General features: G+C 42.2%; 1 long non-coding RNA gene across 1 annotated transcript; it reads left to right on the forward strand.

The window, feature by feature from the left end:
- The first annotated feature begins 17,152 nt into the window (after positions 1-17,152).
- LOC118660267 lies at positions 17,153-51,632 on the forward strand. The gene is made up of 3 exons (XR_004968855.1): positions 17,153-17,195; positions 41,407-41,475; positions 51,620-51,632. It is a non-coding gene; the product is annotated as an uncharacterized LOC118660267 (long non-coding RNA).
- Positions 51,633-72,089: the final 20,457 nt, after the last annotated feature.

A 72,089-nucleotide genomic window follows, 5' to 3' on the forward strand; every position in this document is an offset into this window, starting at 1 on the left:
AGACAGTTCTTAAGAGACCTTAAAAGTGTGGTTCTGAACTCAATATCCTCCATTGACAGTTTTGTCCTGTTTCTTTGTCTCCGCATTTTTTATGCTTTCTTGGTGCACCCCCTAGTGGTCTTTGTCCGCAGTCTTGTTGCCTTTAAGCCTTGATTGATGTCGGCAATACCGGGGTGATTTGACCTCCAGGCTAACTGGCTATGAGAGTCTGCTGTGTCTGTAGTGGGAGGGCTTCTGTGCTGGATCTCTAGGGCGGTGCTAATCTAGCGTTTGCCTGAGGCTATCCGGCAAATGGCGCTGCGCAGGGCTTGGGCGGGGCGGGTCCCCGGGGATCTACAGGGCGGGCGGAACAAGCAGTTATGGTGACTCTCAGTTCCTTCCCCAGGGGCTCTGCCTCTCAGAGCCCCAGCAATGGCTGCAACCCTCGGAGAGAAAGCTGCCTTCGAGTTCCGACTGAAGCCAGACAGTCCCGTTTCTCCCGTTTGAGTCTCGGTCCCCAGAGACTCGCCCGGATCTGGAGCTCAGAGTCTGAAACTCCCTCCCGATTGAAAACAACAACCGCGCCCTCCGCCGCCAGCCCGCTCCGCGCGCACACTCCGCACCTGAGTATTTCACTTCAGCACAGCGCCTCCTCTGAGTCTGGGTATGATATTCTCTTTCCTCCTAGTTGTAGAATTTCCACTCAGCCAGCCTTCCCGTGGTTCTGGGTGATGTCCGTTCTGTCCTTTAGTTATATCTCTGAAGTGGTTGTTTGAGGCAGCGATCTCCGGCGTTAACCTATGCCGCCATCTTGGTTTCTCCTAAATTACATATCTTTAAAGACTATAACTGTTTTGGCATATGTATAAGACCATAACACCATCACTACAATCAAGAGAACAAATGCATCCATTACCCCCAAACGCCTCCTTGTGCCCCTGGGTAGTCCCTCTCTTCCATTTCATCCCCAGGCAACCACCAATCTACTTTTTGTTACTATTGATTAGTTTGCATTTGATGAGTTAAATGGAGCCTATGACATTGTACTCTTTTTTATTTTTTTTTTTAAGGTGGGGTAGGTCTGTCTTCTTTTACATACAATTGTCCTATCTAATTATTATAACAATGACTCTATTATCAAAAACCAGATTTTCAAACAGGCTAAGTCCCAAGGTCACCCAGCTAAATAGTAACAGCATGGGTTTCAGAGCCCATGCTTTCCCCATCGACACACAGCCTGGCCCAGACACCCCCACAGCATGAACAGTCTCTGAGGTGCTTCCTCTCTATGGCAGAATCTAAGAGGAGGGGCCTAGCCTCATCTTATGGGTTTGGAGGTTGGAATCGACCTAGAGTATCTGAAGATGAGCCCCTTACCTCCCGTGAGAAGAATTTTGGTTGGTGGCAGAGCAAACAGACCCCAGTGGTCTGAAGTTCCGAGGACCTTCAGTTGTGAAGGCCTCAGAGGCCTGGGCTGGTGGAGACAGAGGGATCAGAAGACTGCAGAGATTATGCTCCCTTGGTTTGGAAACGGAACTCAGGGCAGACCCGGATTTAGCAGAAGGTGGGAAGAGAGCTCTGGCTGCCCACCTCACCCAGCTCTGTTCTTATCTATTTCTTTTGACAGAAGACCTTTGTCCTTAAAAGAGTTTGAAAATCACTGATCTAGTTTAATATTCCACTTACAGATGAGGAAACTGAGGCCTTGATAAGGTTGCCAGATTAAGGGTAGGAGACACAATCAAATTTGAATTTCAGATGAATAAACAAAATTATTCTTTAGTAGTCTCAAATATGGTTTGGGACACACTTATATGAACAATTATTGTTATTATTATTATTATTATTATTATTATTTTCCGGAATCTGACAACACTAAGCCCATGGAGCACAGCTGCTCTGCCAGAGAACCAGTCAGGGCTGATGAGGCATAAAAAAGCGAGCATGTGGCTGATTTGGACGCACCGTCTCCTGTCCAGAAGTGGACCTTGTCAGGGCTGTACTGTATTAAAGTACAGAGCCTCCCTTGCTGGAGGCCGAAAACTCATTTCAGCAGAGCCACATTTGTTTAAGGGTTGGAGCAAGAGAGGCTAGTGGAGGGAGGCCTGGATGCGGCCAGCAGCCCAGCTGGTGTCCCCCATGCCTGCCTCCTCCCTGTGTACCTCCCTGTCCTCACACCCCAGCTGGGCCCTGGCATCCTGGGGCTGGGCAGCCCATGACACTTGGGGTGATGAGCCACATTATGGCTCCAGCATTGGTGCTTGGCACACCGCATCCTCGTCCTGTAAGACTCCAGCTTTCTCTCTGGAGCAGTGGAGAGAGGAGAGGAGGGGGAGAGAAGAGGCCTGAAAGTTAACAAGCAAAATCACTCAAATGATCTCCTGTCTTCCTCTTCCCTGACTCGGCCTCATTAACACAGGAGGCTAATATTTGGCTCTGGAGCGCGGCAGGACGGAAGCTCTCTCCAGGGGCTCTGGTAAATGTCATAAATTGTGAGAGTGCAGCTTGAGGAGCTTGTGAATGGCATCTGAGCCCGAGGCCATCTAGTAATATTTATACTGTGGAAGTTCAGCCTTTTTCCCCCTTTAAAAAAAGTTTCCGATTTGTTTCAGAGGATGTCCATCTTAATCACTGTTTCTGGCGCTCTAACGGGAAGATGCTCAGGTCCCGGATGCCAGGGGAAGGCCGTGGAAGAAACTAGGAGTTCACACTAAGGAGGTGCTCACAGGAGCTCAGTTTCCAGACCTTTTATTCTGCCCAGTGCCCTTTCTCTGCTTGGGGTACAGTTAGGAAACAGGTCTCTAACTGTAGGCAAAGAGAATCATACTTATTTTTAGTCTATAAAATCCAGAGAATGAATGAAATATGCTTGTTTAGCTATCACCAAAGGACATAAAATTCCTCATCAGGAACGATAAAATATTACAGAAAATAATAAAATAAAAGTTATATATTATATATATTCATTTTATCCTTCAAACAGTACTATGGGGTGGGTACTCTTATCCCCATTTTAAAGGCTGAGAAACTGAGGTTGGGGTCTTGACCACTAATCTCTGTTACAGACCCAAGTAGAAAACCATACTAGCTGCTCACACTGAGGTTGTACCCCATGGTGTGGCATTTCAGGCCCCTCACAATTTACCCCCAACCTGCCTTTTCAGTTTTATCTTGCACGACTCATCTTTGAGCACAACTCAGATATGGCAGGTCTCACTGTCCCTGAGCTTATCAGGCACATTCCTCCTCTGAGACTCTGAGTCTTTGGGTATGTTGTCTTCCCATACTTCCAGAATATTCCATCCACCATTGAATTAGGTCCCACCTTCTACCTGGGCATCCTCATGGCCATTCCATCGAGATTTCTCTCTTTTGGTCTGAATGTTTGAAGAAATGTTGCTCAGTTGGTTAAGCCTGTACAGTCCCTGAAGTTACTTTGTTCTGTCCCCCAAGTCTGTGCTGTTTCTTAATGACTCATCTCTCTATCTTCTTCCCTAACTAAATTATAAGCTACAGGAGGGAAGAGGCTCTGTATGAACATAATGGTCCCTCAGTCAGGATAAGTGGCTGGGAGCTTTATTTTATACTTGCTGATTCTTAAAAGAATCACTAAAGAGGTAAGTGGTCGTCTTCATGGGCAGCTGGGATGCTCGTGGTGTCTCCTGGATTAGGCAAGGTCTAAAATATAATATCGCCTATAAGCAGACAGCTCTCTCACTTATGCAATACTGGTCTTAGGCAAATTCATTTTCCTCAAATTATTCCATAAAACACATAATAAGATTTTAGAGTTGGAGAAAGTTTGTGTTCTTACAGGAACAAAGAGTCAACTATTGCGGGCAGTAGCCGCTCTGAGCAGGTCTTTCCCTTTCTTTCTGGCATTATTTTGGTGACCAAAGGACTCATGATGCATCAGCTTATCGTATATCAGTGTTATTTGTGTCATTTTCCCATTAATTGCCATGCGTTCCCATTAAGTGCCTTTCCCATTAATTGCGGAGCAATGATTTAGGAGAGACTAGAAGTCTGACTGGAGATGTAAGGGTAAAGCCCAGCGGTGCCAACACGGACTTTGTGTCTAGCTGTGGATGGCTCAAAAGATTGAGCTCAGGCTTATGTTTATAATGCAAAAGTGAGCACTGAAAGGAACAGACTTTATGCTGAAGTATTCTGGGCTTTCACTAAATATGAGCTTTGAAAAACCTTTTCTATCTGAACGGTTGTGTGTCTCAGGGAGCATTTGTCATTTGTGAATCTGGGTAAGATAAACTGAAGGTGAAACATTTCTGGAAATGTGCCTTTATCCTTTATAACAGCGGTTCTCAACCTGTGGGTCGCGACACCTTTGGGGGTCGAACAACCCTTTCACAGGGGTCGCCTAAGACCATCGGAAAACACATATATAATTACATATTGTTTTTGTGATTAATCACTATGATTTAATTATGTTCAATTTGTAACAATGAAAATACATCCTGCATATCAGATATTTACATTATGATTCATAACAGTAGCAAAATTACAGTTATGAAGTAGCACTGGAAATAATTTTATGGTTGGGGGTCACCACAACATGAGGAACTGTATTAAAGGGTCACGGCATTAGGAAGGTTGAGAACCACTGCTTTATGAGGTCTCTCTGCTCATACCTATGGCACTTCTGGCCTCCAGGCCTGCCCTCAGTTTTCTCCATTGTCCAAGGAGAGCTGTTTGTCCTCATGACAAGGGGGAGGGGGGAAAGGAGTCCTTCCAGGGACAGAGAACAATGACTGCTTTTCCTTTATATTCATCACAAAGATCGATAATCCACATATGATTTCCACACTGGGCCATAAGTATAAGTAATTACGGAATAATTAAATGTGCTAAGGGTGGCCAGGACTGTTAAAAGAGCAATTATGTAGCTAACCCCTCTGGGCTGCCTTCGCTCTGAGCTGAAATGAAATAATTTGAAATATAAAATCAGATTTCAGAATGAACATTTCAGAGACCTCTTCTATTACACACTGTTTACCTGTAATATAACTTCTTTTTTCTTTCTCAAAATTTAATGAACAGATACCAGACTTAGGACTGCAAACAAGAGCAGACAAAAAGGGAATTCAGCACTGTGCCAAGGTAAGGCTGTCCCCACCTGCCTTAGTGCGTGTTTCTACTAGAATCCTCCAGTCTTTCAATATCTAGTTCAAGTGCCACTTTCATGAAGACGTCTATGATTCTGTTTGTCTGAGTCTCCCCTAACTGTAGTACTTCCTACTTCTATTGTAGAATTCAGTAAAATCTGTCTTATTTTACAACTCTTTGGTAATAAAAAACCTTTTTATACTGCTTTATAATTTATAAAGCATTTTTCATGTATCTTATTTCATTTTAATCCTCAAAACTTTGTAGGGGTACACAGTAATGCAAATTTATAGATAAAGAAACTAAAACTCAAATGACTTAAAATAAGACTTTAAAACTCAAATGCATATAGGAGCCAAGCAAATACAAAAACAAAATATTCTGTTCAGGGATGTATCAGTTAGCATAAGCTAAAGTATGGGCAGCACCAAAGTGATTCCCAAACCATGGTGGCTTGTATCAAAGCAGCCTTATTTCTCAGTCATGTTTCATGTTCATTGACTGTCATGCTGCTCCATATCCTTAACGTTGGGATCCAGACTGACCACAGGGGCATTGCTGGGATTGAGGCAAAAGATAACAGGGTACAACTGGATGACGGCTTCGAAAGGTCCTACTTAGAAGTGGTGCATATCTCTTTGGCTCACAAATCAAAACGTGCCCTTTTTTTGGGCACAATCTAGCAGATCTAGATGAACCAAACATTCACCCTGCATTAGGGGTTGGCAAACTAAAAGGTTGACAAAAATCAAAAGCATAATATTTTGTGACACATGAAAATTACATGAAATTCAGATGGTAATGTGTCTATCAATTAAGATTTTTTTTTAAAATATATTTTATTGATTTTTTACAGAGAGGAAGGGAGAGGGCTAGAGAGTTAGAAACATCGATGGGAGAGAAACATCGATCAGCCGCCTCCTGCACACCTCCCACTGGGGATGTGCCCACAACCAAGGTACATGCCCTTGACCGGAATCGAACCTGGGACCCTTCAGTCCACAGGCCGACGCTCTATCCACTGAGCTAAACCGGTTAGGGCTATCAATTAAGATTTATTTGGACAAAGCCATTCTATTTGTGTATCCCCATGACTCTACCATGCTACAAAGGCAGAGATGAGTTACAACAGCCTTCAAAGCTTAAAATATTTACTGCCGGGCCCTTTACAGAGAATGGGCTGTACCCTCTCCTGTATCACCAGTCAGAGACCAACTCAATCAGGTAGGGGTCCAATCTAGGTTAGTTCTAGCTGTGTGTGTGTTTCTTTTTCTTTTTTTTCTTTTCAGTTTCTATGGACAATGTGTTTGGAATCCAGGGCCACTACATACTGCCGTGCATACCAGAGGGTGTTGTTCAAATAGCTCCTCATGTGACTGGAGCTCCTGAACTCATGGGGGTGGGGCAGCAGGGCTTTGTTTCCTTTGACACACGAAAAATGTGATTCCTGATGTTGGCCTCTCTTACCTGGGCATTTAGGAAAAACTGTTTTGCTTGGATGTTCTGAGGTATTTAGAGAATTGCCTCAGCTCAGCAGACCACTTGATTATGGTGGCTGTGGTTTAATCAGAGGCCAGGGTGCTTTCTGGGAAGGAATGATCCAGCATTGAATAGAAATGCTCTTCTAAATCGGGGTAGGCCCCTGCAGCGTGTGGTCTTCATTGAGAGTCTGCAGCTTCTCCACCCCCTGAGAGGCTGGGCGCCTCCTCACCCCAGCCCAGGCGAGCCTGAGCATCAGGGGGCAGCAGCCTGGTGCTGGTCTCACTTTGGAAAGGTTTCCTACTGCTCCTCAAGAAAATTGCTTTTGTTCTCCAGCTCTTGTTACTGCTAGTCTGGCCCTGGTTGTCTGTGATAAATGAAATTCGAAGCAAAGTTTGGAGAAAGTTGAATACTTTTCTTGGGTCTGTGGCTAGAAATCTACAAAGTTCTGGGCAAAAGCCTATTTAATTTCTTTTGGAAGTCAGCGTTTGCCAGGCCTCTCAGCCATGGTGCCAGCACAGAGCGCCTTACCTGACATCTCTGGTGTCCGGATGCTTCCTGTCCTTTCTTAGGATCCACACTGCCGTGGATCAGGTGCTCACAGGCAGATGGGCAGACTGAGGGGACTGGGAAGAGGCCCAGAATGGCTCTGGTCAGCCTTCAGGGGCCGAGGGAGGATTGGTCTGGCCAGCACAGAGAGAGTCTCAGGAGCAGGGAAATAGCCAGTACGGCCCTGCCATGCTGTCATTAAGGGGATCCAAGACTATGTAGCTGGAGGTCCTGCAGAGAAGCAGATCCCAGCAGGTGGAGTACAGGGTGAAAGTGTCTGCATCCCCAGTGAGCAGCTAGTGAGTGGGGGCAGGGCACCAACCACCAGCCACTGGGTTCAGAGCTACTAGATGCCTAGCACGAGAGCATGGTAAGGGCCTACCACTGGTCAGGTGGTGCAGTGGGAGGGTGTGGGCTTTGGAGCCAGACAGACCTCGCTGTGGGTTGTCGGTGAAAGCCTTGCTGTCTTACCTGCGAGTAGGGCTAACACCACCCAGCTCTGGGAGGCGCTGGGAGATATAAATGAGGTAAGTTGTATAATGCCTTAGAATGGAGCAGACACACAAAGGGACCTTCTTAAGGCTCTTCTGCCCCAGCCCAGAATTAGAACTGGGAGTTGGGCTGGGCTTGCAAATGAAGAGTCAGTGGTCCCAGCCAGGGGACCTGTTGTGCTGAGGCTGAAAGCCAGCCTGGGCCTCACAGTGTCCATAAGGATTTTAGGAAAATATTCCCACTGGGTTTTCCTACTTTGTTTCCAAAGGTTTTCTTTTTGGAAAGTCAAGGACTTTGATCTGATTTGGTTAAAATCTGAGGTGATTAGAAAAGAATGGGGGTGTTTGAAAACAACAGAACTTGGGCTTGTGGAGAGAATTTCAGAATGCAGTAGAAATTCTTGCAAAGATCTAAAATTATGAACGTGTGTTGAGAGAGACAATCAAAATGTAAAGATTATTGTTCATCTGACACATTGCTTTCCAGTTTTAGAGAACATGAGTATGAATCTATTCTTTAGGCTTTAGATCCTTTGCAAATAATCTAAAAAGATTTATTGAGGGGAATATTTATTTTTATCAGTTTGTAAAATTACTACCACTGTAACCCGTTAAGCACTGCATTAAAACATTCCAGATTTTTCTATAGTCAGGACATAATGCCCATTGTGACATTCAGTGAACACAAAATAATGGTGCCAACTCCTTGAAGCCCACAAGACCTGTGCCACACTCACCTCTGCCTCTCTGACCTTTAGCCCAGGGCACCCCTCTTCCTGGTGGACCCTCCATAAAGCGTTGTTGAACTAAACTGAATGACAAGAGCATTTTATGTTATTACAGCTCTATTGAGGTGTAATTGATACGTAAAAACTATACCAATTTAATGTATACGTTTTGATGAGTTTGAACATATGCATACACCTGTGTTGCCAGCATTACAATCAAGGTAATAAACATATCCCTCACCTTTTTAGATTATTTGCAAATGATTAAACAACATTTTCAGTTGAATGTGCTCCACTCTACAAAAACCCAAAGACCATTGAGATTTACCAGATACATAAGGTGGTGGTGGTGACGGTTTGAATATGAGGGAAGTTACAATACACGCTACAAATGGTTTGTTCTTTTACATAGCAAAAGTGACTTTAAAGAGAAAGTCCCATGTTGAATAAAAAAATAAGTTGGAGAGGTTCATCTCTGCATTCCTTTTTGGGGATGGTTTTATGAACTAAGGAACATAGATCCTCCCTTTTCTGTTAAAGTCATTTAGCAATAGTAAAAAAAACTTGGTTTCCTTGGGTTGTCAGAGAATGTGTGGTTCTCTGACCCTAATGAGGAGAGGAACTGCCCCAATTCTGCTATGGATCTAAAACCGAAATTCCTAACACCGAAAGTCCAAGTCCTTCTCCAGCTCACCCACTGAAGAGCTCCACTGGGTATCTGTACCCTTGGACACATGGTAGAGCAACAGTGGTGGGGGCAGAAAGCTCCTGGACATTAGGCGTCGGTGTGTCTGAGTCCCGTGGCTTCCCAGGACCAGACGTGCTTGGTGTGGGAGTTCTTTTCTGCAGAGAAATGAATGTCTCTGTGGGTGCTTGAGCTGCAGAGAGAGATTCTAGTCTCAAAGCACCTGAGCGTTACAGGCAAGGCACCAGTAAAAAGGTGATACACTCAGAGAAGACAACTTCTAAAATATAGGAGATGAAGTGAGTTATTTACTTTGTTTGCATTAATCTGGAGAGTATTCTCTGGCCTCACGCGGGGGTTTGGGCTTCTGGGCATTGAAAGTTAATATGCCAGGAGTGACCCTCAGTCCTGAGAGGGGACAAACAGTCTAGCTTCCTCACTCCTAAACATTCTGAGGCATGTTCAGCCTCTTCCAGAGACTCCTCATGGGGGTAAATACCAGATGTTTAAAGGGGGAACTGATCATTACAGGATCCTCTGTTGGTTTTCCTCCTTTTTGCTGCCTTGACTTCTACTCCTTATGCTCACCGAGACCTTCTCCCTCCCAAATAAACTACTTGCAATCAAATTCTTACCCCAAGATCTGTTTTGGAGGAAACCCAAACTGCAGACAACTTTCCCTATAGTCTAAATGCCAGTAGATAGTGTCTTTCCATGCCCGAGTCACATGACATGCTACCTGTGCTCTTCGCATTGCACAGATTATAGTTTACCTCATTTTAGAGAAAGCTGTATCTGTGACTTATCTCCCTTAGGAAAGTGTAACCGTTTTGAGGGCAGGATACCTCATTGTCCAACAGTACTTTTCATAGAGTAGCTATTCAATATCTATCTATTGACTAAATGAGTAAGTGAATGATGAATGAATTAACAAATGAACGACAAAGTTCCTCTTCACTTTGCTGTTTATCAGGGCAGGTTTAGGCAGCAAGCATCCCAGAGGCTCTGCATCCCTGGTCTTTGCACACAGGAGGTGCTCTACAGATGTGAGTGGTGTGAAAAACACAACCTGCAGGAGGGCTCAGAGTCTCTTATCAGCCCTCTGTCCAGTTCATGGAACTTGGTCCAATGGTATTTGAGAAGTCTGTATGCTCTGCTGACTTTAGAGGCCATTGGCAGCCAATCCCAGTTCGTTGGGGCTTCATGGAAACAGCCAAAACAGTCTTGTCAGTCTGGGCTCTGTCCCTGTCTCTGTGAATGAGCCTCAGGACTGGCTGGAGGCAAGAGGGAGGCCTGCCTCCCTGACAGCTGTCAGCTGCCCTTGGACAGTGGGAAACCAACTCAAGTTAGAGCCTATAGAATTCACACTACTCTGAGCCACTGAGCGGGAGCCTTAAAACCCCTCAGCTAGTGCCCTAGAGGGTGATCTCAGCCCGGAGAAACCCCTGGGGGCTGGGGCTTGCCTGACTGCACTGGCAATGAATGGGAGGAGGGAGCCCAGAACATTCCTTGGGTTGTGGAAGTGTTGAGATAGTGATTCAGACTCTCGGGTGCTTCAAGTATTTCCATGCTGGTGGACTGTGTTGATGCCCCAGGGTCCACGGTGGTAGAAGAGGTGACACCTACTTCCTTGTATCAAGGATATTGTTTAGCATGTTAGGAAAAGACCTCACACAAAAAATGAGGTGTGTGGCCAAGGGCACTAACACGCATTGTGACCGTCCTACGCAACCTATTGCAAGGAGTGGACTTGGGAGTTGAAATCTCGGAGGGACAGCAGAAAGAGACACACCAGCTCTGATGCTTATAAGTCCTGGGCCATATGTAAGTTGCATACATGCACACCTGCAGCTGCCTTCCCTGCTGTTGGAGCAATCATGACAACCTAGGCCCAGCTGCTGTGGCTCAGTGGTTGAGCATCGACCTATGAACCAGAAGGCCACTGTTCAATTTCTGGTCAGGGCACATGCCTGGGTTGCAGGCTTGATCCCCAGTGTGGGGTGTGCAGGAGGCAGCCGATCAGTGATTCTCTCTCATCATTGATGTTTCTATCTCTCTCTCCCTCTCCCTTCCTCTCTAAAATCAATATATATTAAAAAATAATGACAACCTAGGACAATTAGGAGGACAATTACTGAGAGATAAGGACATAAAACACCCAGTCCACATATGTCCTTTCTTTCCGTGCTCTCCTCTCTCTTCTTTTCCATTTCTCATTTATTTCCATTACACCTTGAGAGAAAGAGTAATGAACTGGCAATCATTCTTGAAGCACCAAGTGTTTTGTCCTTATCACTAACAAACTATGGGCTGATTTGTTTTTGAACATTGCAGAGGTACATGCAGGAGCATGTAGGTTCCAGTCAGTTGTCAAGGGCAGCTTATTCTAATTCTTCTCACAGCTCATCTAGGTCCCAGGCTTTGGGGGCCCCCCATCCTTCCAGCCCTGTGCCTGCCCTTGGGCTGGTTCTGACCCAAGACCCTGAGCTTCTGCCTGAGAGGTCTCTGAGGAAGTCGATGCCCGCAGGTAGATCTAACTCACCCAAAGCAGGCTTCTTAGTGGGACTTGGGCGTTTCCAAAAGTGGAAAAACTCAGAAGCAATCCAGTTGATGGAGATAGTCTTATACCTTCCTGTCTCCTGAGAGGAAGCGGAGAGCAATACATAGCTTAAAAAGAGACAAAAGCCTCCAGGAGCATCCCATGCCACTCAGAAAAGACATGAAAAACTTCATAATTTTTAGTGTTAAGAAGTGCCATAATTTAAATATACAATTGTTAACAGAGAAACAGGAATGTTGCATAATAAACTTTTTAACACTTTTGTTGGGAACAATGAGCTGAAAGTAAAAGTTCAAAGCCAAATCTGCTTTGTTAAGGAGAAAAAAGTTTTTTTGGTTTACTTTTATTGTGATACTTTTACAGATGTCCCCATTTTGCTCCCTTTGCCCACCCCAAGCCAGTCCCTGCCCCACCTTCCCTCTGGCCATCACCACTCTGTTGTCTGTGTCCATGGGTTATGCATAAATATTTCTTAATTATAGATCAGTGAGAACTCTCTTCTGTCACAATTTTGTTTATAATGTTGGCAGCTACACTTTCATTACTTTATTAATTAATGTATCTAATATTCTTTTTAAAGGATTCTTATTTCAACAGAACAACAGAGGGCCTTGTGTGTTTCTATTGATTGCTTTCAATAAAACTGAAGCAAAATACATTTTGATATAATGATATATAGTGTTATAGCCCTATCTTGGTATATTCATCTATTAATAAAATGTTACGGGTTAGACTTGTAATATTTACTGCTATAAAGCACCAAGGAAAATAACTACATTTACTTTCTAAATATTCTTTCTTACTTTTGGAAAGTGGAATGACCTTGAAATGCTTATGTATAAAAAATGAGGTGTCCAGAAAAAAAATAGTATTCCATCTGTTCCAGCCTCAGAACTGCATGTGAACTTAGTTGTTTCTTTTTAAAAATATATATTTTATTGATTTTTAGAGAGAGGGGAAAAGAGAGGGAGAGATTGGCACATCGATGACAGAGAAACATCAGTCAGCTGCCTCTTGCACGCCCCCTACTGGGGATGGAGCCCACAACCCAGGCATGTGCCCTGATTGGGAATCAAACCGGTGATCTCTTGGTGCATGGGTTGATGTGCAACCACTGTGCCACACCAGCCAAGCTTAGTTGTTCCTTAAAGCGATCCACCACCTTGAATGGGGATGTGTGTACCTGTGGTTGCCATAAGGTCTGCAATTGGTCTTTAGGGGAGTACATGAGGGACTGGGATGGGTAAGGGGCCGGGGGGCAAGGTAGGGGACACCTTTCTACTGGAAGGTGATTAGAGAGTCCAGCTAAGATGAGGGAAGCTCATGTCCCCATGGGTGCACTGGGATCAGTATAGTCTCTTATAGGAAGAGATGTTGGAGGTCACAGGTGTGGGTAACAGGAGAGGAAAAATGAAAGAGAGGCCAGATGGCTTGGCACAGATTGCTAGCTCCTATCAGTCATGGATTTACCTGGAATAGATCAAAAAGGCCCTGAACTCTCATGAGCCCAGGATGTAGGACCTTGAGATTGGGAGATTATCCTGGATTTCCCAGGGGGTCCAATCTTATCAGATGGATTCCTAAGAGTGGAGAACCTTTCCAGGCCATGGTCAGAGAGATGTGACTACAGAAACATGGTCAGAGAGATACAACATTGCTGGCTTGGGGGATGGAGGGTAGGGTCCATAGCTAAGAAAGGCAAGACACAGATTCTCCCCCTGAGCCTCCAGAAGGGAATGAAGCCTTGCAAAGCTTCTTGATATTAACCCATGAGACCTGTCCCAGACTTCTGACCTACAGGTCTGTAAGATAATAAATATCTGTTGCTTTAAGCCATCCAGTTTACAGTAGTTTATTACAGTTGCAATAGGAACCTAATGCAGCAGTAGAGAGCTGGACGAAGTGACCACAGGTCTTTTAGAGTGCTTCTAATCTGGGATTCCTTAATCCCATCTGGCGTGTTAAATATCTCCTCCTATATGAATAATTTCCATATTAGCCTCACATATTTCCAGAGATTGGGACAGCATAAAATATTTATGTCAAGACCGACAGATTTAATGAATTGGCTTATCTTGATTTTTATAAAAATTTTCTCACTGGCCAAAGAGTCTACTTCAAACATTCTGTTTACTCAGAACAGTCCTTCTCCAACACATTTCCTTTGGAACTGAGTTCACATGTGCATCTTGTGCGCATTGTCAGGGTTTTGTGCTCCAGGACCCTAGGAAATGAACTTTTATATGTTACCTTTTAGCTGCCAAGACAGGTCCCTGACACCTGGAGAGATGAGATTTAATGAAAGCTTACATGAAAATGTACCAAGAGCAAGCCAGGCCTGGCCGAAGAGGGCTTAGGACAGCACAGATTCCCAGTCAATTAGCAATAGAAGAGAACTCAGGGGCCGCGGAGCAGGGAGCCATGTTGACCCAGGTCTCACTGGGCTACTCTGTGAAGGGATTTCCCTTTCAAAGTGGTCATTAGGCAAAACATCCTGAAATAAGGATGAAAATGAATATTTATGCTCAAAAGGCGAAAAGATTTTGAAAAGGTCATTGAGTCTTATTCCTTCCTAGAGTGTTTCACAGCTCAGAAAGGAAAGAACATTCAGAGAGGGGGAGGCATCCACTTCCAAAGACAAAAAAATTAAATTTCCACTTTCAGCAGGTGAGAGGGTCTCAGCCACTGAATCACACATTTTTTCACATCCCAATTCCCTACCTCAAAGCTTTCTGGAATCTGTAGACAAGAAGATGAATCTAGGGCATACCATTCCATTCTTTCTATGCTACTGAATTCAATTCAATTTATGTTTATTGAGCACCTATGATCAGCCAGACATAAGATGCAATTTTTTTTTTTTTACCCTCAAAGGATTCACTGTTGAGCAGGAAAAACATGCAAACACATTTTAGTCCAGAGATTAATGCCACAATAGGGGTAAATATAAAGTGTAAAGGGAGCAGAGGAGGAAGGGATTAATCAAGGGGGCAGAGTGGAAGGCTCCCTGGAGGAGGTGATGTTTACCTTACTGGGTTTTAATTGTGATTGGTATTTTATCAGGTGGCAAGGGGAAGAAAGTGTGTTGTGGGCTGTGCAACAGCCCTACACGTGCCTTCTCACCTACCCCTGAATGGCTGGCTGGAGCCCTTCTTAGCAGATTGGTTACTAAAGGGTCCTAAGTATACTGACCATAGACTTTGTTTCCAGGAAGACCTTCATGTGAGTTTTGACACAACTTCCTGTGTAACCTTTAAAAAATTACTTACCTCTGTAAAGCCTTGGATTTCTTTCTTGTACATTGGAGATATGAATAATGACTACCTATAAAGCTGTTCTGAGGGTTAAATGAACTAATGCTTTGCATATGCTTGGTACCTAGTAGCAAACAGTACTGGTTATTTTTGTCCACACCTAAGTTTTATCCTCCAAAAACCTGAACGCAGCCCCCCCCCCCCTTTAGTTTTTACTACAATTCTGCTTAGGTCACTAGAGTGTCATGGATATTAACCTCATTTTCTCTCTTTAGACAAAAACATTGGAGTCAGAATTGGTCAGGCATGAGCAGTGGTGCAACCAGTGGCATTGGTGGCTGAAATAAGAGCAGATGACAAGCAAGTCTGGCTTCATGGGCACGTAACCCGTGTAGTACACAATTCCTCACACTCAGAAGGACCCCACACTTCGTTTCTGCGGTCACTGTCTTGAAATTATTAATTTTTGAAAAGGACCCTATGTTTTCATTTTGCATGAGACTCTGCAAGTTATATAGCTGGTCTTGCTGATGGGATTGTCTTGGGGATGGTTCGTCCCTTCTATGTTATACTCCCCTATTGTGTAGGGACTGTGGGATCACACTCCTTCTTGAGGTCCTTCCTGGTCCAAGTGCTGTGGCATTTCTTCCTCTGGGCCCCTCAAAGTGTCTGGCACAGGTCTGAGACTGGGCAAAACCCCCTCACCCACCAGCTCTACTCTGGGGCATTTACAGCTTTTACCTTGGGGGAGCTCACAGTCTAGAAGGTAGAGACAGTGCATATACACAGCACTACAGGTTGATAGAGCCAGTGCTAGACGCAGAGATACAGATGTTCTGGGATGTGCAGGGTTCCTATTTATTGAACATTTATGACCTTTGCATGTGGGCTTTTTCTCTGTCTTCTTGGCTGAAAGAGTCCTTTTCCTCCTGATTTATTTCCCTGAATGAGGATCCAAGGAAGGGAAGTTTTGATAGTGTGATTCTTGAAAACTCAAAAAGGCACAGTACTCGGACTTGCCCTGGTAGAGGCTCCTGCTGCTGAGATCTTACAGCGGCTTCTGAAAGCTCCAGCCCACCAGCCTGCAAACGGCAGCTGGTAACCGCAGTCTGGCACACAGGCACCTGGAGCCAACGGGGTGGGGCCTTCATCATTAGGTCCCTTAACATATTTTCTAATAACATGCTCCTGGGTAATCTTATCCTTTCCAAAATAAGAATATCTCCCTTGTCACTTGGAAATGCCTTGAATGTTACCATTGCTAGAGGTGAAAGGTTCTAGAGAGAAATATGCATTCAGTGCTCTCAATTATAAAATGTTTTTATTGGTCACCCAAGGAGATGAATTGTGGGAGATTTAGACTTTACCTCCCCCCTACCCTCTTCTGACAAAGAATTATAAACAAAGGTCTAGACAGGAAGGTGGCCCCAATACAAAAACTCTTATCTCTTCATACCGAGGTCCATTAAGGCAGAACTCATGCCTATTGAACTTTGTCTCTGCCAGGCCCAGCACAGTGCCTGACACTTGGTAAGGGCTCAAACAACAACTGTTGAAATGGAATAGAATAATAATGGAGTTGAATTAAATGCTTTTAGAAACATGAGTATCAAAAAGAAATTTTGAGGTCTGGCTAGTGTGGCTCAGTGGTTGACCATCGACCTATGAACCAGAAGGTGGGCTCAATCCCCAGTGTGGGGTGTGCAGGAGGCAGCTGGTCAGTGATTCTTTCTCACCATTGATGTTACTATCTCTCTCTCCCTCTCCCTTCCTCTCTGAAATCAATAAAAAATTTTTTTTAATAAAAGCAATTTTGAGAGGTATTCTGTAGCTTAAGCTCCTGAAAAGTAGTAAACCATGCCAAGCTCCTGGTCAGCTCAGGGTCCTGGAGCACCAGGATCCTGTTGTACGGCATTAACACCAAGGTTAGACCTCCCGGATGCCAAGCAGTTGGATGAACTGGTTTCGGCTTTCCCTGAGTTGGCCAGTTGTGTGCTGTTCTTGTGAAGAGAATCTCAGAGCGCTCCAGTTTCTCTTCAGTCTCACAAACTGAGGCCCGAGCCCCTCTCCAGATTATTTCCCAACTGGCTTGACTCAATGTGTTGCATTATTCTATGTAACCTAATACCTTTTCCAGGCAGGAACAACAGACCTGGTCTCACTTGCAGCCAAGGCATGAATATGCACGTCTCTAACAGAACACAGTGCTCTTTCAGAGCCAAATCCCACCTTCGGAGGGTGACACTGCTCCTTTGGAAGTCACCTGGAGCTGGGAGCCCATCTCCACAGACATCAGTCTGGCCTTTGATTCCAGTCATGTTCTCCAGCAGCTGAGAAGCATTGAAGGTGAGAGGAGCTCCCGGGAGCTGAACCTCTGCCCCTTATTTCCTTATGAGAAGGTCTAGCAATTCTCATAGCATAACACCTCGCATTTGTTTTATTTAATGAAGAGAGACAGAGAGAGAAAGAAAAACCAAGTACAAGAGAATGCATTTGTAAAAGAAAATCTTTGTAGTTGAAGCTCTGAGATCAGACTCCTACCCTGGGTGTCTTTTTCCTCATTTGTATATCGAATAACAACTTGTTGTTGATGAGATGACCAGCGTTCATTATTATTATATGTCAGCCACATAGCACCAGCTATGTGCAAAGTTACTTACAACCATGCTTAATGATTTATTAAAGAGAAAGTAATTCTTTGAAGAGAACTGACTTTTCATTTTGGGTGTTTTTGTCTACTGCTTTCTAGTTCACGTAACTCAGGAAGCAAGAATGAATGGCTCATTTTCACTCCTAAATTTGAGCACCTTTATACACAACCTCCAAATTTTAGGATTTAACACTTTGGTGAACAATAAAAGACAGATACAGTTTTTGTGAAAAATATTTAGCCTTTCATAAAAATATCCCTTCTGCAGTACTTGTAATTTTGCTACAGAGAGTTTAAATTAGAAAAAAAGGAAATAGCTTAGAAGGAAGAAGAGACTGATTTGGATTTAAAGGAAATGTCACCTCGATTGCCACTGTCTGAATACTGGCTCTCTTTGTTTGGTGTAGGCAACTAGAATAACTTCCTCTGTCTCTCCCTTCCACAGTTCACCTCCCATAGTAATCGTCGGTCCACGTGATCATGTTGCCCCTTGGTTGAACTTGTAGATAACCTCTTGCTTTCCATTGCTACCCAGTAGACACAAAGTAAACTTGAGTTGAATTTGTTTGTTGAAATTCTCATTTACAATACCACTAGGCCATAGGAAAGGAGTCAGGAGGGAGAGAGAGTTTTGATTGATTACTAATGAGGTAGATTTTTTCCCCCTAAGTTTATAGTTTATTGAAGTTATGTGTGTAAATTTCCTGTTTATGTCCCTCATTTGTTTTTCTGATGTGGTCAAGATACACTATTTAAACTAGTCTCATATTCTTTTCTATAAACCTTGCCTTTTCTTCCTGCCCCATATCTAAAGTGGGCCTTAGCGGTACTACCCTTGTCTAGGCATTAAGTTTCACCAGTGTGGTCTCACGCACGGGCTTTAAATGAACTCCTTCATTAAGGAGGCCTAAGCTTTGTGCCCTGGAGTGAGCATTCTTCCCTCTGTTGGGAATCCTTTCCCAGGTCCTCACTGCCGATTTTCCGATCTGCTCTACATGAAGCTGGTAAGGAAGGACTAGAAAAGGATTGATGATCAACAAATGCATTAAAAAGCACTTACTGCACACTCTCTTATCATTGGGCAACTTGTGGAGAAGACCTGGCCCTGCCACCCAGGAGCTGTGCCGGGTTGGGTGTTTGAGCCATAGAGACACCATACTTAAGTTATGAAGTAATAGGAGGCCATAGTAGTTAGTAGTTTGAGGGAATGGTTCAGATAATAAGCGCTACAGGAATTGAAGAAAGGACAGAGCTATGGAGACGTACAGAATGAGGAAGTATTGCTAGAGAAAATGGGACTTGACTTGGGATTTGAAGAGTGGTTAGTTTGAGTTATAAAGATGCTCCAGTAAAGAAGATCAAAGTCTGAAATGGGGATTCTGTTGAGAGAATTGGGGGGAGGGGGCGTGTAAAATGGATTCATTGGACAGGCGTGGTTCTTTTGTGGCCTTGGGGCCAGGTGAAGCCTGGGCTCTGGGCTGGGGGCCTGCTAGTGGTTTCCCAGAAAAGCTGGCAGGAGATGTGTTTCAGGAGGATGACTCTGCTGACATCATGGTGGAAGAAACGAGGAAGGGCCTTGAGCGGGTAGATCCCTTGCCTGTCTGTGCTCAGGAGTCTAGTCAGGGTGTCAGAGAAGGGCTTCATCTGAGGAGGGCAGTCCGATAGACAGGCTTGGCCAGATATGGGACTTGATAACTGACTGGACATAGGTCAGAAGTTTAAAACGCGACTCTCTGGTGGGGTCTCTGACAATGGCCTATAAAATGGGAGGGAACTCTGTTTCTACTGTTTGGTAAAACAACAAAGGGCTGTAATACTGGTCCTCTGAGTGTTGGGGCTTCTGGCTCTCAGCCACTTCCCTCCTTTCATGATCACCTAGGGACTGTCTTGCTGTTTGGTGCCACCCTGGGCTATGGGAGATTTCACAAGGCCATCAAAGGGCCTGCCACTTATATGCCACTCCTGAACACACGAATTCATTCTGCTGTTCCCACACTTTTCCGGGAGCTGGGCGTGTGTTGATGGGCTTGGGTCTGTGGCCACCTCTTCCCAGAGCATGGGGAATTCTGCTGTCTTCCTGGGGCTCTGTTCAGGAGCTGAGGTTCTCTTGGCTCTCAAAATTTTCCAGCCTATCATATTTCACACCCTCCCCCAACACACACACACACAGACACACATACAGACAGACACACATACACACACACACACACACACACAGACAGACACACACACACACACACACACACACACACACACACACACACACACGCGCGCGCTCTTTACTTCTCTACATCTCCTTCAGCTCTTCCTTTTCCTAGGCAAGGGGATCTTTACCTAATCTTGGGGTAGCAAATGTTGGGGAGGCTTTGCTCTTCCTCACATGCATCTTTCCAATTTGTCCATGTCAGGACTGAGGCATTTGAAGCCAAGAAGTGGCTCCTGTGTCTTTTCTATTTTATGTTGTGTCGTCTCTTCCCTGAGGTAATATTACATCAGGAAGAGTGGAAGTAATAAATATTAGGACAAAATCCTGGCTAATAATTTAATATCTGAAACAAATTTGGGGATAGGAGTGTATCCTGCTATTTTATTTAATATTGTGTGTTTACCATTTTTGTGTCTCATTTAATATTTTTCAAAAATGTGGATTTTAGGGGCTGCATCATTTATTTAACTACCATTCTATTGTTGGAATGCACTGCGTCTTAGTCTGCTTGGGCTGCTATAACAAAATACCACAGAATGGGTAGCTTATAAACAGCAGAAATTTATTGCTCACAGCTCTGGAGGCTGGAAATCTGAAATTAGGGTGCTGGCATGGTGGGGGGAGGCTCCTCTTCTAGTTGCAGACTTATTGTATCCTCACCTGGTAGAAGGAGGCTAGGGAGCCCTCTGGAGCTTCTTTTAAAAGAGCTCTAATCCTTTTCATGAGGGCTCATGACCTAATTACCTCCCAAAGGCCCCACCTGTTAATACTATCACCTTTGGGGGTTAGGATTTCAACATAAAATTTCGTGGAGACACAAACACTGACCATAGCACATTGTTTCCAAGATTCATTTATTTTTTCAGTTTTAAATTAGCTTAGCAATACAAAACATTGTAAGTCTTTGACTACATTTCTCTTTATTTCCTTATTATAAATTCCTAAAGAGGAATTACCGAGTCAAAGCACATGAACATTTGAAGGACTTTTGATAATTGTGTCCAAATTGCCCTCCAGCCAAATTGTTCCAAATGCTCTGAACTGTGGAACCTACTTATTTATACTGTCAGCAGCCTTATTATATTGAGAGGCATCAATTATAGACTCTTCTTCATCTTGAGATCCCATCTTTCTGTGTAGTTTTGAGGTTGAATGTTTCCATTTGTAGTGAGGTCAAATAACAAAAGGTATTTTGGAAGCTTTCTGCAGAAGTGGGACTGGTGTGGGTTTGTAAAGAAAAGGGGAAAGGCCTTGTAATCTTGGGCAGGGCTTACCGTCTGTGCCCAGGAAGGCAGGTGGGAGTGTGCAATGAGGAATGAGAAAATGGGAGCTCAGGCAGGATGGTAGGATGGAGGATCTTCCTGGGAGGAGGGGAATGGAGGCAGGGCATCCAGGTGCCACCTAATCTTTCAACTACTCATGAACCTCAGTGTAGTCACACTCACTTGTATTTTGCAGCCACCATACTATAAGGCATATAAGAAAACCTCCCTATGTGTTTTCTAAGTAAACTAGAAGTCAGGAAAACTGTAAGGCTGACATACAGCACATTCTAAGTGGGACCTACTTGCTGGCTAAGCAGTAGATCAGCACAAATTATGAGCATTTAGACATGTGTTAACCTACTAATTGAGGGTAGGGGGACATTAGATGATGTGTTCTCTCTAGATGCCCTTGATCTTACCCTCCTGATTCCTGAAATACCAATTAACACTCTCAGTCAATACTAGAAAACATATGGTGAGGATAAACACTACCCCATAAAAATATCTCACCCTGGCTTGTCACAGGACATTAACCGACCCATACTGGCACCCCTAAGGGGGTGGCAGCAGCAAACTGTAATGGAAAAGTTACTATTTTCCTATTTAACTTTCTACTTGAGAAAAAGATCCTTGAATGTCTAAGAACAGTAAAAGAAAGTTTGTGTGCATGTGTGTGTTGGGTCTTGTGCTCTGTCTAATTCTTATCCTCACTCACATGTGATCTGACTGTTGTTGCTTTGATATAAGGGCAGCCTAATTAAAAAGATTGTGAGAGGAGTGAGTACATGATGCATTATGAGAAATCATTCATATAACTTCCCAAATGATGTCTGAAATTTTGCCATTGAGGAGTCATCTTCAGAGAGTGCCTATGTCATGGGAAGACATGGGGAGTCCCTTGGCATGGATTAGTTCATCACTTCACATTCTTTCCTGAAAGGAGAGGTGAAGCCACCTTAAAGGCAGGCGGCTCTGGTGGCACCCTGCGAAGGACAGCAGCACTGGCCCTTTGGCCGAGGCTGTCTGTAGGCAATGCTCTCAAGCCTGAGGGCTTTCTCTGCTCCATCCTGAGACAGTTCCTCCCGGGACTTTGGGACTTTGCTTCTCCTGCTCTTCATGCCTATGGTAGTCAGCATGATTGCCCACGTCCCATTCTCTGGAACCTTTGAGTATGTTAGGTTACATGGCAAAGGGAATTAAAATTACAGGTGGAATTAAGGTTGCAAATGACCTGACCTTGAGATGAAGATTATATTGGATTAATCAGGTGGGTTAACATAATCATAAGAGCCCTAATAAATGGAAGAGGGAGGCAGAAGAAAGAGAACTGCAGAGAAGGCGGGCTGAGAGTCACCTAATGTGAGCTTTGGAGATGTAGAAATGGGGTCTTGAGCGAAGAATGCAGGTGGCCTCTAGGAGATGGGAAATAAAAAGAGATTGGTTCACCCTTGAGTCTCCAGAAGACATGTGCCCCTGTTGACACCTTGGTTTTAGCCCAGTGAGACCTGTTTTAAACTTCTGAATTCCAGAACTTTAAGATGATACTAGTAAATTTGTGTTGTCTGTGTTTGTGGCAATTTTTTTACAGTAGCAATAGGAAACTAATACAATGACCAATTTGTTTGTCCCTCAGCCTGGGACCCTGGTAGGGACATTGTCTGAACTCCCACCAAACTCAAGATTGTGCTGATTCTCTTAGCTGGTATATGCTGATTATTTAGTAGAAACGTAAAATTGCCAGAAATGGGATGCCTGGGACACCTGGGAAGATGCTGCAGAATATTTCCAAGTTGGGCCAACTGCACTGGGGAGGAGATGGGAAAAATACGGGGATAACACTTTGAGTCCCTAAGCATTTTAAAACTCATAAATAATACCTTTGTGTCCCTTTAAGAATCATTAAGATCTACTGTCCACTTGATCATCTCCTTGTGTTCCTGTTCAGTCTAGGCATTTTCTCCAGGGGTCTGTGCTACTCAGAACATTAAGAGTCACAAAAGGAGGTTTTTGTCTTTATCCACAGAGGTGACTGTAAACATTTATTCATTCATTTATTCCATGCAAATTAACTTTAGGTTTCGTCATGTAAGCTGGTAGGAGAATACTGTCTCCTCTTCAGAAAATGTAAACCTGTGCCTGAGAGCAAGGACATGAGCTCTGCCCTTGAAGGACTTACCCTCTAGTGGAGGAACTGAGGCAGATTAAACCCCAACTCTATTATAAGAGAGATTGTGGAATTCCCTGAGGGAGGTATTAGTAGGGGGCAATGAGAGTTCAGAGGGTCAAAGAGAAAATGGTTATGTTGGGACAGTGGACCCAGTCTTTGAAATGGGACAGATCACCTGTTACAAAGGTGCATTCTACTTCGGGTGGAATTTAGTACAATATTTGGGGCCAGTTCAGTTTGAAAGACAAAACTCTCAGTGCCGCCATAGGAACAAACCTGCATTTACTCTTAGGGTCAGAAGAGCTAAACACCTTTTTAAAAATGGGTTTACTTTTTTCAGGTTTCATAATAATGATGCAAGTGTGCAATAGCAGCAGATTGTCCTCGAGCAAAGGGACAAGGCTATAAATATAAATGGTCAGAGTGTAACAATCTCCTAAGGATGTGGACCATGGAAGGGCAACCCAGAGTGCTTCAAATTGAGTTGCTTTGTTGTCTAAGCTCGAGTAATGAGCCAAGCAAGTATATGTGAGTCATTCTGCTTCTGTTTCCAAAACAGACTCACTGACTTGATTTAAGAGCATTAAAAGGGACGAAGTTGACATTTGCAAATATATTTAACTTATTTGTCTGCAGGCAGAGAACATGTTGGGACAACTTTCAACTGCATTATGTGTGGTCCAGGAGCTTTGATTTCTTTATGCTTCCTTTATATTGAAGAAAAAAAAAAGCTTTGAAGTATCCTGCAATAATGGGTTGCTATGAAATTGATTTGACTCTACCAAGGGTCAACTCTTGTCTCCTGATGAAACCCTCATGTGCTGTAAAAGCCTTTTGCCTCCCAGTAACCTAAGGGAAGAGTGTTAGTCATACTTCCTCTTTTCAGCTCAGAAAGGAGTATTTACCATTAAAGTTTCTCCTTCAACTCATTGATTAGATAGGGTATCTGTACCAGAATGGCTGTCACATTGGCCGATACAAGAGGAGGTGACATGATTCCTAGGCATCTACCTCTAGGTGATTTTTTTTTCAGTTGTAAATGAACTACTGGGTGTTGCTGGAAATTTTGACATGATGCTTTTTCTTATGATTATTCTATTGATCAGGGAAACTAGAGCAAAACCTAAAATTAACAGTCTCTTGGATTTATATTATCCATGGATCATAGGTAGGTTTAGTCCGGTTTTACCTGGAAGTTTGGAGCACATAAGACACAAATCTTGTGTTTGATCAACTGAGTATCCCTTTCTGAGTTCTTTGCCTAGGCATTTCAAATTAGAGTAAAGAATTGGGAGCTCTATAGTCCCTGAGGTCCCACCTTTCTGGGCATGGGACTCATAGCCAAGAGTTCTGAAGGAGGGTGGCATGCATCTATGCTGGTCACTGTAACTCCTAGCCATTCTTTAGTGGATAGAACAAGGTGGAAATCATACTTGTGCTTCCACTGAGCAGAGATAACTTTCCTATTTTTCTTTCTTTTCTGCCTCCCACCCCATTTTGGTCCTTTCATATTCCCAAACGTCTGGTCGTGTGGGCATTATGATCTGATAAGTAGAGATAGGGACCCGGGGGCCCTGCACACTCGTGTCTCCGTGTTTGTGGTTTGAGGTGGCTCTGTGTGGATACAGGCCTTTGCCTGGGATTTGCCAAACCCTTGTCAAACCTTTAGTGAAATCCTAATTCAAAGGGACAGGTCATAAGCAGCCAGTGGATTTTGTATCTTTTGGGTGAGGCTAATTTGAAATAGCTGGGTGCTGTTTTGAGAAGGTGAGGAGCAAAGGTTTGGTCTAAGTAACAAGTATCTCTTCTGTGGTAGGGAGGAGGTGTTTGTATGACTTAGAGAGTGTGGCTCTAGACTTAAATAATGAGTATTGGGCCTGGCTGGTGTGGCTCAGTGTTTGAGGGTCACAGTTCCATTCTTGGTCAGGGCACATGCCTGGGTTGCGGGCTCAATCCTCAGTAGGGGGCATGCAGGAGGCAGCCAATCAATGATTCTCTCTCATCATTGATGTTTCTATTTCTCTCTCCCTCTGCCTTCCTCTCTGAAATATATTTTAAAAATGAATACTGGAATTCCAACAATGAAACACTGGTCTTTAATAAACTCCAAAATAATCTCCTCTCACTGGATTGCCTTTCACATCAGTAGGGTCGTTTGTGGCTGACATCCATCCACAGTGCTCCTTTAATGAGAGGTATAGTGACCTGCGACGAGGGAGGCCTGTTTAGAGCACAGATAGCTATTATTACAATTTTAGATAACCCAGTCTAACAGAAGGCCATGTGATTGAAAGGACAGATGATAAAATCTAAATATGAGTAGAGCCTGAGAATATTCTCTTTCTTCTAGTGCTGACTGTCTAGTTGTGTTTGTTATCTAACCCTGTAATTAGGATGGCATTTAGAAAATATGAGGAAAGTTGGTATTCTTTTCATAACCCCCAAATCTTTGCATTGCTGCATGAAACTTTTGGCTTCAGCTTTTCCCTGTTCATTAACCATGCCAAAATTTTTAATCTAACACCACTGTTAAAGAGTGGCAGGCTTCCAGGGAAATATATCAGCCAGGCTTATTAATTTCATGCCAAGTGCTGGAGGCGTGAATGTAGAGAACGCTGTTTGACTTTGGATAATAGGAATCAGGCAGCTTAAAGGCAAGGGATAAAGATCAGGAGCCCTGTGTCTCAGGAGGAGGAGCAGGTGCAGGCTTCAAGCAAGGCCTTCAGGCCCAAAGGGGCAGCCCATGCTTAAAACAATCTGCAGTGCTTTTTTTTTTTTTTTTAATTTGGCGTGTGCCTCTCACAGCTTAACAGACCGCTGCTCCACAAAGAGGGGTAAACAGAGAAAGGGAAATTAAAAAGGGATGTCTCAAGGTAGACAAAAACAAATTAGGGCAAACAAATTACACAGAGTCAACAAATAAACAAGGGAACATCTGTGAATATATTTCTTGGATTTTCTGATTCTGAATGCAACCTAAGAAATGGCAGAGGGAGGTGAGCGGTTTAACCTAGAGCAAAGTCTTTTTTGGAAGGAAGAACAAGCTGAACAGAAAAAAGTGAGAGGTACTTAGAAGTCTAGCTCTCGGCAGGGTGCTCTAGGAGGGGGTCAGGCCCCCCCCCCCCCCCCCCCACCGCAGCCTAAGGCAGTAGCCTGGGTAAGCTGGTCTCGCAGTTGCTTTCCCTGCTGCCCCCTGTCTCCCTTGGAGGGCGGTTGCTGCTGTGGTTTCTGCCGACCTTCACATAGGAAAGGGCTGTATAGAAAGAGGTGTCAGTCTGCTCATATCAGCAAAACAAAATAAAGCAAGCAACATGCCAATAGCGAATGTGTTTCCCTTATCCATTCTTCACACTTAGTCCTAGTGGGCACACTAGATGCTTGCCAGGTATTGACTGGACCTTGGGAAACATTTGAGCTGCTCCCTTTGGCAGTTTGGTTGCTACACTCACAATTTCCCTTTTACCCCAAGGCTGGTGAGATGGACTCAAGGTTGTAACAGTACAGCCCACTGCATACTGTTAACCAAAGGCAGGAATAGTGTTACTGAAGTCAGAGACATACCTGTCTTTTTCTAAAAAGTGGTAATTGGTTTACAACACCTTCCATGGATCCTCTCACTGTGGGGTGTGGAGAATTATAACATGGTAGTGGAGAAATGAGACATATTTTATTTATTCATTGCATAAACTCAAATGATATTCATATAGTTTCTAGAACTTCTCCTTTGGATTTTTTAAGCTTCATGAAGTACGCAGTGGTGTAGGGTCTAAGCTACTCTTTTTCTAATCTTCTTGTTGTTCTAAATGCCCTATTTACCTTTCCTCTCCTTTGCTTTCATCTTGCAAGTGATAATAACCTACAAGAAACATTCACAAATAGGTGAGGTCTTTTTTGTGTAAATGCAAAAGGGAAATGAGTGTCCAGTTCTCCCTCTGTTTCTCACTTATATAACTTTGCTTTATTGCTTATTCCTAAATGGGGCACCAAGGTGAGTTGTGCATTAGAAGAATTATACTGGATGTAGTCAGTCTGCAAACATATGAATGGTGCCACTCTATTAGAAAGTCTAGCAGTTAGGATTTGGTCTATGAAGTAAATTGGGTGTAACAGTAAGCAGAAAGTCAATGCCAATCAATAACTCATGAGATTGGTAGTGGGGACACCGTGGCACTTTATTTACCTGAGGTGGGCATGTTATGTGACCTTTGTTGAAATATTTGACTTCTCTGTGCTTGCTGATTTGTAAAATGGACATAGCCATATTTGTTTCTTCCTAGTCTTTAAAAAAAAAAAAAAAAAAGCTAAGAAGTCCAGCTAGTCTCTATGAGATTCTTTTAATTCTGGACAGAAATTGGCTATAAAAATACCAGCCTCCATTTATTACTGATCCTCAATTCATAGGGCTGCAAGGGGCCTTGTGAGGTCAGCCTGTGCTCACCCAGCTTGTGTGCTTGTTACTTGTAATCTTGGAGAAGCGTCATGATGGATTATCCCAAATTCCTTTGTGTCTAGGTATTAAGATGAGGTACCCAATTACTATCAAAGCCCCACTAAAAACTCATTGTAGGATGTAAGAAATCAATATCATCAAATATTTATTGGGTGTCTATTGGATGCTTTGTGTTTCATTTGTAACAATTTGCCATAATTTAGAGTTCAGGTCTACAGGTTCTTACTCAATTATGTAGTAACTCCCTTCTCCCCCCAACTCAGATTTTCTTTTTAAATCTTTTAGATTTCTTTTATAAGCTGAATATGCTTCTCTGGACAGAATTTGTAAGAAATCCAAGTTTAGTGCCAATTCTGGAGAGAAGGCATAGAAATAACTCCAATTTCATAGAACAAAATATCACTTCGAAGGCCACTGCTACACTAAACCTGAAAGGATAAGCAAAATATGGTTTGTAATATTGTTTATGATTGCACTTACACAAGAAAACCAGTTCTGAATTAAACTGTACAATTTGTTATTCTATAAATCTTATAGAAAATGATGTCATGCCCTAGCTGGTTTGGCTGGGTGGATAGAGCATTGGCCTGCGGACTGAAGGGTCCCAGTTTCGATTCTGGTCAAGGGCATGTACCTTGGTTGCGGGCACATCCCCAGGAGGGGGTGTGCAGGAGGCAGCTGATTGATGTTTCTCTCTCATCAATGTTTCTAACTCTCTATCTCCCTCCCTTCCTCTCTGTAAAAAAAATATCAATAAAACAAAATTAAAATAAAAAGAAAATGATGCCACTGTAATTATGTTGTTAAAAACATAATTTGAGTAGCCTTGATACCAATCTGTATATACTTTAGTTGATGAAGTGTCCAAACCGGCACTTAGTTCACTCTACATACATTTCTCTGGCTACCTGTGTACCTGGGAATTTGTTATTTTATTCTATTACTCCACCTTTAGATTTACAAATGAGAGCTGGAGGGAACTAGCAGTGGTCCTTTGTTAATGTGTAGAAGTGCTTTGCAATCCTTGGAAGAATAGTGTTATAGAAATTCAAGGTGGTTACTAGTCTAATTAACCAAATAATTTAATGAATCCAATTAGTTCTTAAGTTTGTATTGCTTATAGCTTATTAAAAAGTAATTACCACTCCTGCTTTGGATTAAGATTAAGTAGTTAGTATCAGACTAACCTTCCTGCTAAGAGCGACTAAAAACCAGTTTGAAGCAACGATGGGAAATCAAGGCAGCCAGGACTTGACAGATCAAAATTCCAGAAAGGAGAACAATGCATTGTAGTGAGCCCTACACTCACTGTGAGCTTTTCCTGGTGGGCATTTGCCAATTGTAGTACAGGGCATAGAGTCTGGACAGAAACCTTTAGTAAGTGTGCCCATTGTACCAGGAGTCAAATATTAGAGTTCAAGGCTCCCAAGGCAGCCAGGACTTGAGGAGCAAGATCCTAGGAAAGGGTGCTATAGACTATTGAGCCCACTATTCCGCCTGCAATTTCTCCAGTCATTTGTCGCACCCTAAAAAGGACATGCTTTGGATGAGATGCTGATAAACTAAGCAGAAAGCTGCAAGAAGCTAAAAAGCAGAGAGAGTGGTATTACAGTGCTTTGGAGACTGAAATTGAGTTCAGGACGAGGGGCTCTGGTAAATAGTGGAGGCTTTCAATTGAGACTCCTAAAGGGCTGAGCATCAGAACAAGGGAAAACCAGAAATAGACTCTCCTTACCTGGATCAGGACAATCTCTCAGTTCTCCATCTGTCTTCCAGAAAAAAACAAATAATTAAATCCTCTCCGTGGAATCCTACACAGACAGGATTTTTCACACATTCAAATAAAAGATTACGAGGCATAGAGGGAAACAGAACCAAATGAAAAACAGAAAAGGAAAAAGAATCAAAATGAGACAAAAATTAAACAAACAACTTCTCTCTTCCACCCATGAACAAGGAAAAAATGATAAAAGAAACAGACCCACAGGTGATCCAGATATTGTGGTTCTCAGACACAGGCATAGTTTAAAATAACTATGAGTAATGTGCTCAACAAAATAAAGGAAACAATGGATACTTTCACCAGAGAATAAGAACTTATAAAAATGAAGCAAAAATAAGAATCTGTATAACTGCAATTATGGTAATGAATTTAATAATTCAATAGATAGGTTTAATAGCAGATTAGAGTTCAGTAAAATAGGATTATTGAACTGGAAACTAGGTCAGTAGAAAATACCCAGGTTAATCTAGAAGGGGAAAAAAAGGATGGGGGAAAAAAGGATGGAAAACATGCAATAAAAGATATACTGTATATGGAAAATGGGAGTGTAAATTGGTAAAATCAGTTTGTAAACTGTTTGATGATATGTTCTAAAGCTAAAGGTATACACACTCTATGATGCAGTAATTCCATCCACTGCTAGGTATAAACCTAAAAGAAATTAATAAATATGTATGCCAAAAGACATGTACGAGAATGTTCATAACAGCATAATTTATAATTGCTGACATTAGAAACAACCCAGATATCTATCAACAGTAGAGTGGACAAATTGTAGTATATTCATATAATAGAATATTATACAGCAGTCAAAAAGAATGAATTAATTATTAACGTAAAAAACATTTAAACCTGTGAAGAATTTTTGTGAGTTTATTTGAGCCAAACTGTCGACAGTTGCCAGAAAGCAGAATCTCAATGGATTGAGATAATGGAGAATGGTGGTTTTTCATCTATTTTTATAAATTACCGTCAAAGGAGGAAATATAAGTGGGTTACATGAAATCCATTGGTGATAGATTAGGGAGTTGGAGAAAGCAAAGTGGGTAAACCTCTGGGATTGGATAAAAAATAAAATGATAGGCACATGATTCTTTTACATAGGTAGGTACAGCATAGTTAACAGTCAACAATTAACACCATAGCAATAAGAATGAGGAAATTTGTGGTCTCCGCCCTGGTGTCCTGGCACATTGGTTGTGCCCTGGGGGATCCCGAAAAAGGAAAGTTACAAATTACCCTGACATTCCAAAGGTATGTTCTCATAGATGCAAAAAGACAATAGGCTCAGTCAAGATCAAAGTTAATCTTTGTCAGGAAAGATACTACCCTAGGACATGACTACTCACCATAGACTGCTTTTTAATGAAAAAGTTTTAATTTAAGACAATCCTTTGTGGGTATTTTAGGTCTCTGAGTTTGCAAGGCCACCATGCAGGCCTTTCCTGAGCTTGTCAGGTTAGCATGTGGCCCCTTTTCGTCCAATGATTTCCACAACAACATAGATTTATGTCGTGGACATACTATCTGAGCAAAAGAAGCCAGACAGAAAAGAGTGTGTATGGTATGATTCAATTTAAACCAGGCAAAGCAAGTAAGAATGGCAATTGACTGACTTAATGGCTGGCAGGAGGTATACGGTACATGGGGCTTCTGGGATACTAGTAACCACATATACAATATCTTGATCCAGGTGCTGGTTAACAAAGTGAACACAGGATGTCCGCTTTGTAAAAACTCGGTGTACACTTACAATATGTGTACATTTATGTATTTATACATCAATAAAAAATTTACCCAAGTAATTACTATCAATAATCTAGAGATATACTGTGGGTTGCTTTTCCAGGGGAGTGAAGAAGCACTTTAGGTGGAGCTGAATCAAGGCAGATTTCTAAGGGCAGCTTTCAAAAAGGAAAGATTGTCCTCAAATTCCTCTGATCCCCTGTTTACCTGGTGATTCAATTGTTATGCTAAATACAGGGAAGATTTTTTTTTTTTTTTTTTTTTTTTTAAACTAGCCAAGCTGGTTAAGGCTGATTCAATGACAAAGGGTTGTTTAAAGCATCTTGAGAGAAAAACCACATTTGGGATTAACAAACTCTTTTTACTACCTTTTCTCTAAGAACCAGGGGCGGAGGGCCTGAATTGATAATGCTTTTTCTTTGCTTGGATTTTAACTAAAAGAAAGAGGACATGTAGCCTAGCATCTTTTGGGGCACACAGAACAAAAGAATACATGTGGGCAAGGGTGATGATGGGCAGCACCAGACCCTGGATCGGGGATTGAAAAGGACCAAAAGAGCAGGATTCAGAGCATCTGAGGGAGGAAAAGGGAGTGTCAGAGGCCGAGAGTTAAGAGGCAGTGAGGGAACCTGAAGTGAATGGGTATTTGTTCATTTGGATATGTAAAGCGCCTAAGGGAGAGGAAAACAGGTGCAATACGAATACATTAATGGAATGAAAAATGAGGCTTGACCTATGAATAAATATTCCGAATAAAAGCATTTTAAAATGTATCTTGTTTTTAGGGCATTTACTCTGTCTGGCAGCTAATTCAAAGTTTTCATGGTCACACACACACTCCCATGGTTTATCAGCTTCCTGTGGGGCTGAGCCGCACCAACTGAAGGTTCCTGGGTCTGTGCATCTCCTTCCTCTTCTGTTGTTCAGATATATATATATATATATATATATATATATTATCAACAGAGTCTGCCTAAATTGTATGAAGTAAGATCCTTATTATATGGATTCAGATGTTCATATTATGTCACCAGAATCATGACCTAGACCTAAAGCCCCTGTCAGCAATCCTTGAGGCTGGTTGGTTCCTTCAAGTCTTCCAGAAGAGGATTTGGTGGCACCTGCACTATGGCCTTGGATATTGCCCCAGTCGTGTTATCGAAATCTTACCAGAAACGGATGAAAGGAAAGGATAAGTTATTTCCCCTTAGAAATGTGGCTTGTGGCAGGTTGGGTGGAGACCCCCATTAGTTCAGGTATGTGGGGAGCATCTCTGAGAAACAAGGACACAAGCTTCCAAAAACAATTTCTCAGCCTGGAGACGGGCAAGGGCACTGGGAAACTGAATTCCACCCACAGCTGCCTCTCTGGCCTGAGACATGAGTGCAGAAATGGGCCTTCCCACAATTTCAAGGAGTGGCCCTTGTCCCCTGCCCAAATACTGAAAAGGTTTTTCCGACTCAAGGGAAAGTCTACTGATGAGACAACTTAAGATCCCTCAGGGCAGGCAGGCTTCAATGTCCCCAGGAACCCCCCCCTCCCCATGGCACAGAGCAGTGCCCAGCCTGCCCCATCCTCCCGTTGCTTTGTCCTGCTCTGTGATGGCCTTTGAAGATGCTGCCCTGCCTCAGCTTCGTAAGAAGTCCAAGGAATGTAATTTAGCTGTTGAACCTTTTTGAGATTTCAAGTTGGAAAGTAAGGTTTTGTTTTTTGTTTGTTTGTTTGTTTTGTCATAGAACCACATTTAGATTTCATTAATTTCTGTATGTAGCAGGGGGCCAGAGGAGCAATATGGCACAGACAGAATATGGAAGCTATTCAGGGAGTGGGCATGGGATCAGGTGGGCATACCATGATGCTTTCATGATAATTCTCTGTCCCTGTTTCAGCCTCTTCTGAAAAATGACCCCATATCTTTCACTTCTTTGAAAAATCTCCTCCTCCCCCATTCTCTAAGATCAGCTTTCAAGAAAATTTCAATTGGTGCAAGGAAGTGATTGAAGGTTCCTGTTACACATTTGTGCATTTTCTGGAAAAAAGGATCTTTTATAATAGAGAAGAGCTATACTTTCTCCCCAAGATTTAAAATTTTCAAGATTGCAGATGTTGACCTTAAACAAATAGACAACAAGATAACTTCTCCAGCAAAATGAAATTATTTGGAAACAACAAAGAATTGCAATTGTGGACATGTTGTGAAACCATAAATGAGGTAGGTGCAAGTTCATAGGAAAAAAAGGAGAGAAACACTTTTTTTAAGGACTTGGGAGGGGCAGTTGTAAACGAGACTCAATTGGAGGAAACTGAGAGTTGAAGTGACTTTTTATTGGCTGAGCTATGGCGGTCTCCCATTGGCTGAGCTGTTGTTGGGCCAGGAGGAATCTTCCTCCACCTGAGCGAAGTTATGTCATATCCCATCCTATTGGGGATGCAAGGCACCTACGCTCTGTTAGGGTAAGTAGTGTGAATTGAGTGACATATAGGTGAGAGTCCCCTCTTTTAGCCTCCCGATTCCACTTTAAATGAGGTTTCTGTTTATTAATTTTCACGGAGAAACGACCAAGGGCTTATTGAATTTCCCTGTGATTTGGTATAGGGTCAACTCCAGGTTTGGGAGAGGTTGAATATACAGCGGGGCCTCAAGCCGCTCAGGAGGTGGAGGTGGGGAGAGTGGGGGCAAGAGAAAGGGTGGGGATGGGCAGGTGGGGACATCTCCAGCATTTAGGAGTGGCTGTCCCCTTTGCTCAGTATTTGGAGTTGCTAATGTGTGACCAGTGTTCCTCCTCTTGTACCCCATGGGATAGAGTCCTTTAATGACATTGTCTTGAAGATTTCACTAAAAATGTTTTATTCTCTTCCCTGCTGTTATTTGGAATTTTTTGTTGTTGTTAATAACAGTAATAGTAATAGCTAACACATGTAACTAGCTCATTTATGTTTACAACAGTTATGTGAAGTATGAACTGTTATTAGCCCCATCTCATAGAAGAGGAATCTAAATTACCATTAGATGAGTGACCTGCCCAAGGTCACTGGGGGTAAATGGTGAAGTTTAAATTTGAACTCGAAATTTAAACCCTTGCTCTTAACCACTATACTGCTTTTTCAAGAAGAGCTCCTGAGTTTATCTCGGTTTTGGATATGGCACAGATAACCTAGCCTCAGAATTTGGAAAGCATAGTAGTGTCTCCTATTGTTTGATTGATTAATTCATTTGATGAAAGAAGGAGAGCCCATTATGTGCCTTTGTGCTGGGTGTGGGCAATTCAGAGATGAATAAGACAGGGAGCTCACCATCTATATAAGAGAAGGCATATGTGTACAATTATTTACTAAATCGCAGTACACATGTGAATGTGGAGATAAGTATAGTATGCATTCAAATCATTGAAAAAAGGCAAAGGAAATCAGTGGAAGATTACAGAGTTGACATTTAAGTAAAGCCTGGCAAGAAAACAAAACAATAAAAACAATTACTTGAGATACAGTTGCTGTATAAAATTGCAAACTGCACAGAGTGTATACAATAAGAAGGGAAAAACTATGCCTCTCAGAAGTATCTATTAAAGTTTAATATGTATTCTTCTATATATTTATATTCTATGTATTCTCTCAAACATTTTTCTACATATTTACATATACTACATAGAGCTAAATCTCAAACAAAATGGGTACAGATTATACACACTGTTCTGTACATTGTCCCTCCAGCTTATTGATAATGTCTTAAAGATTTTTCTATGTCATATAGAGGTCCATTTCATTCTCTTAATTATTCTGTAATAATTAATTAAATGGTTTTAGCACAGTTTATTTACAATCATGTTACCAATGGGCATTTTATTTTCTGTTCTCATAAACAATGATGCCATAATATATGCATATATATCATTGTCACTATGTGTTTGGCATATATATTATTGTCACTATACAGCATTTCTATGGTATATATGCTCATTTCAAAATCATATACACACTGACAATTTAGCCTCCATTGAGGCTATACCAACTGTTGAGTGCCCATTTCCTCTTACACTTGTCCATAGTGGATATTAACAATTAAAATTTAACCAATGGGATCATTAAAAATGATACCTCATTATTATATTATTTATTTCCCTGAACACTAAAATGTTTAGGGAAGCATTTGTAGCATCTTGCTTTGTGCTTTCAACTTCTAAGTTGTTATTACTATAGCCTTTGTTTTTAGGATTTTGCTGTGTGAGTCATATTTTATCTTCTTCAGTGACTTGTATGGCTTATATCCTGCTTGAAATTTCATATTGCCTACTTCTTTGGGTTTCAAAAGCTTTCCTCAGTTTACATTTCATTCAGGATGAAAGAATTTAAAGTTCTCCTTTGCCGTGCTCCTATACCACGTAAGATGTGTTCTCTAGCATTATTTTACTGTATTCTCCATTCTCTGCGATTCCTCCCCACCTCCACCCTCTTGGTTCTTCTTACTGACAACAGATTACTGTTGTTAAATTATTATCCTTTTACTCTTCACATCTTTTCTTCCAAGAAAATTTCTAGATAGATGTGGTTGATTTTGTTTCCACACACACCTATTATTTTTGCCTTTGACTGTTTACAATATTCACTGCTGATCTTTTTATATCCCAGCTCCCAGCTCTTTATTTTGATTTATTACTCATTTGACTAGAGTTACTTTTTCAAGAAGGGGAAGAGTATGGTGTATGTTTTGGGCCCCAGTATGCCTGAGGATGTTTTTTTATTCCCTTAACACTTGAATGACAACTTGGCTGGGTGTATAATTTTGTAATCTTTTGTTTGTTTTTGTCAAAATTTTATTTTTGGATTTAGTGTATGGAGGAGACATTTGAGCTCAGATTGATTTTATTTTTGTATTGTAGGAGTTTCCCCTTCCTAACTGGTTGCTTGTCTCCTCCTGCCTCTCCTTCTATTTAGAGAAGTTTAAAAGGTATCCAATAGTACAAAGAATAAAACAAACATTAAATACTCTCAAGACAGGACTCTCAATGTACAGAATGAACAACTATAAGCTGTCTCCTGTGCTTTAAATCTTTTCTTCTCTCCTTTCTCTCCCTCCCTACCTCCTTTTCCTCCTTCCTTCCAACCAAATATTACAGATTTTTTTTGTTGTTTTCAACAGAGAGGATTTTGTCTATTTAACTTATGCAGCATAGAGGAAAGCAGAGGGTACACATTTTGAGAGTATGCTAGTCGTAAAAGGAGCTCTGAATGGGGTTTGGAAACTAACTGGCAAAGTGTGGGTCAGCATCTAGCTTCTGATCCCTCAGGCTGAAAGAGAACGCCTTGTGTTTGACTCTCTGCCCCAGACATGGTATTTAAGAAGTACCATGGTCAAGACAGGAGTCTACTGAAGTGACTTATTTTCCCAGACACCCATTTTAAAAACAGAAGTCTAATTGCCTATGGGGAATTTAAATAACAAAATAATGTAATTTATTTTTAAAACCAATTACCAGCATTTAAAAGGCTGCCTCTGTAGGATGTCAGGATGAACCCTTTACTTAAACTGACCCCTTAATAACACACTTACTGATTTTTTTCCCCTTGAAACAGGCTAATTTTAAATAGCAGTTTTGGGGGGGGGGGTAAGATTCATTTATTTATTCAACAAACATGTATGGCATGACTACTTGTTGCCAGGCACTGTTCTAGGTACTGTCTTCATTCTAATGAGGAAGAAAAATAACAAATAGTCTGGTCGATGTGGCTCAGTGCTTGAGCATCGACCTATGAACTAGGAGGTCATGGTTTGATTATCTGTCAGGGCACATGCCAGGGTTGCAGGCTCAATCCCAGAGGGAGGGGGAGGTGGTGGTACAAGAGGCAGCCAGTCAGTGATTCTCTCTCATCACTGATGTTTCTATCTCTCTCTCCTTCCTCTCTAAAATAAATAAAAATATATTTAAAAAACAACAACAAATAGATTTTATAATATAATAATAAAGTAATAGCAACAAAATATAAGTAACATACAATATGATATTAATTTTATGGAGTAAAAATATATATATGACAGTAAAATTAATATCTTGACAATAATTTTAATGTATTTATTAAGAATAAATATAATTATAGTAATTATATAACATAATGTTAGGTAGTGATATTATTAAATTCATAAGTGCACAAAATCTAGAAATTCTTTCCTGGCATCATGCTGAAATGTAAAAAATATAATTTACTCTTCAGAAAAATAAAGACTATTAAATAAAGGCCTTTTTTTTTTTCAAAGTGGGAAAGGGATAAAGACACTTCTAAAGGTAGCTCTGGGAAGACATTTGGTGGCCCTGGTATGTCAAGTAGGAATGCTTTTGCCTGCATGTGAGAGAAAACCCAGTTTTTAGTGGCTCATATAACAAAAGGTCAGGGAGGCAGGCAGCTGCCGGAGTTGGCTCAGCAGCTTGACAGTGTCAGGGTGAGTTTTGCAGTATACTTGTTGCCTTTTGTCACTAACTGGTCACCCCAGAATCAGGTATAACACTCACCTTCAAAGCAGAAAGATTGGAAGGAGGGAGGGATGAGACAAGGACAGCTGTATTTGCCTCTCTTATCAGGAAACCAAAAGCCTTCCCAGGGCGACCCTTCCCTCAGTAGGTTGCTGCTACACCTTTTTGAACAGACCTGTGCCATATGGCTATCCTCACTGTAGAGGAGCCTGGAAGGTGCTTACTTGATCATTCCGTGTTCTGTAGTGGAAAGGACTGAAGGACAAAAGGAGCAAGGAATCGGGTGTGGATGTTGCATTAGCCGGTCAGCAGGGGTTGCCACAGGGGTCTCTGAGTTAGGGGCATAAAATGAATTGACTTGTTCTCAAAGCTTTTCCTGCATTCCATACTTACCTGTTTGTTACCAAGGTTTCCTCTGATTCGGAGAAAGGCAGAAGCAGTTTGGTGAATATTTACTTTGGTGAAGGGGCTTTAGGGAAATGGACGAATCATAATAATGAGTCGGGTTGTTTTTCCTGAGCAGAGTGCAAGGGTGGTTTCTTTCCCAGGTTCTTGTCCAGATGGATTCAAAGAATGAAGCCATGGACAAAGGTAATAGATGAAAAGGGCCGAAATTTATCGGAAGCAAGTACAGACTCCCACGTAGGGAGGGGGTTCAAAGGGGGTAACCCATCAAGCTCCTTTTTCTAAGATTTATAAAGGCTGCAGTCTGTCTCTTTATATTGCCTTCCAGTTGGTCACTGTATCAGCTTAAAGCTCAAACCCCATGTGGTGCCCCCTTCATTCTCTCCCCCTTCAGAATTCTCTGTCTCCTGTGAAAACCTGTTCTCCTCTTTCTCTCATTTGCCAGCATTTCTCTATCCCCTGTGAAAGTTTGTTTCCTCTTTCTCACAATACCCTGCGCTTTCCCCTATCTCCTGTGAATGGATGTCTTCCTCTCCCCTTATCCCGTGGCACCTCTTTTTTTTTCCTCCCCTCTGTGAATGTATGCCTTTTGGCAGCTCTAAGCTCTCACCTGTGCAGTCCTTCCCCATGGACCCTCTTTATTTCTAAAACTCCCTAAACCTGCCTATTTTATCCCTAAAACTCCTTTCAATAATGGCATAAAATGAGAGCTTCTGGTTTAAAAATGATAAACATAGCAGGGAATTGACAATAATGGCCTGGCTCCATGCTAGGGGTGGGGAAGTCATGGATTAATGGGATTGTAAGAAACAAAACAAATTGCTACTCCTTGGCAGGAAGAGTGGTGGGAGAGAGAATCTACTTTTCAGCCTAGTCCAAATATGATGCAGCAGAGTTGGTTAAAATAAAACAACACATTGTGGACGATCTAGAAAGATGTGATAATGGACTAGAGAAGCCAGTATTGGGGACACCACATTGAAGGAGTTCTAATGTTGGTTGAAGCTGAGACTGTGTAGATACTGAGGGCTGGTGGAAGTAAGAAGGGGAGGGGCAGGCCCTGCTATCCTTTTGTAAGTCATGAGTAGAATACCTGCTTGGGTAGCAGGACAGGAAGTAAATATGGAAAGACGAAAAGCAAAAGGCACCAGAGGTTGTGTGGTTCACTGCCCATCTGCCTTTAAAAACAAAGTAAAATATATTTACTTTCTCATTGTTTTTGGTACAGTTGGATTTGTAATAGGTCACTACATGCTCACTGAACTAGTTTGAAATAAACCTGGGTCAATGGGAAGGTCTGGCCTGTGGGGATGATTCACTAGTGTTCGTATATAAGGTGATCTTTGTTATACAGTGCTAATCTTTACCCATTAGTTGAGAAAGCATTTGTCATGTTGAAAGAAGCCCATCAAAACTAGAGAGGGGCTTACAGGCTGACATAGAATGATGAGCGTCAATCCTTGGTGGATACTTGGGTTGGAAAGCAGGCTCTTCCTTTGGAGGGGTTATAGGTCCTGGGCTCAGGTTAAGAGAGTTCAGTGTGATCCCCATTAAGAAATTTCATCTTCTAGGTTCAGATGTAGAATTTCAGGGCTTTTCTGTAGGGTCACTTGAAAGAATAAGCGTTTTGCAGTGTTAGGACAACCTTGGCTAGACTGTTGAATATGGCAAGAACCCAGTGGCTTTCTTTGTATTTTAAGAAACGGTCACCAACCATAAGAAAAAGTAATTTCAGTCTTTGCTTGCATCGCTTGAAGAATTAAAGAGAGATTTAATTTATACTTTGTAGTATTACTTACTAAGGTCTCCTTGAAAATGTCGAAATCCCTAATTTTTGAAATCTCTTTCTCTTCGTCATGACTTTCTCCAGCACTCAGGTCACTCTCTGTCTTCGTCATTTCCTGAGTTCTTCAGCGTGTTTTCGGTAGATACATTTAGGCTGCTCTAATTTTGTTTTCCTACCCCCTGGACTTTTCCCCTAGATTTTCTGCAACATAGGAAAGGCCAGTAAGTATGTTTGCATCCCCCCACTGCACCAGAAATTTAGGATATTTGAATCCATTTCAGTATATAAGCCATGAGGAAGGTAACACCCTCAGAAATGTTGCCTCGAGGCAGTAACTTCATATGTCAGAAAATTGTATAAGAGCCTTAGAAGCAGATGTTCTGGCTTTGTCCGAATCATTTGGCAGGAGCATTACCTCTTTGCTGATGGAATAGGGAAGGGAATGGGGGAGGGGAGCAGAATTTGGTAACTTATCAAGGTCAGGGCAAAAGAAAAAGCACTTTATTTACTTAATATAAGGAATTACTAATTTTAGTAGGGGATTGGGGCAATGAGGGATTAGCCAATAAGATGTAAAGAGAACCTAAAGAATACAGGCATAGCAGATATAAGGAGCAGCTATCACCCTTGTTCTGGGCCTGAGATAGAGTCCCCTCCCTTCCCCACCTCACCTTTCTACCCCAAGGCTGCGTTCAAGATGTTGGGGCTCAGTGGATGCAGAGCAGTTGCTGAGATGCTGTGCCACGGGAGTGTTGGAAATCCTTCCTTTGGAACGTAGGGAAATGGGTCCATAGGGAGGCGCAGCGCCTCAAACTCAGTGGGAAGCCACCTGAGGGGAGCTGGGGGGTCTGCAGGCTCGGAGCACTGGAGAAGCCATGTGAGCTGCCCCTCCTTTTATCTTTCCACCACAAATATACTCTAGGTCTGACTCACTGGTGTGTAAGTCTCAATTTCTCCCTCTTTACGCAATCAAGCAGCTACTTCCTGCCTGGTAACTGCGGAGAAATAGCTAAAAAACAACTATAAACTCTTTTCATAGGTTCACATCCGGAGGAGTTTCCCTTCGGCATGAAGTTTTGTACTCTGTTAAAATGCAAATACCCTGTAGAAGAAATGGCATTTTAAAGCTATTATCAGTCATTTATACCTTAGTGTATGTGACGATACTATGTCCATCGAGACAGCAGGGTTCCATGTGATGGCTGGAGATGGGAGGGAGGTGAGATGATGCTGGGCAGCTAAGGACCTTGGAAATGGATGCCCCCAACCTGATTGACAGTGGAGAACAGGACCCAGGGGTACCAGCCAGACCCTGCCTACTTCACGGTTTTGGGGAGTCCTGGCCTGCCTGAGTTCCATCAAAACATCAAATGCAAAATCCACTTTCTTATAGAACATTTCCCTTCTGTTTCTTCTCTTTTCTTACTTGCTTTGGGGAGGTTTATGGTTTGAAAAATTAAAGTGCGGATCTATTTTCATTACCAAAGGATTTGCAGAACTGAGCTGGGCCTGCCTGAGCTCACATTTGCATTTGCCATCCCTTAAGCTGATTTTCAATGCTGAGCAGCTATTTTAAATATTTTCAAGAGTCTCCTTTTTAACTCTTTTCCTTACTTGTGTTATCTATTTCTGCAGTAAGAAAACAAATTCCGTTGCTGATTCTTGGTGGAAAATCCCCATCCCACAAGCCAGATGCAATCATAGGTAAGAGTATTTGCTCAGGGAATGACCAGAAGTTAGAGCCTTCCAAGGGGTGGCTCACCCCAAAAAGCTGGGCTGGGGCGGGGGGTGTGGGTGGGCAGTGGCAGCAGATCTGCAGCCTCAGGGAATTTAGATGACTTCATAAAGTGTCTTTATGGCTAGAGCAGTGATTGGCCCAGAGTTGGCATTTATTGAATGAATGAATGGCTAAAGGGGAAAAAAATTTTCTGGGCAAATGAGGAAACTATCCATGTCCAATACCCATTTCCCACAGGATAGACTCTGTAGCCCTTCGTGTGGCGTGACCTTTCATGGTGGCACCTGCTTGCCCCCTCCCACTCCTCACATTTTGTGCTTTGACTTGGAGTGCTGCTGAGGCTTTTTTGTGAGGTTTTCCCTGACTCTTCTAGGGCATGGCTCTTCACTCTACCTTACACATCTCCCATTGCAATAATGGTCATCTTGTTTTTACATACTGTTGTTACTGGAGAATTGAACTTCCCTGTTGTTGGGGGAGCGAGGTGGGGGCTCTTGGGGTGCTGCTGAAATAAGCCCCCACAGGACGTTGGGGTTGGAAGAGGCTTTATTTGCATGGAGTTATATTTCTCAGGTTCCAAAGTTGCCTGCCCCTTAGGCCAGTCCTGGACAAGGTGCAGCTGGGATTCCAGCAGAGCCCAAACAAGCCAGTGTCCAGAGCTCCCGTTCCATGTTGCAGCTGGGTGTGGTTCAGCATCCAAGCGAATTAAAGTCCATTAGTCCTTGTGTGGAGTCCAACATGGCCGTGCGCCACGTGCGCACAGGGGAGCGCATCCCCCTGCCATAGGAGTCAAGAGAGAGCGGAGAACTTCCCTCCGTTTGGAAGTTTAAATATTCAGATGTCCTGCATTTGCAATGGCCATGCCCATCCTGGCCACTAATTTGTTCCCAGGGATGACTGGCAGACAGGTAGGCACCTTCCCACGCCACTCAGACCTTTACTGGGTATGTGCTTAAATTGCTGAATGGCCTTTGTCTAGTCCTTTCCCCCATCAATCAGCAGGGAACAGACTTGGAGAATGTTAAATGCAGCTTTTTTGGCAAAGCTGTATAAATGGCATGTATATTTCTAGTCTTCCTTTCCTCCTGTTAAATAATAACCAGGTTATTACAATGGCATCATTATAATATACTTTTTTTTTGCTTGTCTGTCTTCCCACTAGACTAAACGTGTGTTGCTTCCAGGTATCATGTCTTATTGTTTGAGCCCTTCATTAAGTGTTTGTTGAATGGATAAGTAAAGTAGTAACTATATACTAGAAACAGATGATCTAAGTAGCCAGAGTGCCTGTGGCTTTGCGTTGGCTCCTAGGGCAGTCAGTGGTGAACCCTGGTGCTTGGTGCTAAAGAGCCAGTCAAGGAGAGGGATGCACTGGGAGGTCAGCCCAATCCTGACTTCAGGACCAATTGTTAGCCCCAGCCTATGGGAAAATGATGGATATGGTTGACTTTTTGTATTTCATTTGTGCACCATTTTATTTGTTGTGTAAGTTCCTTTCTTTTTCAAAATATTTTATTTTTTCCTTTTTGTGTAGTAGTTTTTATATGAACTTTAAAATATAAATGAGAATCCGACCCTAAGAGAGAAAAAGAGGAGGGTCTCTGGTCAAAGCAGGAGGGGAAAGGGTGGAGCCTGCAAACCCAATGCCCCTTCCGTTCTGTCAGTGGTAGACCCTCAGACTCCAAGGAGCACAATTTGAATGCCACTGGTGTGTATTAAGGAATAAAGTGAACACAGGAGAATAAATCTTTCCCTGATATATTAAGTAGAAACCCTTTGGCAACCAGGTTGTATATTTACCAAGCCTTTCATATGCCTTGAAACTCTGTAATTCCAAATCAGTTTCTACAGCTTAAAAGTTGGAATGGAAATAGTTCCTTAGGTTTAATTTTAGACAACTCAGGTCAATCAATATGTATGACTTTTAAGCGTAATCCTTCCTGTGGGGATCAAGGGAGCTCCTTCCGGCTCCAGTGTTCTTTGATTTTCTGATTGTGAAGGGCGAGGTGGGGAAGAAATAAACAAGGTGACTAGGTTTCAAGGGCTAGCATTCTTGGCATGAATGAGTAATTGGGAAGCCCGCATAATCAAAGTAATTTCATCCATCATGTACAGAAAGGGAAATAGAAGTCAGGTTATTAAGGTTGCATGAAACTGCTTTTTGAATGTATGTACATATTTCTTCCTAGGGGCCAGATAACGTTTCCCATTTTTATTTCTAAATGGAGCTGTGGAAAAAGACAACTGAAAATAAAACAGCAACTGTGGTCTCAGAGCAAAACTAGAATAATTCATTCAAGAAAAATAAAAGGTTTTAGGTTTCCTTTTAAAAGAAGCGTGAGAACCAGAACACATGTTTTCATTCCCTGAAGGGCCCCCTGGCCATGAGTCAGCAATGTCCTCCGTGGCTCCCGCCCAGGGCAGGGCCCACTTGAAGACGCAAGCCAGGACCTCAGTTCTTAGCTCCCCACACCCCTCCCTCCCTGGAGGAAGGAATCACAGAACTACTTTTGGGTTTTGTATTTGTGTGGGTGTGTGACCTTTTGGAGTTTGGGGAAAATAGACAATGGGGGAATGGAGGAAAAGAGAATGTCTCGCCCAGGTAAGAGAGCTGGAGAAAGAGCCGAGGAAGGCCAGCTCCGTAAAGCAGAAGAGAATTGATGGCTAACTGGAAAGACAAGGAGAGGAGTTCCTGAAAAGGAACCAGCAGAGAAAGGCTACATGTCTAGACTCAGTGTCAGAGAGGCGAATTTTCCCTGTGGGATATACTAAAAAAATCTAGGTTGACTTTCACTATTAGAGCTAAGGTATATCCAAAGGTTTGTTTACCTCATTCTTTCTAAAAATCCTAAAATGGAGAAAATTAAGAAAAAAAAAATCCTCACCCGAGGATATTTTTCCCCATTGATTTTCAGAGTAGAAGGGAGGGAGGTAGGTGGGAGGGGGGGGGGCGGAGAGAGGTGGGGGGAGCGAAAATGCAAGCACAAGAGCACAAGCGAAACAGACACGATTGGTTGCCTCCCACATATGCCCCAACTGGGGCTGGGGATGGAACCTGTAACCCAAGTATGTGCTCTTGACTAGGAATGGAACCCAAGGCCCTTTGGTCAATGGGTCAACGCTTTAACCACTGAGAAAACTGGCCAGGGTGAGAATTCTTTTCTATTGACACAAACACTCCAAAATTGTCAGGAATTTATCTCTTTTGTTCACAGCTGTGTCTCTAGCACCTAAAGCAGTAGTAGGTATGCAATAAAAAATTTTAGAGTAAATGAATGAATGAAGAAAATGATTTTTATTTCTTTATTTTCCCTTCATTAATTTTTCTTCCTTTAAAAAATATATTGGAATAAGTAGAGGAAATACACTCCTGGGAGCTATGATGCATTCTGCAGTTATTAGGGATGAGTGGATAGAAAGAGTACGGTTGCATTTTCCAGGCATTAAATGGGTCCAGATTGCTGAGCCTTCAGCGTTCTGCTTCATCCATCATTATTAGTAGTTACCACTCTGCTACCAGCTTGTCTTAAGTACTGCAGCCTCCCTACTTTTCTCTTATTATTTCAAATTTACTCCTCCCCAAAATCTAGGAAGAACTGAAGATCGTCTAGAAAATAAGAATGCCAAATTTATTAAATTGTCAACCTTATTTTATACATTTTTCCAGGTCATAGAAAATATGTTCCTTTTTTATTAATAAAAAATCAAAAGAGGGGAAAAGAAAGCCATAAAGGTCATTTTACAAACATGCAATTCCATGCACGGTGCCAATTCTTCCCCTTGCATACCCACTTGAGACTAGTTCTGGTAACATCTTCAAAGCCCAAAGTGCATGAATTCCATGAAGTCTTTCCCAATTATTCTCATTTTAATTTTCCTTCTCTGAACAGCTATGACATTAATTTATTACTTAATCATGAATTATGACATACAATTCCCTAATTGATGTTTGTGGATTTTTTCCCCAGCTAAATTTTAATTTCCTTGAGGACAGAAGCCTGCTCTTATAGTGTTAAAATATCCATCTCCCGCAGCTCTTAACATCGTGATCTGTGTATAGAGGGTATATGCTGGTTCACCAATTTGTTCTTCAAATGTTCAGGGAGATCTTATACAGAGCAAGGACAGACTACATTCTCCCGCCTGTTAAAAGCCAGGATGTACTCCTCAGTCACCATTGCTTCCTAAGTCTGTAGGTCCTTCTATTTGTTCCTGATAAGAAGGGAGAGTAGAGGGGGACTTTGCTTCTTGAGAGAGGTGAAGCCATGTGTAGGATCACCTGATTCCAGGTCTGAAGTTAGCATTTGGTCCTAAGTCAAGTAACCTTTCCTTCATTTAACTTGTTTTTGTTGCTATCCAGACAACAGTTATGTAGCATAAAAAAAAAGAAAACAACTCTGAGATCCAAGAAGAACTTGGATTATTGTTATTTAACCATTGTTATTATTAGCTGTATATTTTGCATCTGTCCCCTGGGGCTGAAACAAACCCTAGACATCTTAATTACATATAATGTCACTCTCTCTAACCCATTACATTCCACAGGGACCCTAGGCCCTATTTAATGATACTATTTCTGGCTTCAACATCTTTCTTTTTTCATCCTCACATTATATCTGGGTTTGCAAAGGCAGGAAACTTAAATAGCACAATGGGGTGGGGAGAGATACTTGGCATTATTTCTAAAGACTGGCAAGCTTTATTTGATATACTGTTTTTACAAAAAAAGTTTCAGGTTACCTGTGACTTTATTACTAATACCTTGAGGGTTTGTGGATGATGACAGAAAGATGAAGTAACCAAAATATAATTGTGTTTGAAACTTTTTTATTTATTTATTTATTTATTTATTTATTTATTTATTTATTTTTTGTTTGAAACTTTTTAGCTTAGTTCTTCAATTTTCTAATCTGTAGGCCTCAAAATTATGAAAAAAAAAAAAACCCACCCATGCATTATATTTCTCTTGTTAATGATTTTTCTCTTCAGTTACAAGATTAATTTTAAAAATTTTATTTATTGATTTTAGATAGAGAGAAACATTGATTTGTTGTTCCATTTATTTATGCATTCATTGGTTGCTTCTTGTATGTATGTACCCTGACCAGAGATTGAACCTGCAACCTATATGTGTTGGGATGACACGCTAATCAATTGAGCTACTCAGCTACGGCAAGATTAAATCTTAATATAGAAAATTTGGGGTTTTATTTTCATTGAATTTTGACTATAGTATTTATGGGGAAATTATTTTTTAATTATCTATATATATAAAACCCTAATATACAAATATGCCGAATGGCAAAACAACTAAACAACTGAACAATTGAACAACTGGTCGCTATGACATGCGCTGACCACCAGGGGGCGCATGTGGAACATGGCGGGCGTTGACTGTAGTGGGATGGTGGAGCAGGTGAGTGGGAGTGCCAAACCAAAGCGGGGTGCTAGTCGCTGTAATTGGGGCAAGCCTCTGGTGGTTACTGAAAATTCTTTGCTCCCGTGCGCCATGGCACTGGCCCCACTTGCACCCGCTGCCAGTGCCGGAGCTGCCATTCGCACCCACTGCTGGCGCCTGGCGTCAGCCCTGATTGCTTGGTGCCGTCAGCAGGTGTGAGCAGTGGCTGCCAGCCCCGATCACCCCTCAGGGCTTCTCCACCTCCCCCTGCTCCTGAGCGGTGATTGGGGCCGGCAGCCACCTCTCGCACCCACTGCCAGTGTGAGCAGAGCTGGCACCCTCAGCACATGGGAGCGGTGGAAGCGGGAGCGGGGTTCCCGGCAGATGGGACCAGGGTTCCATGGTGGGAGGGGCCAGGAGGGGCCGCAGAGGATGGGCTGAGACCTGCCCCAGTGCCCACGGCAGCCTCTCAGCCCACAGTTCCTTGCAAGGTGCATGAATTCGTGCACTGGGCCCCTAGTTTGACATAAGATACATCAAAAATGGTGGAATTTTAGAGCTGTAAGTGGTTCTTATTGCCCGTGAACATCTCTGGAGAAGTTTTCAAAAATATGGATATCATCCTAGAGATTGTATCTCTGTAGGTCTGTGGTTTGGCCCAGAAATCTGGGATTCTGGCACAGCTGGTCTACCTACAGTTTGTAAACACTGGTTTAGAATTCACTTTGTGGGATTCCAAAAAGATGGTATTTGTCAGAAAGAGACGGGTATTTTTTTCTGGATCCAAGCTACCTCTTGCTTTTTACTTCAACACTTTTGGGCCTTACATTAACGACAAATATCATACACTCTGAGTGCACAAAAGCACCCTCATCTGGCTATTGTTAAAAATCATCACAGCTCCTGCAGGTGGTTTTTATGTACAACCAAAGGGTAGGTAGGTAGTGATTGTACCAGGAGAATTTAATTAAATTTTCTTCTCTAACCCCCCCCCCCCCCCCCCCAACAAAGTAGTCAACCCACTCTAGATTAAACAGACCTGGTTTCGCTAATTGAAGACGTGTGAGTCATTCAGGGTTTCCAAGAACCTTGATATTTCAATAACTGTTCCCTCTCAGGGTTCTCCAAAGGACACCTTGCAGAGAATGAATAGCTGAGCCTCCTGGGTAAGTGAGGGTTAGTCGAAGCTGACACCATCTCGTTGTCATTCCTTCACATCTTTGCACCTGTCACAGAACTGCTCCTCGAAATGCTTCTTAAAGAATAAAAGAATCAAGTCACAGTTTCCTCTTGTTGCTATTGTATATTATGAATGTCTGCCTTTTTAGACTATACCAAATAGAATATAATTTCTTTTTATGATGGCTTAGGCCATCACGCTGAGCCCTAGTGCCCTCAGGGGTCTCTTGTAGTACGTAGAATGTTTTTATTCCGCACTAAATGATCCTAAGCTGCTGTGATTTTTATTTCTTTTGTTTGCTTTCTATAGTTATTTCCCCCCTGTTTCCATTCTTGCTGTTAAACCATCAGCTGTCACTCGTTACTGTTATTGATGTGCCTCTTTTAGTTCTCTTCTTTTTTTTTTTTAAATCCTCACCCAAAGATATGCTTAAAGAGAAGAAGGGAGAGAGAGAGAGGAAGAGAGAGGGAGGGGGAAAACATCGATGTAAGAGGGAGAAACATGATCGACCTGACCAGGGATTGACTCGACCAGGATTGAACCCACAACCTAAGTATGTACCCCGACTGGGAATTAAACCTGCACCTTATAGGACAAGCTCCATCCAACTGAGCCACTGAGCCATCCGGCCAGGGCTAGTTCTCTTCTTTTAATTTGCTGCTCTTATTGGGCAGCTCATTCGGAAACCATATCACCACGCCTGCTGCCGAGTTTCTGAAGAGGAAGACTGGGCCCTGAGTAAGGACCCCACAAAACCTGTTTCGGTAAAGTTCTCTAATGACGGTGGTCTCTGTGGTGTGGAGATGTTGGCTGCTCAGAGGTCTCTTTTGTTTGTTTATTGACTCTCAGCTGTTTTCCAATAAAGCTAGTGCCACGTAAACAAAGGAACACTGTGTCTTTAAAGAGAAGCGGCTCGCTTCTTCTGCGTTCCAGTTTCTTGTGCTTCTTGGCAATTGGAGATGGTCAGCAGGCATTTTTGTCTCCATGCTCCTCCGTTCAGAGGGGAATTAGCCTGAAGTGACGGGGAACCTGACAAAGCAGTTCAGGGCTAATTTGGAGTCCTAACTAAGGCAGAGATCCAGTCTCCCTAGGGCCCAGGAGGCGGAAAGGATTGGCCCCCTCTATGTGGAAGCCTCTGTGAAGGCTGGGAAGGAGGGCGAGGATTTTTAACCCTACGGGGAAAGCAAGGTGGGCATTTCACTCTCATTTGACAGATGAAGGATGTAAACATTGACTGTAAACTGAGACTCAACTTAAAACTTTTGCTAGCATTAGATTTCACTCATCTTCTAATTGCCTTATCTCATGGGCGTTCTCAGCCCTCCTGTGTGTCGGCATTCAAGACTGGTGAGCATGTCTGCTGGAAACTTCCCCTTTCCTGGGTTTTACAGAAAACAAACAAACAAACAAAAAAACCACACCAAACCAAAAAACTGCCTCTCTGGAGTCTCCTCCTACCTCTCAAGCCTCTCTGCAGTCTCAAGGCAAACCTTCCCCATCCTGTCATCTGAATGTGGGTCCCAGAGCTCCATCCGTAGCCTTATTCCATCCTTTCTCCTTACATTTTCCCCTGTGATCGCATCCTAAGCAAGGCCCTGCTTGATTTCATTTGCTTTTAAAAACAACGACCACACAGAACAAAACCACTGCAGCAGTTACCTAAACAGGTGGAGTTCCTGAGAGACTGGCAGACATGACTTCCTCAGGCCCTCCTGCACTTCCCCACTTCCATCCTCCATGTTCATAGGCTCCCACAGTGACTCCGTCTACTTGGGCTCCAGACCGTGGCTCCCTCTCTGTGTCTGGCCCCTCAGATTTGGACACTGGAGTTTGATTTGTTTGCTCAAACTTGACCTTTGACTTTCCCTTGGCCCCATGTCCTACTGTACTGTAGACATGGCTACCTGAATGCCCTATAGTTATGGCAAGCTCAACATCTCCAGAACTGCTAATCTACCATTCCCAGCCAGTAACTTCAGAGTCATCTTTTCACCCCATCAATTCAAACTACTTGTGTTAATTGTTCCTTCTGAATATACTACTTGTCTGTCTCATGCGAGCTATATCTGTATTTCTCTATATTGCTGCATAAAACATTACCCAAATTTAGTAGCTTAAGACAACACATTTATTATCTCATGTCTTACATGGGTTTCATCTCTTGCTTCTTCCCTCCTAACACCAAATACTGTGTTTCAGCAAGCGAAGGTGTATTTCCCTGTGCACATAGTGTACTTTTTAAATTCCTCTAAACCAGCGGTTCTCAACCTGTGGGTCGCGACCCCTTTGGGGGTCAAAAGACCCTTTCACAGGGGTCGCCTAAGACCATCGGAAAACACATATATAATTACATATTGTTTTTGTGGTTCATCACTATGCTTTAATTATGTTCAATTTGTAACAATGAAATTGGGGGTCACCACAACATGAGGAACTTTATTAAAGGGTCGCGGCATTAGGGAGGTTGAGAACCACTGCAACCTTTGAATTGGCTGTTCCTCCCCTTTCTTGCCATTCCATGCTGTAACATGCACAATGACAGTCTGACTAATAGAGTGCCACTCATCTTCCACATCTTATCTTCTCAGTGATGTTTCACAGACTCACTGCTTTTTTTCTGGCTCCAGCTGCACTTCCTACACAGCTCCACTGGTCCTGTCCTCTTGGGAGCCGAAGGAGTGACATGCGTCAAAGCATATCTGTGATCTGTGGGAGAGACCCCAGAGAAATATGGTGGCATTGAGGCTAAGAAACCCCCTGGGGGAAAAGTCAAGCACTGTCCTCTCTGAATATTCAGGCAGGTCTGATGACGTCTGCCCAACCAGTGGGATGGCCAGCTCAGGGCCTTTCTAAGGATGTCCAGGAGCCTTTTAGGAGGCTTGGATTTATCTATCTCCTGTCCAAACTCACACTGGTCTCAGTCTGATAGGTCCACGTCCTGTGGGTGTGTAAGGAAAGACTACAAATGCCACTTCACTAAAATCTGTAAAATTTCAGTAGGATCAGCAACACGGTAAAACAGACAGGAGAGGATTGTACCCTCCTATTCTGCCACAGACGGTAGGGTGGACGAAGGAGAAGGGGTGAGGGTAATAGAGGTCTGAGCAGCCTCTGCGATGAAGCACATGGATAGTGCAAAGGGGAATTTTAGTTTCACAGCCATTCTCATTTAGAATGGTAATCAGGTTTGTCTCTTCACTGACAGACACTGAATTCCCACTGCTTGGCATACCTAAAATTTAATAAATCCTGGAACGAACGAATGAATGAAGGAATGAACCTGTCACCATATGAAACTGAGTTCTTTTCACTTTTAGGAGCAGCATAAGGGTTGAACTTTGAAAACACATTGACCGTGGGTATTTGGTCTTGGGTAAAAGCCTTTGGGAGGTCTATTGGGTCGTTCACAGTAAAATTTAAAAATTGTCATCCAAAAGTATGTATCCATGGGTTCCTGATAGGAAATAATAATTTACGCCTGGTTCACAGACGCTTATCCAATGAAGACTTCCTTTTCTCTTATTTCCTACAGAGTGCACATCAGGCCACTGGAGGTTAGAAGAGTGGACAGTGTGGTGAGTAGTTTCAAAGTGGTTCTAGGTGATTTGAAAACTACTGGCACAGATAATCTCCAGGGCCCTCTTTCTGCTTCCTATGTCCCAGCAGCTGCATCAAATTGATCCAATTTGACCATGAAACTTAAAAAGTCCAGCCTCTTCTGTTCCTACCCAGAGGGGGGAAAACAAAAAGGAAAAAAGATTCTTCTTATGGACCCAAAGCTTGGCAAGGTTATAGATGTGCACAGGGGCTCAGGACTGGGTGCATGGAGATGTTGTTTAACAGAAATGTACATGATTAAATGGCTGGTTCCAGTGTAATTCCACTTGCCTCATTTTTTTTTTTCTGTAGAAACAATTAGAAAATTCAAATGCTGTATTCGTAAATTGCATTTGGGACTTAATGGTGGTATTTGCTCCCCAACTGTAATGCCTCTGTGAGTTGCCCTCTAATTCCCATTTATTTTTCCTTTAAGCTCGAGCCTAATTCACATGTGGATCAGAATAAAAGCATTTCTGCAACCTTTTAACTGTTAAGTTTGCCATCCATAGAGGTCTTGGGGTTCTGGCAGAATGTCACTCTTTTGACTGCTAATGTTCAAAAAGGAGCTCTCAGGAACTGTGGCAACATGGCTAACATTTGAATGTAGCCGTTCTTTTAAAAATATATGTATTTCATTGACAGTCATCTTGCTGTTGATTTAGGCTACTTATTTATTTTTTTGATCTTGAATGAAATCTTCCAGTGGTTGTCTTGAAACAAATGATTAAATTTCAGATGGGTGTTTGTATTAAAACAGCATTATTTTCTAAATTATGTGAATTAGATACAAAGGCACAGGGAAATTTATTTACAAAACATAAGATACAGTTAGGGATTTGAATGTAGAATTATTTGTCTCTGATCCTCTTCTATAGTCAATAAATATACTTTGTTAGCCAAGTTATTTTAAACTCTCTACTTGAGTTTAAAATCTTTTAAGAGATATTATTTTTATTTTTTAAATTTATTTTTGCCATATTTCTTTGTCAGAGGAATTGAGTTGTTGTGGGTGTTTATGAGATACCTGAATTCATTTCAGGAATAGGTTCTTACAGTAGCGCTCACCTAGAATTGGTCCATGTGAACTTGGGTTGGCCGAATCCTTTTGGCCTAAACAGGGGAACTTTCCAGAATTTAGGTCTGGCCAGGATAAACATCATGTGAAATGACTAAGAGAAACTAGCAGGTAATGCCTACATGATTAAGACTAACACTTGTCAATTATATATCTACAAAGGAAGACTCCAGTTGAATAATTGTTGAGAATTCACAATATGTCAGGTACTGAGCATATAGGTTACTCTCTTCCTTCAGAAATCCAAAATATGCTGAGATTTGCATTTATTTGGGTTAATTTCATGTGGCATGTGAATGTAACCCGTTCCCTGTACATTAGTGAAAAGAATGATCCTTGGAATTAAACAAACAGGGATTCAAATCCTGACTTGGCTATTTATTATGAGTTATCTTTGTTAAGTCATTTAATCAACATGAGTCTCTTTTTCCTCATTTGAATACTATAATGAGGGGAATCAATACCTTCCTGGTTGTTGTAAGGGTTAGAGATAATGTGTATCAAGTACCTTGTATAGGGCTTGACCTGTACAGAAACTTAACTAATTATATTATATAAATATGCTTCAAGTGGGGTCTCCCCATTTTAAATAGGTTGAGAACACAGATCTGTATTCTTTGTGATAGCATCAGAGCCATTGTTCCCATCATACACCTCAATGAAAAACTTCAGTCAGTGTTCTTATAAAAACAGCCGCCCCAGCAAGCCAGGCCAGTCCTCCTTAGATGATCCTCCACACCTTGCTCCTCGAGGTGCCAAACATGAATTTATATGTTTTCTCTGGGAACCTGTGCTCTGTGTAACCAGAAGTTTGTGCGCACCAGCCTTGCTACTCGGCTGTGCCCTGGGAAGGGAGGCCGGCCGAATCTCACCAAAGGCACCGGCTTTCAGATCCCCGGGAGAGAGGTGTGTGATAGCCACACCTCATACACAGCAGGACTCGCTGCAAGCCCAGGCCTGCCCGTGCTTGTTCTGCACCTTCCCTTGGGAAAGATGGCCACAGCCCCTGGAGCCCGGGTGTCTTTCTTGGGAAGGAGCAGAGGACGTTTCCCCAATCCTTTCTGTCAACACAGTGGGGGTTATCTGAATTTCACTTGGGTTTTAACTGCTGTGTGAGTTGGGTTTCTCTCTGTTAGTGGAGCTGCTGTGACTGGATTAAAACCACAGTTGTTGGGAAGCACTTACGGCCCCATGGGGGATTTCTCCATCAAAGAGCGGGGTCAGAGTTCTGTTTTTCCTCTTTTCTAGTAACCCCACTCACCAGCGATTCCTGCTTTTTGAGGTAACTATATCACTTAGCTGGAGACCAAGGCGAAGCAGCATGTCTTTCTTATTACCTAGGTGCCAGACTAGCCAGCTGGGACATTATCCAAAGTTTTATTTGGCTCTTGGCTAGAGGACTGGAACCACAGCCTATTCGGGGGCACATAACTTAGTCGGGGAGAATTTCACGAGCAGGAAACTCCAGGTAGAGCCACACCTTCTGTGTGTGGTAAAAGGCCATCCTATGAATGTGAACTCAATCCTGGCTTCTCCTGTGGCGTAGTCACTGTAGATTTTATCTTTTTATACAGTCCCTGGTGGCCTTGGCATGTCCCGGAGGGGTAGCCTCCTTTAGGTGAAAGCTGGAGGCCACCGCTGTAGCTGGGGGAAGGGGCAGGCTGGCATCCAGGGGCCCATGGGCTGAAGACACCGAAAGCCTGGGTTCTAACCCCAGACCTTGTCTGCCGGTGCTCAGCCAACAGATCTATCTGGTAAAGAAAAATGCATTCGGATGCCTTGAAAGTTTAGCATCTGCTTCTCCTTGGCTCCTGCTGCTTTAGAAAAACATTGGGAAGTTTCTATTGGATTTGGATGAGACAGAGATGGCATATTTTCCGCATCTCCGGAAGCCCACACATCCCATTTGGAGCTTCATTTACATGCACATCGAATACAGGCTGACTGCCTCGGACTGCACCTTTGAGCAGATCTGATGGGATCCCCACATGCATGTAAATGAGGCTCCCTTAGCCGGAGCCTCGCTCCAGAGAGGCCAAGAGCAGGCTTTTCTTGAAACTTGTTACCGAGACGATCTCAAACCAGACACCACAATAAGGTATTTCTTTTTCCTTGCTCATGTGTGTGCCAGGAGGACACCACGTAACTTGGTTTTCCAGGCTGAGGTAATTTATTTAAACGTGGATTTATTTGAAAAATGGGAAGGGATACAGGGCTTGATTTTAATCCTTCTAACAGAGAAAAAAGAATGCTTGTGTCACAACTCAGTGAGTGTAAAAATTAAAAAATGCCGAGACTATTGTTTGAAAACAGGCAAAATAATTAAAATTATTATGGAATAATCACATATCACACAACAACCTCCCACTCTTACGAGCAACAATCCAAAACAGCTCCTCCAAAGCGGGCCCAAGGGCAGAGGTTCTGTATATCATTCAAAGACCATCTGTCGTGCAATTCCTGTAGCGCCTTTGCACTGTTCGGAGGGCAGGCTGAATGTGGTCCTGGCAGTTCTCTTTCCATTTGCTAACAAACAGCAGTGATGGCAGATAAATATGGCAAACAATAGGCGTTTGTAATGAACTGGAAAGGGATGGGGATTTTTGGAACCAGCACCAAAATCGGAAGTTTTGTGTCCTGTGTTGGACTCCCTAGACCCCCAGGGCCAGTTCGTGCCATGTGGCAGCTCAGGCAGACATCTGCAGGCTGAGCGAGGCTTCATGTGCTCAGCCAACCTGCTAAAAGCCTGGTTTAACTAAAGTTCTTTTTTCTTAAAAAATTAATAATCACAAACATTCAAAGTTAGGATTTGTTTGTTTGTTTTTGCTTCAGGAAAGTAAAATATTGCAAATAGCCCCGAGAGTTTACAATCTTTACTTGTATTTGGAGGCCACACCTTGCCCCCCATAACTCCCCTCACTCGTGTGTTCTTGTATCCTGTCTCATTTTGTGGTTTTGTAGAGCCTGTTAGAGCATGATCTTGATGCTTATGCTTGACGTGGTGTTTATTTTCATTGTTTTAGAAGTATGCATTTGAGATTTGGTTGTCTGATGTTGAATCAGGGAGGCCAAGATAGTATCGTATCAATTTTCAATAATTATAGTTTTAATTCACAAATTAGTGATACCCGAGGATCTCTTGATTAAAGCTGCTGTTTTGAATGTTCATAGCAAAAATTCTGACCCAGATCCTCTTTTAAAATTGTGTTTTGGTCACTTTTCTGTGAACTGTATCTATGTATATACAGGCTCATGGACTCATAGACCCAGCTCTACCTACCTTATCCTAATCCTATTTCTATTTTCTTTCCTCTCTCTCTCTCTCTCTCTCTCTCTCTCTCTCTCTCTCTCTCTCTCTCTCTCTCACACACACACACACACACACACACACACACACACATTCATAGACAGAAATCATTAGTCATAAGTGTCTGTAAGACTTCACAGATCACAGAATGAGTAGAACTGTGTTATTTGCAATAGGCACATAGCTGAATCTTTAGTAATTTAAAATCTGAGTGGGAGCAATAAAAGGTTGGGTCCAGCTCATCTTGTAAAATTAGTACTTCGTACTAAGGAGGACACTTGTCTGCATAGATAAGGAGCCCACGTGGGCTTTAAATAGCAAGGCCAGCCATCCTGACATGTTATGTGGACTCTAGAGAGGGGTGGCATTGTGTAGCTCGTAGTTCAGGCCATTAACAGGAGCTGCAGTAGGGTGGGTGTGGAGAAGTTCAAGGCAAATTCCAGTCCTCCATTACTGAAATTATTAAAAAGCAAGGGGCTGAATGGGTGTTCTTCCTGTACCACCTTTGTCACCAACATGTCTGCCCGAGTGGTGTGCTCAGGTCCAGTGCTGAAGCCCCAATGACACTCCTATGGTAACCCACGCAGGTTTTTATTTCCATCAGTACTTTGCAGTGAGCATAGCTTTACAGTCAAAACAACTGAAGTGATTAAAAAATTCCACTTAACAGTCTTGCATTTTAGAGTTACAAGGGATTTTAAGGGATTATTTACTTTATAGATGAGGCAAACTGAAACTTTGAAGTTACATGATTTTTCCTAAATCATTCAGTAGAGCAGGGGTGGGGAACACCTGGCTCTCAGGCCATATAAGGCCTGCAAAATCATTTGGTCTGGCCCTGCCAAGGCATCAGGGATGAGTTAATTAAATGTTTGACCAAATATAGCAGGCTCATTTTTAGGTTGATAATTTTGTATAAACCACGAATGATGTTATAAATATTCAAATGGACCTTGGCCGAAAAATGGTTCCCCACCCCTGCAATAGAGGAATGAGGACTATATATGGTTGGGGCTTTCCAATCCTGGTCAGTGCTTTTTTTTTATACCACACTGTCCTTCAGGTCTTGGTAGCATAGGTCACTGAATCATAATGTTGGTAGTTTATAGTGTGCTAGCAAAATTTGTACAGTCATGATATTGGAAGTCTGAAACCCCTGCCTTTAGACCAGTGCATGCTACAGTATTGTGGCAGACAACCGAGGCTTCTCTTTGGTCTTTGAGAACTGATTGCTAAGTCTTATGCCTCCAGTTCTCTGAATTTGTGTCATTGTAGTTGGTCCTGCAGATTACTGATTTATCTACCTATTTGACTGTTGGCAAATAACTATAATTCATGTTAGCTGATTCCTACAACAGTTATTTTCCCCCTACCATTCCAACATTTTTTCTTTTCTCAAAGGGTGAGGAAAATCCTGTCAGTCAGTATGGAATAATTTTGCCACATGTGATTTCTTCCCCACCCAGTTGTGTGCTGGTGCCAGCCTGTAGCAGCTCATGAGAGCCAGTTTTTGTCAGAAATTCTGCATGTGAGTCATTAGATTGCTGGCAGCTTTAAATTGACCACAATGGAGTATTTACACCATAGAAATTGGCAAACATTACAAGTCTGGGTACCCCCTCTCCAGAGAGCTGGCTGTTCAACATTTATCAGCACATGACTGCTTCTTCTATACTTACCTTCTTATCCTTCCAAAGATCAATAGGTGAATTAAAAGAAAGGTTAGAGTTCAGTACTTGTACTGCTGGGGAATGCGCAGTGAAACAAGGATAAACAACTTATAGCAAATCTATGCTAACCAAACAATAGTCTGACAGCATTTTTTTTTATTATTATTGTACTAGTAGCAATGACTAAATTGGAGATGCATAGAAATACTTATTTTTAGGTATTTCTAGAACTTTCTCACTACTCATATAGACAATATTTCACAATACCTGAATCAGATCTGTGTATGTTAGCAGAAAGGAATTCAGTCAGACTACTGAATAAATTCACCACATCTCCATAAAATGTCTGTGGGTTCTTACTCTTTCCTTTCAGATGAGGAAATGAAGGCCCTGGGTTATGTTAGCTCATACGAAGAGTAATATCTAAACTGATTATATCATTAAAATTCAACCAATTCAAAATACACTCATCAAGGGCCTATTATGTCTAAGGCACTGGACAGTAAGAGCCCAGCTAAATTAACAAGATTAGGAATAACTTCATGTCCCCTAATTTTTTTTTCCAAATTTAAAACAATTTCATGTACATTTATTTCCTCCACAATGAGGACTGAGCATGTTGGCTATCCGTTCACAAGCTCTCAGTTACACGATTTCCTCTCCTCCCTCCTCTTCAGAATCTTCACAACAAAGGAGAGAGGAAGGAGTCTATGCTCTTAGGCCACGATTCTGAGAGGATAAAACAGCAGTGGGTGGCAGCTGGTCAGTTTACCAGGCGGCCCTAGTGTGGAGATGTTCCTAAAAAGAGAGTGAAGCGTTTCTGTTCTGTCCAGGGAACTGGCCCAGGCTTCCAGGGCCAGTGCAGGCTGAGTGTCTGCCAGGCACAAGGAAAACTGGGATGCATGCTGAAAGCAGATGCTGTTCAAAATCAAACAGGGATTTGGGCTACTGCAGGACCTCCTGGATAGTGAAGTCAGAGCACTGAAGAGAGGGTTTAAAAATCAACAGCTGGGGCAACTACAAAGTCACCAAACCTGGTTAGTAAATTTGCCATTCCTTGCAAACCTATGTGTGCATTGCTGGATTGCATTTTATCTTACGATGCTTCCTCTTCTGAACTCCCATTTCAATTTGAGTGACTAGGAATGGGGTATCTGAGCACCACTTTTTCTTAAAGAGATAGAAATAGAATAGTGAAAATAGTAACTGCTGGCAGTGTTTTGCCCTGGAAATCATACAGCTGGAATAGAGGCGAACTGAATTTTAGACCTACTTCTGTTATTGCTGGACCAGCCCAGTGACACTGGACAAATGATCTACTTAAAGCCTCAGTTAACTCACCTTTAAATGAGATTAAAACTAGATGATTGTATACATGACAGGCTGGTAATTCTTTTTTTTTTTTTTAATCCTCACCTGAAGATATTTTTTCCCATTGATTTTTATAGAGAGTGGAAGGGAAGGAGGGAGTGGTAGAGGGAAAAGGGGGAGGGAGAGAGAGAGAGAGAGAGAGAGAGAGAGAGAGAGAGAGAGAGAGAGAGAGAGAGAAAGAGAAAGAAGGAGGAGGAGGAGGAGGAGGAGGAGGAGGAAGAGAGAGAGAGAGAGAGAAACATCGGTATGAAAGATACACATTGATTAGTTGCCTCCTGCATGTGCCCCACTGTGGCCAAGGATTGAACCTGCAACCCAGGTACATGCCTTTGACCAGAAATTGAACACACAACCCTTTGGCGCACGGGCCGACACTCTAACCACAGAGCAACAGCAGCCAGGGCCAGGCTGGTAATTCTTTTTTCTTTCTTTCTGGTAATTCGTTAGTACAAACATTTGGAATCCCTTTCTTTTCTCTACTACCTACATCTTCTCCATATAACTTATTTATTTTTTACTGTTCCCACACCTCTTGTAACATTCTAAATGAAGTGCTCTTTCTTTATAGCCACACAGGAACCTGGAATGCAGCTGCCAGGCTTAATCCTGGCTCTGCTGCATCAGAAACTTCTTAGGTGGGAGCTGGCAGTCTGTGGTTTGACAATCCTTCCAGGTGATTCTGATAAGCTGTTTTAGAGTCAGATTGAGGGGTGAATACAAGGCGCGGAACAGTAAGTGTGGGGAGTGGCTGTCTTGAAATCCCTTTGGCTATCGAGTACAAAGTTCCCTCTAAACCCAAGCTCTCCTCCTGGAGGCCAGCTTGTGAAAGTGAAGTCTGATATTATTATGGTTAGTAGTTGAAGCAATAATAATAATGTATATGATGTTTTTTACATTTCAGTATTTTTACCTTAAATTCTCATTTGAGACTTGGAGTTGCAGCTAGAATAGTGATGAGGAGAAGCTGTGATAGATGTTCCGAGTAGGGGCCTAGCAACTGAACACACTAATTTCCATTCAGGGAGAAATGTGGTCTCTGCTCCGAGGCCACATTCTCTGGGGTGTGGCGACGGGCAGAAGCCCACTAGTGCCACGCATGGACTCTGCCACTCTCTCAGATTTGGATCAACAATCTTTTCTGAGGAATTGTGGATCCGGCAGACCAGTAATCACGTATCTCAACCAATGACTGGGACCACCAGGGAAATAATTTTCAAATTTAAGTCACCAAGTCCATGACCAAACAAGTTACAAGTGTAGATGGAAAAACTCCTGTTTCTGCAGCTCATGGGTGAGAGGAGTTTGCTGACTGGGAATTACTCACTCGGAAAGTCAGAAGGGGCTGCAGAATCGTGTGACATATGGCCCTCGGGCCTCTCACTCCTGTGATTGGCAGGTCACACTCTCTGGTTTTTTGACTAAGGCCTGTCACAGTTGAAAAGACAGCTAGTGAAATGGTTTTCACTTCACTAAGGGCTATGCCACAGGTCACCCAGTGCTGCCACCCTAGCAGTGAAATGCTGCAATGCGTCTGGGCCAAGGACAATGCTTGGCGGAGTTTTGTTCGGCTGTGTGTTGCTGCTGGATGAAGTGGTTGCTGAATGGACTAATGGAAAGAAAAGGAATTATTGTAATCTATACTTATCTTCTAAAGCTGACAGGTTGATGTTTTATTTATTCACATGCTTATAGGGAAGTTAGAGTCACAACGTAGTAAATGTAAGAAATGAGTGTGTCCACAATTGCTTGTTTTGGACAAGAAACAAGTAAGAAAAATACCTCATTAACATCCTGATTCAGTAGGAAACTTATAAGGAAGGTCTAGAAAATCAAGAATGTCTTTCAGAGATAGATTTGACCTGATTTGGTAGAATCTGGAGTATGTTTGGCAGCAAACCTCGGCAGTGGTTCTCTGGCTTGTACACATCATACAAGAGCATGGTTTCATATTGATGCAAAAACATATTTAATTATCCTTAAAATGAAACATAGAATTTATAAATGAGGAAATGCATAACCTTTGGGATTGCTCATGGTCACATCTCGCAATTGTTTGTGTGTGTGTGTGTGTGTGTGTGTGTGTGTGAGAGAGAGAGAGAGAGAGAGAGAGAGAGAGAGAGAGAGGGAGAGAGAGAGGCCATGTTCATCAATGACAGTCTTCTATAGTTCAGGAGAAGGATGTGGATTATGTTTGCAGATAATTCAATCTTACTACTCGATAGAAGTTGGAATAGTAGGGAGCCTGGTCTCTGTGTGCATTTTTCTTAAGCGGTACTTCCCTCTTTCTGTTTTCTCTTTCCTTTCTATATTCAAAAAATTAATCTTGAATTGGTGTTCAAATTTATTTTGGGACATGATTAGGAAAACAAAAAATAACGTAAAATCTGATAACATTGGTGAAACATACCTTTAAAGGATTGGAAAACCTCAACCACATAAATGTCAGTATCTAGCTTTAAAATCTTCATTTCATCCTGTTTCAGAGGCACACCGAATCTGAGTGTCGTCCTTGGTGCAGCTGTCGAGATCTGCATGTGTTCATCAGAGGAAGGGAGGCACATGGGGTATTTAAGGAGCAAATTGTACTGAGAAAAGTGTGTGTTCTGTCAAAGTAAAACAATCCTATGAAAATGGGGATCTCTCTCTCTTTGTCTCACCTTGTCTTTTTTTTTTTTTTTAAAAGTTTTCAACACTTTCTATTGTTTTTATTTCTCACAATTACAACAGAAAAAAAATTAGCTTTGACTAGAAAAAAAATTAGCTTTGACTTCAATGTTTTTAACTTTCCAGGTGATGCATATTGTATACATTATAATTAAAGATCAAACACTGGCAAATGTCTACCTGATGAAAACCAGTTAGCAAGTTAATAATACAACAGAGTGCCTTTTATTCTATGTAACCAAAGCTAGGTAGTTATTTGTGCTTTTATGACTCCAGTAAAAACAATTAATCTGAATTTTCATAAATAGGTTCAGATTTAATTCCTATTCTAGTTCACAATAGGGACCCAGGCTCAATTAGTGTTTTCTTATAGTGAGATTTTTTTTCTTAAAATAACAGATGATCACCCTTCATATTAAAAGTTTAAAAAAATCTACAACTTGTGAATGGCTGTTTCCTGACATGGATGTTATTGCCTAGTGGGTGTTTGCTGGTATCTACTGATTTATAGAGTTATCACCATCTGCAACCTACCCCCTTCACTTTAGTCAAATAGGTGGTCTTCTTTCAGAATGTGTTCTGCTTGCTGTCTGCCCACCTGGTCTCCCAGTCGCTATTTTCCCTGGTGTTCATTCCAAGCTACACTTCCTCAGGCATTTTGGTCTTGGTTGTGTACACATGAGGTCAAATGACAAAAAAGTTAAAAATCCTTCCAACAAGTAAGCACATGTTCCAGTTGGATTACTGAGTGATTTGTTTTCTTTAGTAAACTGAATTCTATCAGATTAGATGTGCATGCGGACATAGCCTGGCTGCAAGACATCGGAGGAAGATGTGTCTGCACTTCTTAGAGATAAATCTCACCTTGATTTTGAGCTCTGTGACCATTCAAGTTGTGTCTTGCTCTGTCCTTCCACCATGAAACAGTGGGCAGACTGGAGCAGGTAGAGAATTCTGTCATCTGCCCTTTTAGTTTTCATTGAATTAGCTACATGGCCGCTTATGCCCTTTTCTACTGTAGCATCCACAGGGAAGATTAGATGTTCCCTTTGAAGGGTCTTGAAAGCTGTGTACATGACACACTAGTTGTTTCCCCCCACACTTCTAGGACATATTTAGTTCTGGATTTTTAAGTAAATTGGGATAAGTTGCACAGCTTTGTTCTAGTGGGTAGTGTTAGATGAAAATTATTAGCAATTCTTGGCCTGTATTGATTTCAAGTATTTAAAAATTCTGTAAGCCTTTACTTTCTAGTTATATTTAACCATTTTATTTTATTTTTTGGTAAATAATGCTCTAGTCTTCCAAATTTTGACCTATTTCCTGAGATAGCTAATTGCCTTTTTTCCCCCTTTGAAAGATCATTTTTAAGAACAGCATATAAATATGAATCTTAAATTTTTTTTTTACTACAGAATTAAAGTTTACTGTTGAAAATATAAGATTAGCAAAATTAAGAACCACCTTTGATTTCACCTTCTACAGATAAGCACTCTTAATATTTTGAAGGATTTATTTCTAGACATTTTCCCTTATGCATATAAGAAACTATATTTCCTTGTTGGGGCTTAAAGGGGTTAAAAAAGGAAAGAGGATTATTTTACTTCTTGCTTACGTTTTCAGCTCCCTCAAGGTCCCCTCTTTAACAGACTGTCTCTGGAGTGATTCAGGATGCTGAAGCAGTTGATCACTGAATAAATCTTCCCTGACTCTGAAAATGTTACAGTATTATGCAGCGCACACAACGCGGGTTGCAGCTGAGCTGCTCTGTGGCCAGAGATGATCTCTGGGTAAAGAAACTGACTGGAATTACCCAGGGGAGTTTGCATTTCAGTAGCGAAATTGTGAGCACAGAAATGGAATTGAGTGACTTGCTCAAGATTTGGGCCATATAAACACTAAGCACAGGCCCAGGAAACGTTAAGATAAAAGACACCTCAGTATCTTTGGGTTCAAGGAAGAGAAGGACACCTTTTAAATGTCACTCATTAGAGACCCCTAGAAATGGGCCATTTCAAGTACATCACCAAACTGCTGGCAGGACAGAATGTCCTGGAAGCCCCATTTCTCTCGGAGCCTCTGTGAACAGGAAAGCCATGTAGCATGAGGTAACGTCTGCTTCAGAGTGTTGAGCAGCTTCAGATGTCAGCCTGTCCTTTGTGTTGATATTGGGATGGGGGGAGGACTACTTCAAAATAAATTCTCCCAGAGATCCATTTCGTCAGCATTTGGACAGTAAGAGATCAGTTTTTACACTTGGATTTAAAGGAATATTTTCATGCCATTCTGAATTTTCGAATCATTTTGAAACATATCCCTCCAAATTATGAGCTACTTGTCTTATTCAGTTTAGTGTTTCCGGGGGTGAAGCAAATGCTTGAAACATATTAGGATATTAGGTGCCCAATAAAAATGTACTGAATGAAAAAATGAGTGGATGTATATAGTTAACAATGGGAGGAGCCTGCAACCTAGGTATGCCCTTGACTGGAATTGAACCCAGGACCTTTCAGTCCACAGGCTGACACTCTATTTACTGAGCCAAACCAGCTAGGGCAATAAAAATATGTTTTTAGAAATAAATCAGTTTAAAAAGCACAGAAGTTAGCAGAGGCAGAAAGTACTCTCCTAGTTGCCTGGGGCTGGTGGGTTGCGGGGAATTTTGGTGTGGCTGTTAAATTGTATTTGGAACTGCTTTTTGGTGAGCACTGAAAATGATGTAAAATTGTGGACATGGATGCACAACCCTTAATATACTCAGTGTACATTTTGAATGGGTGAGTTTGATGGTATCAGCTATAATTTGTGAAGGATATAGCCATATGCAGCAGAAAGCACTTTTGTTTACCATTTCTGCTTCATCTACCAACAAAAGTAGACCCTTAAAACATGGGCAATATGGTATAGTCCACAGGGATTTCAAACTGCCAGCCTCAATTTAGTACACAGATGTGCTTTCCAAGGGGTGAGGTAGGGGAAGGGGTGGCAGAGGTGGTTCACTGTATTAAAAATATTTTCAATGTAAATGCCTTTGGATGGAATATTGTTTTTATACATACTTCTGTTAAAAGACATTGTCCTATACACACATTTACTTGCCTTGCTTGTGAGGCATTTGAACCTGAGGTCCTTGGCATGCTGCAAAGCTTCCCATCTATCAAAAGTACCGAACCTGGCTCTCCAAGGGGAAGGGGGAGCGGGGGGGTCAGGAATTTGCAACTTTTTGAAAAAAAGTTCTCCAGTTGATTTGAATACAGGTGGTCTGCACAGAGACATTTGGTATGGAGAAAGGTATAGCGTGACTTTTCCCTTTTTCTATAATTTATGTGAACCATTTAGTCTTAATGTCCAATTACTATGCAGTGTCATAACAATTACCACATGTATGTTGTCAGATGTGTGCCTGATTAACTTTATTACAGGTTGTGTCTGAAATAGCAGTGACTGTACCTGCATGGGGTCTCAGTCTTCAGAGAGTTTATGAGCAGAATATTAGAAACATTAAAGGCAGCACAGTTTAGGGTCCAACTTTAGCATATGTCTTTCATACATTTTTACATGAATATACCCATGTGGAAAGTTAAGCTGTAAATTGTTTTGTAATCATTTTTAAAAAATTATTTTTAATCTGATAGAATATTGTTATCTTTTTCATAACACTTGGATTTTTATTTAATTTGTGATGCATTTGGGAGAAAGGAAAAAGATGATCTAAAAGTATGCACAATGAGCAATTTTCTGTTGTGTTGGCAGACCCTTCTTTTCTAGGAGGTTGATCTAAAATCAGGACATATTCCAGTGCCCATCAACCTCCCTGGTGATTGCTGGCCATGGCCACGAAAGCTTGACCCAGAAGCCATATTGAATGCAAAGATTCTTTCCAAGGAAAGGAAGAGCATTTTGTTTAGGACCATGACCGATGCACCCCTTGTTCTACCACAGGCCTTTACCACACCAGAAATTGCTGGGTACTACTTGTTTATAGCACACACAATGCCTGATAGGACCCTCTCTGACAGTGGTCTTTTAAGTCAAATTTAGCAAGTTACCACCATCTAATCCCATTCCAGTAAGAAAAGAGAAAAAAGAGGCAAGCAGAAAGAATAGTGTGGATACAATAGTTATACCACAAAGCAAAATTCTGAAGATAATTATCTATAATAATAAAAGTGTAATATGCAAATCGACCAAATGGCCAAACAGTGGAACAACCATCCGGACGACCACGCTATGACACGCACTGGTGCCAGGCCAGCCAAGGAGGGTGAGATGTGATTGGTCAGGGGGCCCACCATCACCCCATGGTTGCCTCGCAGAGGGAGGCCCAGGCCACCAGCCAATGGGGTGATCAATCAGGGGGTTCTGCGATCGTCCCAAAGAGGGAGGCCCAGGCTACCTGGTGCTGTGGCGGATGGGCAGGGCCTCCCTCTGTGGGGTGATCAATTGCAGAGCCCTGACCAAGTGGGCATGGCCTACCTCTGTGGGGCGATTGATCGTGGAGCCCTGCGATTGATCGCCCCAGAGAGGGAGGCCCAGGCTACCTGGCCAGCGGTTCTGCAGCGGGTGGGTGGGGCCTCCCTCTGCAGGGCGATCGATTGTGGGGCTCCTGGACTGTGAGAGGGCACAGGCTGGACTGAGGGACTCCCCCTACCCCCCCCCCCAGTGCACAAATTTTGTGCACCAGACCTCTAGTTTTAAATAACCATCGAGGATGGTGGATGGACAAGAAAGGCACTGTCCAATTGGGTGCAGGCAATGAATTCCTATTATAAGAAAGACTTAAAAGGATTGAAATTTATTGGGAGGGGGATGTTTGCCTTATTAACTCTTCTGGTCACCTTAATTTAATGCAGAATGTTCAACATGGTTAAATCTCCACTTGCTAATTTAGGAAGTAATGCCTGAATGGTGGGGAGAAAAACCAGACCAGAAGTTATCCCTGGTTTTGCTTCAGAAGAGGTGTAACTTTTTAGACAATTCACTTCTGTGTGCTGTCCTTTGGCTTTCTCATCTATGAAATGAAGATGCTAGAAGAGATAATGGCTAAGTATTTAAGTCTAAGAGTATATTATCTTCCAATGTTCTAAGGTCTCTGTTATGATCATAAATGCTCATTATGTAGTCCCACAGCTGTCTTGAGTGGTGTGGAAGTTGAATTAGTTATCCTTTTTAAAAATAACATTTCTAGTAAATAATTGTTATTGTTGCTGGTGCTTATTTTTGATAAAATTATAAACGTATTGTCTGATAAATTTAGTGTTGGTGTCAATGAAGATTTTACTCAACTTGAGGATTCAAAAAAGGTGTGTTTTTTTTAATCAAAAATGCCTTTCTAGTTTTTTGTATGAAAAGTATTTTATAGCATTTTATAATTATGTTTTTAAATTATGTCTTTAATAAAAACCCCTCAATGCTGTAAACTCAAGCTATAAAAGGTAGAGAGATTAAAAAGGAATCTAATATCTAGAATAAATATATTTTTTCCTGGTAAAATTATAGGCAGTATTATAAATGTTCTGCCTGATTAACTTCTGATTACAGCATTCTAATTGGAAAAGTCCTCAGGTAAAATGGGACAAGCTGTAGTATAATAGCCTGAGAGGCATGGCTTCTTGCATGTAGTCAGGAATTATCTAATCGTGCTCCTAGGACGTTGACTTCTGGGCTGGACACTTGTAGGGAGACAGAAGTTCAGTAGATTCTGTCCTCAGAGCTCTTCCATTATTTTTGTAGGACCTGCAATTTCTATACATTATAATACCTAGGTCTATATTTTCCCATCCAGATCTCTATCTCTAGCAATTGAGTAAGTAAGTCCACCCAACCAAACTCCTCTTTTAGAAAGCAAAACATAGTAGTTTTTTTCCAAAATAATTTTCAAAGTTCCACTTGTTCTGAACATTTTACATTTGCTGTCTGTACGTGAACCCAGTAATTGATATTCTGGGCTGCCCATATATATATATTTTTTCTCTTAGCTGAAAGCAACACAGAACTTGTCTGAAGACATTTTTGAGTTCTCTTATAAATACAGATGGGTTCCTTTAAAAACCAATCAGAGGGAAAAGAAAACACAGAAAAGATATAAGCAAATTATCCTGATATCTTTTAGGCCCTGGACTTGATGTCATTTTTAGGCCTAACTATAATTTTTTTGCATTGATTATGTGTAGTCTGCTCTGTTCCAAACAGGATTTAAGGTTACTTTATGTTCTCTATTTTTAGTTCCCAAGTGGAACTAATTTGAACAAATCAACCCGATAGTACAAAGTAGGTCCTATGTTGAAACCATGGCAAGCACCCAACTGTCACGGAGAAATTAGAAGGGTGCTGAAAAGCCTTCTGAAGCTAGAATATTTCCCCCCATTGACCTTCCCATTATCAGATTTCATTAGATTCACTTCTTAGGAATCTTCTGTAGACAGGCATTTTAACTGGGTTAAGATGTTACCTGGGAGAGGTGCCAAATAAACTAATCTGTGTTAATGCGTTATATATCTGATTAATTCATGGTTGCAAACACAGTGCCTCAGGGGCCAGGCCAGTAGCTTTGGGGAGGGCAGCTGACTGGGGAAGGCTGGCCAGGAGTGATAGGCCTTGGACTCCTTCTCGGGTAGCTGTGGCTCAGCCCCCGTTAGACTGCAGGATCAAGGTCCAGTTAGCTGGTTTGCCTTACTTTTTAAAAGCATTACCAGTTGGAATGTCCTGATTTCTAAATGTTCATAACCAATTCTGAATTTTTGAAAACACTTCATGGTCTTATAAAATCTCTCTGGCCACCCTGATTTGGTTGGGCTTATCAGCCTCCAAGTTAACCTCAGGGTTAATGCATTAGTAATGTTGTGTCTTAATGGCAGGTCTGGGAGCAGGTAACTGCTGTGAACATTCCAATCCAAGGCCAGGGTGAGAAGAGGTCTGCAGATAACACCCAACACTTGGAGTGTGGGATATGGGGGCTCCCGGGCCAGACTCGGATCCTACAGACCTGTCTGCAAGAGGATGAGGGGCAGAGGAAGGTTGGGCGGGGGCCACATCTTCATTTATTCTGTCTGGGATGGGACCCTGAGTGACTTGGAGGCTTCTGCCAGCTCCAGTAAATGATACTTGGTTTCCTTTGCTATTCATTGCTCAGAGAACCCTGTGTGTTTTCTGGCACTCAAGGTGCTCCTGAGCAGAGCAGATACCAGGGTCCTGGCCTATCAGTGAGCAAACAACCCCCCTGGGAGACCTTCTGGCTGCTTCTCAGCCAGAGGATTAGCAACAATTTACAGAAACATGGGAGGACACTTTGAAGAGTGTCTTCTTGGCACTGGAGTCAGCCAACAGCTGGCCTGCGGGAGAAATGCAATCCTTTAATTCAGGACCAAAACCAAAATTTTTCAACAGTTCCCAAGAGTCCACAGTGGCAGTCTGGCACTTATGACAAGGAGACATCGTTTAAGCCAGGTTCAGCGTGAAAGATCTTCCCTATGCCACAGGCGTGGATCTTAGTGGGGGACACAGGTACCCCGACAGGTGGCACTTGACAAGTGGGAGTCTAACACAGAGTCTCTGGCAATGGTAGGGAATGTTATGGGTGGCAGGGGAGAGAGTGCAAGGAAGGCAAGGTTATCTTGAACAAGATTAGCATCTGAGAAGAGGCTTGTTTTGTTTTTCATCAATGGAAATGTAGGACAACATAAAGTTCTGGTTTTCCTTCCTTTTTCCCTTCATGGTCTGGGCATTAGGGGGAGCTCTGTGCTTGGCTTAGATACATAGATGGTTTAGTGCAGCAGGCATCTGAAATTTTCAGAAAACTCACGGATCTCATTTTATATTCCTTTTCATGCTATGCCTTTGTCCTGCAGCAACAAGTGATCGCTTTAGGATGTTATTTCATCAATGGATATGAGAAGTCACTGGGGTTGAACAAAAGAGAAGTGATTGGAGTTGATTTTGGTATTTTGGAACAAGAGGAATTTCTGTTGGGAAAGTAGTTATGTGCCAACAGAAGAGAGGAAAAGAGGGAAGAGGAAGAGGGAGAAAAAGGGGAAGATAAATTCTTAGTTATTATTAGATGACTTAAGTGACTTAAGTGAGTCTTACAAGGGCTGGACCACTGCATTTCCTTGTCATAGACCCTGATTATAGTCCTGGGTTAATCATGTTGTAGCAGCTGATCAGCTGACCCACAGAACCAATGTAGTTAACTTTAGGACAACCGGTGATGTTAGTGCATTGCTCAGCAGCTGATAAGCGAGCGGTTGGAGTGATTGCATCCACAACCAAGAGTTTACATGGGCCTTTTTGGTTTGTGCTGCTGGCTTCAATGCATTGACTTAATCCCCAGTCAAATGGAAGATCTAGAAATATAAGTAGGATCTATAACTGTTCTGTAGCTGCACACACAGAAACACTCTGCATGTTGCCTTTGTATAAGGAGGATTATATACCCTGATGTTCTCTCCCCGGCTCCCCTCTTCTTCCTGTGCACGTAGTGGACTTGCTACTCTTTATTTTCATTCTGACCAGTGAGGAGGGCATGGAAGAGAGACTAAGCAAATGAGGCTGACTATGTTAATTTACCTGCTGTTTTGTTAAGCAAATTAACAACAACAAACATTTTTGGCTAAAATAAAATATAGATTTTGTTTATAGAATTCAGTGATCCAGATAACCCTGGGCTTTCACTAACATCTATATGCATATTTCCTAAATAGCAGTATCAGCAAGACTTCACAGGCATTGGGGTGGGTAATAATATTTCTTTAAAATACTTAGGAGAAGTGAAAGTCATTTCAAAGGACTTTAATTGCCACGGAATGATTCCACTTCCCATTTAACTTTTTCTGCCTCAAGGTCTCCTTTACGCAGACTGTCTAAGGCATGATTTAGATTTTTGGAAGCAGCTGATTGTGGCATAAATCTGGCCAGACAGGGAGGGTGCTGTGGAACTGGCAGTACATTCTGCTGGCCTGTATGCCCGAAAGTCACAGGAAGCACTCGGGAATGAGGCAAGCAGGGACTGCCAGGCACCCTGACCAATGCAGATAAATATACGAGAACATGCTGGTTCCTGGGTTTAATTTAGAGAGGTCCGATTCCGGTGTGGTTTTGGCCCCAACAGGAGCAACGTTAGAAAGGCCTTGGGCAGTGTTGGTCAAAGTGGGGTCTGAGAAATCCAGAAGGATAGCAGGTGCCTCAGTTTCCCCTCTGACCTACTGCATTGGAGCAAGAAAATGTTTGCTTTAATTCTTTGTGCACTAAAGTTTGGGAACTACTGCTTTGGGGACCTCAGTGTCCCTGTCCTGAGAGGATAGCACAAAAGAGGGAGGGTGCAGTCCAACATTTCTTCAGTGACCTTTACATTCCAGGCACAGTTCCCTGGCCCTTTAGGCTACATTCACTTAGTCTCCTCAAGTGAGAGTAACACTAGTAAAGATGTGGAAGCACAGAGAGGTTAAGCACATTGTTCAAGGTCATACAGCTGGCAAGAGACTGAGCCTGCCCTTGATTCAATAGTTAGTGTTCTTGTCACTAAACCATGAAACATAGAATAGCTTAAAGAAGCATGTCATTTGGTTTTATTTATTTTCTTTTATACATGAAAATTTTTCATTACAGTGTGTGACTGCCATCAATTACTCCTGTATTCATTAGAGGTTGGGGAAGATTTTGAGTACAGGATGTATTGGATTTGGTCAAACAGATAAACTCAGAGGAAGGCTGATAAAATGTGCCACTGAATTTTTGTGTAATTTCCTCTATTTTGAGAAGCTTTTAAAATGAAATAACTAAGGAAGATACAGAACTGACTTTAAGGCTTAATTTTTTTTTTTTTAAAGAAATCTATTCATTTGGAAATAATTTCAAACTCACAGAAAAGTTGCAAGAATTAGAATAGTACAAAGGGCACCATGAATTCTTTAGCCACATTTACTTTTGGTTAACATTTTACCCCATTTGCTGTCTTATTTGTGCTCTCTTTGTACTTTATAATATCACTAGAGGCCCAGTGCAAGAAATCCGTGCATGGGTAGGATCCTTAGGGGCTGCCGGCTGCTGGCTGGGGCTTCCCTTCATTCCCCGTTGCCCTCCGGTGGTCAGCGCATGTCATAGTGAGCGATCAAACTCCTGGTCAGTCGAACTCCCCAAGGGGACACTTTGCATATTAGGCTTTTATATATATATATATATAGATATAGATATATGTAAATGTATATATATACTCAGACTATTTTGTTCTGAACCATCTAAGGGTCATTTACCTGTGCTATGGTCCTTTATCCCTAAAAACTTCCAAGTGTACTCTTAGCTCAGGGATATTTTCTTACAT

Source organism: Myotis myotis, unplaced genomic scaffold (assembly GCF_014108235.1).
Source record: "Myotis myotis isolate mMyoMyo1 unplaced genomic scaffold, mMyoMyo1.p scaffold_m19_p_7, whole genome shotgun sequence".
Classification (NCBI taxonomy): domain Eukaryota; kingdom Metazoa; phylum Chordata; class Mammalia; order Chiroptera; family Vespertilionidae; genus Myotis; species Myotis myotis.